Source organism: Geotrypetes seraphini, chromosome 8 (genome assembly GCF_902459505.1).
Source record: "Geotrypetes seraphini chromosome 8, aGeoSer1.1, whole genome shotgun sequence".
NCBI lineage: Eukaryota > Metazoa > Chordata > Amphibia > Gymnophiona > Dermophiidae > Geotrypetes > Geotrypetes seraphini.
The window spans coordinates 69,496,378-69,568,466 of NC_047091.1; the positions used below are offsets into that span (position 1 = coordinate 69,496,378).

The following is a 72,089-nucleotide window of genomic DNA, read 5'->3' on the forward strand; positions in this document are numbered from 1 at the left end:
ACGAAGCACCAGCGGCCAGGGGGGAAGAACTCGTCAGCGTAGCTCTCAGAAAAAAAATACATTAAAATAAGAAGTGAAAACAAAGGCCCCTACATATGAGAACATAACATAAGAATAGCCTAACTGGGTCAGACCATCATGTCCCCGGCCTATACAATATTTTTCTTCTGCAGAGTGCAGACCCTTCAAAAATCTGACCAAATCCTCATTTCACTTGCATTATAAAGTACTGAGGATACCATCTCTCCCCAATCCCAGGTCCTAAAGTCTAAGACAGTAGCGCAAACTAGTGCTGCCAGATTCAGGAAAAAAAATTTCTATTCGATTCAGCCTATTGAATTGGTTTATCGATTCGATTTTCCTGCCCAATTGGGTGTTTTTTTCAAACATCCTGGTGGGTTTATTTTATAGCTTTTTCACAGATTTTTTACAGATTTTTTACAGATTTTCACCTTCCCCCCCCCCTTTGGCTTCTCCTAACCACACTGGCGCTGTGGTGTAAATAAAATAAAGAAACAAAAAGGACTTTTCCTCTCTCTGTTAAATCCTAGCTCATGTTTGCGGTCTAACACCAGCTCTGGCAGGATACACACTTCAAATCTGACATATTGTAATCACAAAACAGAAAATAAAATTAGTTTTTCTACCTTTTTGTTGTCTTGTTATTTTTCAAATCTTGTTGGTCCAAGGCTCTGGTTGTCTTCTGATAACTTGCTTGCCAGGGTCTCCTTCTTTCTTCTTTCTCCGTGCTAACCATCCATCTGCCATCTCTCTCCTCCTCTTCCGTTTCCCTTCCCTCCCCCGGATGTCTGGCATCTTTCCTTTTTTTGTCTCCCTCCACAGATCCACCTTTTCTTAACTACCCTTTCATCCAGCAGCTCTCCCTCCTTCCCCACCACCCCAGGGTCCACCATCTCTCCCTTTCTTTTCCCAACTACCCTCCTAATCAGTATCTCTATCCCCCCCTCTACACCATCCCTTGTGTCCAACTTCTCTCCCTTTCTGTTCCTTCCCTCCCTAAAACCCATGTCCATCACCTCTCTCTCTCTCCTCTATTTTCAGACCCATTATTTCTTCCCACCCAAAGTCCGGCATATGCACGTCTCTTTGAACCCCTCCCCCTTCCCTCCGTGTACTTCTACACCAGGGCCCCCCCTCCCCTGAAGGCCTGTCCCCCCCTTAAAGGTCTGCATCCCACCCCTGAAGGCCTGTCCCCCCCTTGAAGGCCTGCCTGCCTGCTCCCCTTGAAGGCCTGCCCCACCTGAAGGCCTGTCCCCCCCCTTGAAGGCCTGCACCCCCCCTGAAGGCCTGAACCCATCCCGAAGGCCTGTCCCCCCCTTGAAGGCCTGCCTGCCTGTTCCCCTTGAGGCCTGCCCCCCCTGAAGGCCAGCACCCCCCCGAAGGCCTGCCTTTTCCCCTTGAGGCCTGCCCCCCTGAAGGCCTGCACTCCCCCGAAGGCTTGCATCCCCCGAAGGCCTACACCCCCCTTGAAGGCCTGTCCCCCCCTTGAAGGCCTGCCTGCCTTTTCCCCTTGAGGCCTGCCCCCCCTGAAGGCCTGCACCCCCCGAAGGCCTGCATCCCCCCGAAGGCTTGCATCCCCCCGAAGGCCTACACCCCCCTTGAAGGCCTGCACCCCCCCGAAAGCCTGCACCCCCCCTCAGGCCTACACCCCCCTCGAAGGCCTGCCCACCCTGAAGGCCTGCCCCCCCTTGAAGGCCTGCCTGCCTGTTCCCCTTGAAGGCCTGCCCCCCCTGAAGGCCTTTCCCCCCGAAGGCCTGCACCCCCCAAAGGCCTACACCCCCCTCGAAGGCCTGCCACCCCTTTGAAGGCTTGCACCCCTCCGAAGGCCTGCACCCCCCCGAAGACCTACACCCCCCTCGAAGGCCTGTCCCCCCCTTGAAGGCCTGCCTGCCTGTCCCCCCCTTGAAAGCCTGTCCCCCCCTTGAAGGTCTGTGCCCTCCCTTGAAGGCCTGTCCCCCCCCCAGAAGGCCTGCACCCCCCCCCCCCGACGGCCTGTCACCCCCCACCCACCGAAGGCCTGCCTGTCCCCCTTGAAGGCCTGTCTCCCCCCCTCCACAAGGTCTGCCTGCCCGCCCCACCCTGAAGGCCTGCTGCCCCCCCCCACTACCTCGGCCCCACCACCACCACCACCACCACGAAGCACTGCTCATTCCCCCGGCCTCCCCGCTTCTTTTCCCTGGGGAAACAGCCTGCAGCAAGATCGCGCGATGCCAGCGATCTTTGCTTGCTTCAGCTGTTTCCTCCGCTGCGGTCCCGCCCCTCCTCTGACGTCAGAGGAGGGGCGGAGCCGTGGCGGAGGAAACAGCCGAAGCAGGCAAAGATCGCTGGCATCGCGATCTTGCTGCAGGCTGTTTCCAGACGCGACACCCGGCGCGGGGGGGGGGGAACCGGACCGGACCGGACCAGGAGCACCCCCTCAGGACTTGGCACCCGGGGCGGACCGCCCCCCACGCCCCCCCTTGGTACGCCACTGACCAGAACGAAGGAAGTTATCCTGCCGCTGTATCGAGCGATGGTGCGAACGCATCTGGAGTACTGTGTTCAGTACTGGTCGCCGTACCTGAAGAAGGATATGGCGATACTTGAGAGGGTCCAGAGAAGAGCTACACATATGAAAACCTTTCATACACAGACAGGCTAGAGCAACTGGGGCTCTTCTCCCTGGAAAAGCGGAGACTCAGAGGAGACATGATAGAGACATATAAGATCATGAAGGGCATTGAGAATGTGGAGAGGGACAGATTCTTCAGCCTATGGGGAACTACAAGAACAAGGGGGCACTCGGAGAAACTAAAAGGGGACAGGTTTAGTACCAATGCCAGGAAGTACTTCTTCACTCAGAGGGTGGTGGATACCTGGAATGCGCTTCCGGAGGGAGTGATAGGACAGAGTACTTTACAGGGTTTCAAAGAGAAATTGGATAAATTCTTGAAAAAAGAAGTTATTGAAGGATATGGATAAGGAAGATATAGGATGAAGAAGGGTACAGTTAGAAGGATATCGATAAGGTAGGATAAAAAAAAAAGATTGAAGTGATAGAGGGGTACAGATAGAAGACTACTACGCAGGTCCTAGACCTGATGGGCTGCCGCGCGAGCGGACTGCTGGTCACGATGGACCTCTGGTCTGACCTAGCAGAGGCACTTCTTATGTTCTTATGTTCTTTACAAAGCTGCGCAGCAACAGCTCCGAAGCCCTTTAAATCTCTGTGGGCTTCGGGGCCATTACCGCGCTGCAGTCAATAGTGCGGCTTTGTAAAACAGGCCCTTAGTACCACTGGTTGTACTAATCCAAAAAAATTTCAGTCCCCTGTCAGGTTTGGTTGGGCTGCAGCGCCTGGACAAAGTGGATGTTTTGTGTTATCGGACCATGGCACTCTGAAGGTGACCTCCATTCAGCTGCCTGTAAGTCTCGAACCAACAGAGATACAGCCAAAAAACTTTGCATGATTTTGTTTGAGACTCTCATGAATGTCCACACAAAATTTTATTAAATTTGCAGGAGGTTGAGCATGGATGATTTTCAAAATTGTTCCACTTGATGTGGAATGACTCGGATGCTGAACGGTGGCTGGCTCCTTCATCCTGCCAGTAGCCAGCACAGAATTCAGAGGCCAGCTTGGACAAAGAAGAGCACTTTCTATGACTGCCACCATTGCAGCCCTTCATTCTTGTCTCTGTGGCACTGGATAGTATTTTCAAGGAACAGGAGAGGAAGAGCTGCAGAGAGTCTCTTGGAATGTAAATCCACTTGGTTCCATATAGAGTTATTTCACCAAATTTATCATCTGGTGCTTTGCCAACAATCCACACATTTTCAAAGGGAAACTTTGTAGTGGAATTTTTGATAATTTGCTGATGGGCCTGCAATCACATGCTGATTATAAAAACTGCCCTCTTAATTATTTCTTGGACAAGTGATTTTTCCACTTACTACTCAGAAGAAAATTGCATTTCCATAATTTCCATGTGTGTAAACAAGGTAAAGCCTGGATTAGAACTGTCATTTGGTATCCCTAAATCCAACACATTATCACATCAACTGTTCCTGTGAGGAAATAAGGGATGTTCATTCCTCCTCTCTGTTTCTCTGTGTTTTATTTTATCATGGTTATTTTTTTCCTAGATTAGCCCTCCACAGAGAGATGCCGTTAAAGCCTTTCACTTACCCGCTACCTGAAACTAGGTTTCTCCACGCAGGGACACATGTGTACAAGTTTAAAATCAAATATGGCAACATCTCACAGTAAGTACCAGCATATCCCAATAATATATCAATAATCTAATCTGTATGCTATATCTGTAAGTCGAAACTACTTTAATTTTGAGTCCAGTGCGCAGAAACGTCTGGATGGCAAATATCATGACATTTTAGTCTTGAAGTAATTTTGGTTTCATTCATTCAATTTTTTAGCCTGTCCTCCCAAAGGAGCTCAGAAAAGGTTACAAATCAGGTACTCAAGCATCTTCCCTATCTGTTCCAGCAGGCTCACAGTCTATTTAATGTACCTGGGGCAGTGGAGGATGAAGTGATTTGCCCAGAGTCACAGGAAGCAGCACATAGTTTGAACCCATAACCACAGGGTGCTAAAGCTATAGCTCTAACCACTATGCCCGCACTTTACCTATGACTTGCCCTTTCTTCAGTATTTTTCCTATATGTGACCTTAATTTTTCAGTACCAAAGACATTTCTGTATAAAGAAAAACATATGTATATATATCTTTATTCATTTTCAGTCTAAAAACAGTGCATTCAAGAATTCATACATCCATCAATAAAATACATCAGAATAATTTTCACCCCTCCCCCCTGATTTCAATGTATTCAAGATAACCATACAATAGTATTTACAAATCATTAATCAATCAGTCCCTGTACACTATCCTTCTCCCTCCCTCCCCCCTCCCCTGGATGTGCAAATTATAACCAGAAGTAAAGAGATAAACCAATCAATAAAATTAGAAGCAATAAAATTAGTCAATGGACCCCACGTCAGTTTAAACCATTTGTTTCCCCCTAGCTCAGAATCCATGTTCTCATATCTATAACACAAGCATAACAAATTCCACCAAAAAGTAAAATTTAATCAGTCACAATTCTTCCAATTTTTTGTAATCATTTGGATGGCTACTTCAGTCATTATACCCAATAACCTGTTTTTATCCCAGGACAAGCAGGCAGCCTGTTCTCACATATGGGTGACGTCATCAACGGAGCCCGGATGCCAGAAGCTCGCAAGCAGACTTGCTTGAAGAAATTAGAAGTTTTGAGTCGACCGCGCATGCGCGAGTGCCTTCCCACCCAGCGTAGGGCGCGTCTCCTCAGTTCTCAGTTTTCCGCGGTGCCGAGAAGTCCGTCTTTTACTCTCTGCGTTTAACTTTGTTACTTCATGCCTTCTCTACACTTCGGTTTGTGTTTTTTTCTTCACGAATCACTGTTTTTCTTTCTTTATTAAAAAAAAAAAATTTAATTTCTTCTGTGTGGTTGCTGGGCCCGCAGCCCAGGGGCTTCAATTTTGCGGTGGCTATTTTCCTCCTATGTCCCGGCCAGCAACGGGCTTCAAGAAATGTAGCCAGTGCCAGCGTGCGATTTTCCTCACGGACCCACACCGTTGGTGCCTCAAGTGCCTTGAGCCTGACCATCAACCGAAGTCGTGCGAGCGCTGTGCTACTCTTCAACCTCAAGCCCTTAAACATCGTCGCATTTTGGTGGAGAATCTCTTCGGGATGGATTCTTCTTCCGCTCCCTCAAATTCGAAGGCGGCCTCGACCTCACCTTCGACCGAGATTCCTCCTGCTTCTTCTACTTCGACCTCGAGCCTCATCAGACTTTTGTTTGCAGCGGCTCTCTGCTCGACGACTCCTGCAGTATCTTCCCCTGTATCCTCAGGTCAGATAGCTCAGCAGAAAGTTCCAGCGGTGGTGCTTAAGGTGCCTAAGACTTCCAAGTCGAAGCACATTTCCATTGCCTCTGTGGAACCTCCAGCTAAAGCAGGTGGTCCAGTTTCAGATGCGGATCCATCCTTGCCGGCTTCTTTTCAGACCATGTTGGAGAAGCAATTCATTCAGTTCCTTATTAATATGGGACTGAAGCTTCTTCCTCTCATCCAGCCTGGGCATTCTGCAGACTCCCGCGAGGTCGAGCCTCTTCCTTTGCCTCAGTCTGAGCTTGCACACTCTTTGCAAAGCAGAGTCTCTGCGAGTGTGTGGTCTAGCATCTTTGCACGTGAAGCAAGGAGCAGAATCTTTGCAAGTGCCTCGGCAGGAATCCTCAAACTCTATACAAGGAGCAGAGTCTTTGGGAGTGCATCGAGGTTCCTCTACCAAGCCTCTGGAGCTTCGATCCACAGCCTCCAGTCCTATCCATTCCTTGGTAGCATCGGCTGCTTCTGTCTCCGAGGCAAAGTCTCCTCGATCTTCAAGATCTGCTTCCAAGCACCGTTCTCACCGACAATCGAGGCCTCATCGAGGCATACTTCCAGGCATAGTTCTTCTAAAGAACGTCCTTCTTCAACTAAGCCTCGATCTACTCCTACTTCTACTAGACTGCCGACTCCTTGATCGAGATCTCCACTTCCACACCTCAAGGATTCAGTGGTTTCGATTGCTTTGTCCAAGTCTCCATATTCTTTTGATGCCTTTTTTCCTGCCAAAGCTTCATCTTCGACCCAGGCTGCCTCGACGACCTCGAGTCCTTCTCGAGGCAAAGCATTGGCGGATCAGCTATCTTTTTCATCTCTCCTTCGTCAGATGGCTGTTGACTTGGATCTTCAATTAGATGCTGGTATCTCGAAGTCATGCATCTTCCTCAACCTCCGGCAGAGTCACTTAAGCTTCCTCTTCATAAGCTTTTGTCTCAGACTTTTGCCAGATGCCTGGAGACTCCTTATACTATTCCGGCTGTTCCAGGCAAATTGGACTCTAGATATAAAACTCTCCATTGCAAAGGATTTGACAACTCACAGTTATCTCACCAATCCCTGCTTGTGGAGTCATCATTAAAGAGGTCCTATCCTTCCAAGGTTTATGCCACTGTTCCTCCTGGAAGAGAAGGGAAAACTATGGACAAATTCGGACGTCGCATATATCAAAATTCTATGATGTCCTCTAAAGTCCTTAATTATAATTTTCATCTTATTACTTATTTTGAGTTCCTCATTACTCTTTTACCTAAATTTTGAGTTATTTGGAAAACTCAAAAACACTTTTAATTTCAAGAAGTCATAACTTCTCTAATCTCTATCACAACTCAGATTACATCTCCTCCAGTCTTCTTATGATGCCTTCGAGTTGTCTGCCAGGGCAGCCGCTTGTTCTGTAGCAATGTGCCGCCTCGCTTGGCTTCGTACCATTGACATGGATCCTAACCTTCAGGACCGCTTGGCTAATATTCCTTGTGCAGGCAATGATCTCTTCGATGAATCTATTGAGGCAGCCACCAAGAAATTGTCTGAACATGAAAAATCCTTCGCTTCTATTGTCAGACCTAAGCCAAAGCCAGCTCCTGCTAAACCTGCACGCCCTACTCTCAATTTACCAGAGGCGTTTTGCTCCGAGAGCAGCTCCTTACAATTGCTCTCCTCCTAAGAAGCAGCAGAATCAGAAGCAACAAAAACCTCAACCTTCTGCTGCACCTAAGGCTACACAGCCTTTTTGACTGTTTAAAACAGAGCATAACCTCCACTATATTGTCTCTGTCCTTTCTTCACCCTATAGGAGGTCGTCTCCATCATTTTTACCACCGATGGATGACAATTACATCCGACCTCTGGGTGCTCACTATCATCAGGGAAGGATATTCTCTTCATTTAACTCAGGTTCCACCAGAGCTTTCTCCAAAAGAGTATCCTTCCAGTCCATCCCAGACCAACCTTCTTCTTCAGGAAGCTCAAGCTCTACTTCATCTCCATGCCATCGAACCAGTTCCTTTGGAACAGGTTTTACTCCTGTTACTTCCTTGTTCCGAAGAAAATGGGCGTTCTGCGGCCCATTTTGGATCTCAGGGCTCTCAACAAATTTTTGGTCAAAAAAAATTTCAAATGTTGTCCCTGGCATCCCTTTATCCCCTTCTCGAGCAGAATGACTGGTTATGCTCTCTGGATCTCAAGGAGGCCTACACTCATATTCCCATTCATCTGGCCTCCTGTCAATATCTCAGATTTCAGGTGGAGAATCTGCATTATCAGTATAGAGTGCTGCCCTTCGGCCTGGCTTCATCTCCCAGAGTGTTCACCAAGTGCCTGATAGTGGTAGCAGCAGCTCTACGGAACCATGGTCTTCAGGTATTTCCATACCTCGACGACTAGCTCAAAGATTCAACTTATCAAGGGGTTATTGTAGCGACCCAACGGTCTACCTGGTTCTTAAAGAGTTTGGGATTCGAAATCAATTTTCCCAAATCCCAACTTCAGTCCTCACAGAATCTACAATTCATAGGAGCTGTTCTGGACACTATCCAACTCAGAGCATTCTTTCCTCAACAACGTCTGGAAGCTCTTCTTCAACTCTGTCATACAGTGTCTTCCCGCTCTTCCATCTCAGTGAGACACATGATGGTACTCCTAGGTCACATGGCCTCCACAGTACATGTGACTTCTTTTGCCAGACTTCACCTCAGAATTCCTCAGTGGTCTCTGGCATCTCAATGGACGCAGGTTTGCGATCCACTTTCTCGACACATAACAGTCACTCCTTCATTGAATCAGTCTCTCTGTTGGTGGATGCTCTCTTCCAATCTCTCCAGAGGCTTGCTTTTTCAAACACCCCCCCATCAGAAGGTTCTCATGACAGATTCTTCGACCTACACTTGGGGCGCTCATCTCAATGGTCTCCGTACACAAGGCCACTGGACCAGTATGGATCGTCAATGTCACATCAATCTGTTGGAACTCAGAGCAATCATCAAGGCTCTCAACGTTTTTCAACATCTTCACGACCAAGTAGTCCTCATTCGGACGGATAACCAAGTCGCCATATATTATATCAACAAACAGGGAGGGACGGGATCTGCCTCCCTTTGTCAAGAAGCTCTGAAGGTTTGGGACTGGGCAATCTGCCACAACACCTTCCTCAAAGCTGTCTACATTCAAGGGGCGAAGAATTGCTTGGCAGGCAACTTGAGTCGTCTTCTGCAACCTCACGAATGGACACTCCATTCCTCGCCTCTTCATCACATTTTTTCATAGTGGGGAACGCCTCAGATAGACCTCTTTGCAGCTCCCCACAACCACAAACTGCCTCAGTTCTGCTCCAGGATATATTCTCCTCATCGCCTCGAGGCAGATGCTTTTCTTCTGTAATGGACGAATCTCTTCCTGTATGCATTCCCTCCATTCCCTCTCATTCTCAAGACTCTGGTCTAGTTGAAGAACGATCGTGCCACCATGATTCTTATTGTTCCTTGGTGGCCAAAACAACCTTGGTATTCCCTTCTACTTCAACTCAGCAGCAGGGAACCATACCTTCTACCAGTTTTTCCTTCTCTGCTTACACAGAGTCAGGGATCTCTGCTTCATCCCAACCTGAAGTCTCTACACCTGACAGCTTGGTACCTCTCAACATAACTCCTTTTCAGTTTTCTCAACTTGTCAGAGACATTTTAGAGGCTTCTAGGAAACCTACCACTAGACAATGCTACCACCAAAAATGGACTAGATTTTCTACGTGGTGTTTTTCTCATTATAAGGAGCCTCAACATTCCTCTGTATCTTCTATTTTGGATTACCTTTTGCACTTATCTACTTTTGGCCTCAAGTCTACATCGATCCGAGTCCATCTCAGTGCAATTGCAGCTTTCCATCAGCCTATTGAAGAGAAATCCCTCTCTGCTCATCCGGTGGTTTCCAGATTCATGAAAGGACTTTTCAATGTCAAACCTCCTCTCAAACCGCCTCCTGTGGTTTGGGACCTCAATGTTGTTCTTGCTCAATTGATGAAGCCTCCATTTGAACCAATAGATACGGCTCATCTGAAGTATCTCACTTGGAAAGTGGTGTTTCTCATTGCCCTCACTTCTGCTCGAAGAGTCAGTGAGCTGCAAGCTTTAGTAGCTGATCCACCTTTCACTGTGTTCCATCATGACAAGGTGGTCCTTCGTACTCAATCAATCCATTGTTCTTCCAGTGTTCTTTCCAAAGCCTCATTCTCATCCTAGAGAATCAGCTCTTCATACTCTGGACTGCAAATGTGCTTTGGCCTTCTATTTGGAACGCACCAAACCACACAGAACTGCTCCTCAACTTTTTGTCTCCTTCGATCCAAACAAGTTGGGACATCCGATCTCTAAGCGTACCGTCTCCAACTGGATGGCTGCTTGTATCTCATTCTGCTATGCCCAGGCTGGATTACCCCTACATAGTAGAGTCACAGCCCATAAAGTCAGAGCAATGGCAGCTTCAGTAGCTTTCTTCTTTCTTCTTCTTCTTCTTCTATATTCTTCTATACCACCATAGTCGTGAGACTTCTAGGTGGTTCACATTGAAGAGAGCTGGACAGTCAGCGAGTTACAATATGCAGAAGTCAGAGAATTACAGCATACAGAATCTTAAAAAGGCAGTGAAATACAATATATACAGCATACAGAATCTTAAAAGGCAGCGAAATATAATATACAGATTGTTAGCAAATGTTAGAAGTTTCAGACTTATATGTAGGAGTGGACATATTTAGTGTTTGGTGTAGATACTTTTTAGGTGATATTTCTGACGAATAGGGCAATTTTTATGGCTTTTCTAAAGGCGTCATAGGTCAGTCTTGCTCCATTGATGTAGTTGTCTAACCAGTGTTGTTTGTTTGCTTGGTACATAAAAGTTCTATCCAGAAAGGTTTTGTATTTGAAGCCAGTAATGCTTGGGTATGCAAATAGATTACAGTTTCTGGTTTGTCTTGTAGGGCTGTATAGTATGAAGTGAGGTAACAGGTAGATAGGAGCTCGTCCCCAAACCAGCTTGAAACGTATGCAAGAGAACTTGAATATTATTCATGCCTCCATTGGCAGCTAGTGAAGCAGTCTGTAGTAGGGGCTAACATGGTCGCTCTTTTTCAATCCAAATATCAAGCGGACCGCTGTGTTTTCTCACTGTTTTTTTGGGTATACCCATATAAACGATATTGCAGTAGTCCAGTGTAGAAAGCACTAGCGATTGCACTAGTAGTCTAAATGATAATGGGTCAAAGTATTTTTTGATGGTCCTTAACTTCCATAATGTCAGGAAACACTTTTTTACTATTATGTTCGTGTGTTCAACCATTGTCAAATGTGTGTCTAATGTGACTCAAAATATTTTTATTGTTTTAGTAATCGGGTAGTCACGAACTTTTACATGTAATGTTATTTTGGTAATTTTGTCTGTTGGGCTTGCAAGGAAGACTTTTGTTTTTTCTGTGTTTAGTTTCAGCTTGAAATTTATTGTCCAGTGTTCTATTTCGGTAATGATATGAGAAATGTATTCTGAGGTCTCGTTTGTTATGCTGTTTACTGGGATTAAAATGGAAATGTCATCTGCATATATGTAGTAGTTTAGGTTTAGCCTTTTCAGGAAGTGTCCTAGGGATGATATGTAGATGTTGAATAGAGTGGGTGATAGTGGTGAGCCTTGTGGTACTCCTCAGATCCACTCCTATTGAGGAAATTGGCAAGGCTGCTACTTGGTCCTCAGTTCATACTTTCACTTCTCACTATTGTCTGGAAATATTCTCTGGACAGTTTGGCCAAACAGTATTACAAAATTTATTCTCCTAAATTGCCAACACTCCCACCATCCCTTTCTGGTTAGCTTGGAGGTCACCTATATGTGAAAATAGGCGGCCTGCTTGTCCTGGGATAAAGCACAGTTACTTACCATAACAGGTGTTATCCAGGGACAGCAGGCATCTATTCTCACAACCCACCCTCTTCCCCTGGTTGGCTTCTCTGCTGAACTGAGGAGACGCGCCCTACGCTGGGCGGGAAGGCACTCTCGCATGCGCGGTGCGGTCGACTCGAAACTTCTAATTTCTTCAAGCAAGTCTGCTTGCGAGCTTCCACATCCGAGCTCCGTTGATGACGTCACCGATATGTGAGAATAGCTGCCTGTTGTCCCTGGATAACACCTGTTACGGTAAGTAACTGTGCTTTATGTCTGTCTACTGGAGATGTAGGAGATAACAACATCCCACATATTACCGCTTCATATGACAGTGGAACAACAGTCTCCAGAATCAGAGTAATATGTCCCCATATAGATCTCCAAAAACTGAGTACCAAAGAACAATAGAATAATTACATTACATTACATTAGAGATTTATCCCAGGACAAGCAGGCAGCATATTCTCACTGATGAGTTTCATCACCAACGGATCCCAGGTACGGATGCTTTAAGAACTTGGAAAATTCTTAATGGCCCACACCGCGCATGTATGAGTGCCTTCCCGCCCGACGGAGGCACACGGTCCCTCAGTTTCTTAGTTTCCACGGAGCTAAGAAGTCGCGTTTCAATTTTTTGCTGCCTTCCCGCTCGCGCAGCATTTTTTTCTTCATTTTATTTCATTCTTTTCCATTTTGGTTCGTTTAAAAAAAAAAACCCCAAAACCCTTATCTCTTTTTTACTTTTTCGCGGCTCCAGCCCAGCGGTGCCTGTTGCCACAATTCAGGCCTCGACCTTCGAATTTGCTGAGGCCGTGTTTCCCTTCATGTCCCATCCACAATCGGGTTTTAAGAACTGCCAATGGTGTGCTCGCCATATTTCCCTCAGAGATCCACACCACTAGTGCCTTCACTGCTTGGGTCCAGATCATAGGGCTGATTCCTGCAGAAGAGGACCCTCAAAAACCGTCAAATTCAGTAACAGTTACTCTTCGTGCCGGTATGGAGGGTGATTTGACATCGTCCCCGACGTCGGCGTCCATGCCGAAATCAGTGCCACATCCTTCGACACCGCAAGATTCTTCATTGGTGTCGCACTCAGTAGGTAAGCCGGCTAAGAAGCCTTCCCCCTACTCCTATGGGTCCTCAGGTCTCTCATGCAGTGTGCCAAGTCCTGCTGACCTCAAGGCACCCTAAAAAACACTCGGCTCCGATTGAGGTGAGTGCCTCGTCATTGGCCTCCTCATCTCTGGAGCGCAGAGCGGCACCGAAAGTTCCGGCAAAAAAGCAAGTGGTACCGGTGCAATCTCTGGACGATAAAATTGCAGGAATAATGCAAGTCCAACTTAAAGAGCAGTTGCAGCTTATTCTACCTGCCTTGCTGCCACTGGCTTCCCCGGTGCCGGTCTGGTCTGAGCCCGTGTTGTCGGCAGCGACCCTAGTGGTACCGAATACCTCTACTTCTGTGGTGTCGACCCAGACCCAGACCCTTTCGACTCCGGCCCTGACACCGATGTTTATGGAACCAGTGTCTGCTGCCATCCTTCCGCAGAGGGTTTTTTCGGTGTCGCATGGTCCAGAGGTGATGTCGGAGCCGGTTCGACACCGTTCTTCTGCCCATACCTCTCTTGACTCAATGTCGGTCAGATCAGGTAAATCTGTGCAAAAGACTAAACATATTGAGTCCTTGACACCGGGTTCCCGGGACCGTCTCCCACCGGTGTGGGACTCAGATCTTTGGGAAGATTCTGAAGAGCTACTTGTCTCAGATGATGAGGCCTTAGATGAAGATCCCTCCTCCCAAGAGCCTTTTCCTAAACCATAACAGACTTCTTTCTCCAAATTTTTGAGGAAGATGTCAGAGACACTTTCTATTCCTCTGGAGTCTGATTCCAAAAAAATCTAAAGCATTTTTGGATGCATTAGATTTTGATCAACCAAAAGAGTGGTTGATCGCTGGAATAGTCTTCCACTGGAGGTAATTGAGGCCAGCAGCGTGTCAGATTTTAAGAAAAAAATGGGATTGGCACGTGGGATCTCTTCACGGTGGGAGTTAGGGGGTGGGACATTGGTATGGGCAGACTAGATGGGCCTGGGCCCTTTTCTGCCATCAGTTTCTATGTTTCTAACCACCCAAAGAGTTTTTCAAGCTCCCTCTTCGTGATATTTTACGGGAGACTTTTTATAAAAATCTGGAAACTCCTTTGACTGTTCCTGGTGCTCCTCGCAAACTTGACGCCCTCTATAGAGTAATTTCTATTCCTGGTTTTGACAAGTCCCTCCTGGTGGAGTCCACTCTGAAGACGTCTGCATGGGTCAGTGTATATGCTTCTGTCCCTCCTGGCAGAGAGGGTAAGACCATGGACCGCTTTGGCAAGCGTTTATATCAAAATGCCATGCTTGCGAACCGGTCTGGCAATTATGCTTTACATTTCTCATTTTATCTCAAGCATTTGGTGCAGCAGGTCTCTGCTCTTCAGAAGTATCTTCCTGAGCGCAAGGTCCCTCTTTTGCAACAATACACTTCCAGTTTGTTACAACTGCGAAAATTTTTGGTCTGCTCCATTTATGATACCTTTGAGCTTACATCTCGTGCTACTGGAATGGCTGTGGCTGTGCGCTGCTTAGCTTGGCTTCGAGTATCTGAGCTGGATGTTAACCACCAAGACCGCTTAGCCAGTGCTCCTTGTTTGGGCGATGAGCTTTTTGGGGAATCTTTAGATGTCACTATTCAGAAGTTATCCGCTCATGAGACCAGGTGAGACACCTTGATTAAAAACAAGAAAAAGCTTCCACCTGCTCGCCCTTTCAAGCCACAGTCTTCATATCAGAGGCATTTTACTGCTCGCCTTCTACAGGCTGCTCAGCCTCAACCTCGTAGACAACGGCAGCAACAGCAGCAGCAGCAGCAGAACAAGCAGACTGCACAACCTAAAGCTGCACAGCCTTTTTGACATGTTTCTCAGGGACATAGCCAGTCTTCTCATTTCTACGCCTTGCCCTCACCCCATCAGAGGTCATCTTCAGTTGTTCATCGATCGTTGGGAGCTCATCACCTCGAACCTTTGGGTCCTCAACATCATTCGTCAGGGTTACTCTCTCTAAATCTTCAGACTCTTCCACCAGACAGTCCTCCAAAAGAGTCTGCTTTGAACCCTGCACAGTCCTCTCATCTTCTCCAAGAGGTGCAATCCCTTCTTCGACTCAAGGCCATTGAGGAAGTTCCTCTCGATCAACGGGGTCGGGGGTTCTACTCCTGTTACTTCCTGTTTTGCAAGAAGACCGGAGATCTCAGACCCATCTTAGATCTCAGAAACCTCAACAAATTTTTGGTGAAGGAGAAGTTCAGGATGTTTTCGCTTGTGCTTCTTTATCCTCTCCTCGATCAGAACGACTGGTTATGCTCCCTAGATCTCAAGGAAGCATACACACCTGTTCATCCAGCTTCAAGGAAATACCTCAGGTTTTAGATCAATCGTTGTCGTTACCAATACAAGGTTCTCCCCTTCGGCCTGGCATCTTCTCCCAGAGTATTCACGAAGTGCCTGATTGTAGTGGCCGCATCTCTCCATTCATACGGCCTTCAGGTCTTTCTTTACCTGGATGACTGGTTAATCAAGGCTCCCTCATCTCAGGAAGTAGTCCATGCAACAACACAGACCATTTCTTTCCTTCAACTTCTGGGATTCGAAGTCAACTTCCCCAAATCTCATCTCATTACGACTCAGCGCCTTCAATTCATTGGAGCGATCCTAGACACTAATCTCATGAGAGCGTTCCTTCCACCGGATTGTCTTCAGGCGCTCATCCGTCTCTATCAGCAATGCTTCCACTTCCAACCATCTCTACCAGGCACATGATGGTTCTTCTGGGCCACATGGCTTCCACTGTTCATGTCACGCCATTGGCAAGACTCCATCTGCGGACTCCTCAGTAGACTCTGGCTTCTCAGTGGTCTCTGGCGACGGATTGTCTTTCACAGCACATATCTGTGACATCGTCTCTTCTGCACTCGCTTCATTGGTGTTTGACCTTCTCCAATCTTTCCAAAGGTCTTCTTTTTCACTTGCCTCCTCATCACAAGATCATCACAACAGACATGTCTCCTTATGCATGGGGAGCACACAAAGATGATCTGCAGGCTCAAGGTCTTTGGACTGCCAGGAAAAGAAAGTTTCACATCAATTTCCTGGAATTCAGAGTGATGTTTTATGCCCTCAAGGCATTTCAACATCTTCTCTGCCCTCAAGTCCACCTCCTTTGCACGGACAATCAAGTATCTATGTACTACATAAACAAGCAAGGAGGCACGGGCTCTCTCCTGTTGTGTCAGGAAGCCCAGAAAATTTGGACTTGGGCGTCAGCTCGCAATATGTTCCTTAAGGCTATCTACATTCAAGGAGAGAAGAATTTACTAGCAGACAACCTCAGTAGAATTCTTCAACCTCACGAATGGACTCTCGACCCTGTAACTCTCCAGTCCTTATTTGCTCAATGGGGCACTCCACAGGTGGATTTATTTGCAGCCCCTCACAATCACCAGTTGCCCCAGTTTTGCTCCAGACTTTACTCTCCTCTCTGTCTGGCAGCTGATGCATTTCTTCTGGATTGGACGGGTCATTTTCTATATGCCTTCCCTCCTCTTCCTCTCATGTTGAGAACTCTGTTCAAGCTCAAACGGGAAGCAGTCACCATGATTCTCATTGCTCCACGGTGGCCCAGATAATATTGGATCTCTCTTCTACTTTAACTCAGTTCCAGGGAACCCATCCTGCTGCCGATATTTCCTACTCTGCTAACTCAAAATCAGGAATCGCTTCTATATCCCAACCTGCAGTCTTTACACCTGACAGCTTGGTTTCTCTCGGGCTGAGTTCCTCTCAAATTAACCTCTCTCAGCCTGTCTGTCAAATTATTGATGCCTCCAGGAAACCGGCCACGCAGCAGTGTTACCAACAGAAGTGGACTCGGTTTTCTTCCTGGTGTCTTCTTCTTCATCATCATGATCCAACTTCCTTGGCAGTGGAATTGGTGTTGGATTATCTCCTTTTTCTGTGTGACTCTGGACTAAAATCTACATCCAGTAGAGTCCATCTCAGTGCTATTACTGCTTATCATGAACCAGCACAGGGAAAACCTCTGACTGCTCATCCCTTGGTTTCCAGATTCATGAAGGGGCTTTCAATGTGAAACCACCTCTCAAGCCTCCACCTGTAGTCTGGGACCTTAATGTGGTTCTTTCCTGTTTGATGAAGCCACCATTTGAACCAATGGCCACAGCTCATCTCAAGTTTCTTATCTGGAAAGTGGTCTTTCTTATTGCTCTCACCTCTGCCAGGAGGGTCAGTGAGTTACAAGCACTAGTAGCAGATCCACTATTCACAGTTTTCCATCATGATAAGGTGGTTCTGCGCACACATCCAAAGTTTCTGCCAAAACTTGTCTCTGACTTTCATCTCAATCAGTCGATTGTCTTACCAATTTTTTCCTCTAAGCCTCATTCTCATCCTGGGGAGGCGGCTTTACATACTTTGGACTGTAAGCGTGCTTTGGCCTATTACATTGACAGGACAAAGCCTCATAGAACAACTCCCCAACTGTTCATCTCATTTGATCCAAAGAAGTTGGGGCATCCTGTTTCCAAGAGAACGATTTCCAACTGGCTCGCAGCCAGCATCTCGTTCTGCTATGCTCAGACCGGACTGGCTTTGGAGAGCCGTGTCACAGCCCATAAAGTTAGAGCTATGGCAGCTTCTGTGGCTTTCCTTAGATCTACTCCTATTGAGGAAATCTGTAAAGCTGCCACCTGGTCCTCAGTTCATACCTTCACTTCTCACTACTGTCTGGAGTCTTTCTCCAGGCAGGATGGGCACTTCGTCCAATCTGTTTTACAAAATTTGTTTTCCTAATGGCCAACCTTCCCACCATCCAATTCTGTTAGCTTGGAGGTCACCCATCAGTGAGAATATGCTGCCTGCTTGTCCTGGGATAAAGCACAGTTACTTACTGTAACAGGTGTTATCCAGGGACAGCAGGAAGATATTCTCACAACCCACCCACCTCCCCGAGTTGGCTTCTTAGCTGGCTTAGCTTAACTGAGGGACCGCGCGCCTCCGGCGGTTGGGAAGGCACTCGCGCATGCATGGTGCGGGCCATTGAGAACTTTCAAAGTTCTTAAAGCGTTCGTATCACCCATCAGTTCGGTGACATCACCCATCAGTGAGAATATCTGCCTGCTGTCCCTGGATAACATCTGTTACGGTAAGTAACTGTACTTTCTATTCCGCCATTACCTTGTGGTTCAAGGCGGATTACAAAAGATTTATACTAGGTGTGTTACAAAAGAGGATCATTGGTCATGTCTAGAAAAGGTAAAGAATGGATCAGGTAGTATCAGGGAGTCTGGAAGAAGGAAGGTATTCGAGATGTTAAGATTTTTTCAGGGATTTCTTGAAGAGTATGGTTTTTATTTCTTTTCTGAACATCTTGTAGTCTGTGGTGTTATCATTAGATTGTAGATTTGGTTATCTAGTTTTGCTGCTTGAGTGGCTAGGAGGCCGTCGTAGAGTTTTTTCTGTTTAACTTCTTTGATTGGAAGGTGGGTGAATGGGGTGTGAGTTTTTCTATGTCTGGTTGAAGTTCAGGTAGGTTGGACTGTCTCCGTTTATAGTTTTAAACAGTATGCAGTAGAATTTGAATAGTATTCTTTACTGGATTGGGAGCCAGTGTCAGTTGATGAATGCTTCAGTAATGTGGTCGTGTTTCCTTAGAGAGTAGATGAGTCTTAAGGCTGTATTTTGAATTGTTTGTAATTGTTTGGTCATTGTTGCAGGACAGGGGAGGTAGAGGATGTTGCAATAATCTAGTATTCCTAGGATTATGGATTGTACTATGGGCTGGAAATGTGTTCTTTCGAAGTATTTACGGACTTGTTTTAGGTTTCTCATAACAGCGAAAGATTTCTGTATTGTTTTGTTTATTTGTGGTTGCATGGTGCAACATCTGTCATTTCAAGTAGTTTTAGGGTGGTTTGAATGGAGTAATTGATTGAATTAATTTCTATGTTGGTTATAGTTGTTTTGTTATTTTTGAGGAAGATGAATTTTGTTTTGTCTGGGTTGAGTTTCAGTTTGTGATCTTCCATCCAAGTCGCTACTGTTTCTAGAGTTCGGTGTAGTGTGTCTGTTATGGTGATCTTTGGTTGATCAAAAGGTATGAGAATGGTGATGTCGTCTGCATACCTATAGGAGGTTATGCCTAGTTTGTCCAGGTATGTCCCGAGGGAGGCATTATATAGGTTGAACAGAGTAGGGGATAGCGGGGATCCTTGTGGTATTCCGCAGGGGTTGGACCAAGGTTCAGATTTTTCTTTATCCGATTTTACTCTGTATGTTCTGGATTTTAGGAAACCTTCAAACCATGAGAGAACTTTATCTGAGGTATCTATTGTGTGCAAAATTTGCATTAGTATGTTATGGTCTACCAGGTTGAATGCTGCGGTCAGGTTCAGTTGTATGAGCAGCATTTTTTTTCCTGTGCTGAGGTGTTGTCTAACTGTGTCAATAAGGGAGCCTAGTAATGCCTCTGTTCTGAAGTTGGTTCTAAAGCCAGATTGCGTGGGGTGGAGTAAGTTATGGTTTTCTAGATAGGTGGTGAGGAGTTTGGCTACTAGTACTTTTGTTAGTTTGACATATAGAGTTATTGAGCCGATGGGTCTGTAGTTGAAAGGTTGGTCTGTTGGTCCTTTTGGGTCTTTTTGGATCAGGGTGATGATGATTTTGCTGAGGTTAGTTGGGAAAAGGCCGTCTGTGAGCATGTTTTGTGTCCATTGTAGGAGTAGCGTACAGAATTTTGTGCTAGATGTTGTTAGGAGATATGGTGGGCAGATGTTGAGGTCACAGGATGCGTGGCTGTACATTTTGTACAGTTTGTTGAATTCGGGCCATTGTAGATTGGGGAATTGGGACCAAGTTCTGTCTGCGGCTGTTGATTCTTTTTCTGTGGGATAAATTGTGAATTCAATTAGGTGGGATGGGGTGCAGTTGAGGGTAAATATAGAAACATAGAAATAGACGGCAGATAAGGGCCACGGCCCATCTAGTCTGCCCACCCCAATGACCCTCCCCTACCTTTCTCTGTGAATAGATCCCACATGTCTATCCCATTTGGCCTTAAAATCAGGCACGCTGCTGGCCTCAATAACCTGAAGTGGAAGACTATTCCAGCGATCAACCACCCTTTCAGTGAAAAAGAATTTCCTGGTGTCCCCGTGCAGTTTCCAGCCCGTGATTTTCCACGGATGCCCCCTTGTTGCCGCGGGACCTTGAAAAAGAAGATATCTTCTTCCACCTCGATTTGCTTAATTTTGGTGGTAGGGGGGAGGTATTGGAAGAGGTGTGGTTCTCTGTGCTATGGTAGTTGATCTTGTGTTGTGTCCGGTTCTTTGTGGTTCTCTGTGATTAGGTTCTCTGTGTTTAGGAAGTTGAATTTGTGTTGTGACTGGATGGTTGGGAGTATGGATGCTGTAGAGAGACTTTGGTGTTGTTGGGAGATTTGTTGGGAGTGGATGCTGTAGTTGTGAGTAGCTTTTGGAGGAGTTGGTAGGTCGCTTCGCAAAGGCGCTCTTGCTAAGGTGAGCGCCTTAGATGGCGCGCCGTTAGGCGCTGAGCCTTTTACTGGCTCAGCAGTGCAACGTCGAGGGGGAGGAGCGGAGCTCGTTCCCACGCCCTGGGTGCTCTGGACACTGCTCCTGCTCTGCTTCCGCTACTCCCGATTCAAGGTGGGAGGCGGTGTGGTCCGAGGTAGGTTGATAGAAGGAAGAGTGAACCCGAAGCAAAATTTGAAAATGTAGAAGCATTCCTGCTGAGCCTTCCAAGTGGCTCAGCAGTGCAATGTCGAAGGGGAGGGGCGGAGCTCGTTCCCACGCCCTGGGTGCTCTGGACACTGCTCTCGCTCTGCTTCCGCTACTCTTGATTCAAGGTGGGAGGCGGTGTGATCCAGTGTCCCTATATCAAGATGACAGTGCCAGCATCTTTTAGATCACAGTTCTTCAACCGCCGGTCCGCGGACCGGTGTCGGTCCGCAAAAAAATCTTGCCGGTCCGCAAAGGATTCGGTCCCCGCTGCAACGAAAGGCCGGCGTCAGCTGACTTGCAACTTCCTGTTGCAGTCGCTGTGCCGTGACTCCTGCCTTCCACCGCGTTTGCCTCCTGCCTTGTCTCCGCACCTCCAGACCAGCAGCGGCAGCTCTGTGTACTTTTAACTTCGGCACAGAGCTGTCCCTAAGCAGTAGTTTAGCGCGGTTTCATGAGGCAGCCTCGGGGCCTTTGCTAGGCCGGCCCACATCGCATCATCGAAGCGGGCCGGCCTAGCAAAGGCCCCAAGGCTGCCTCATGAAACCGCGCTAAACTACTGCTTAGGGACAGCTCTGTGCCGAAGTTAAAAGAACACAGAGCTGCCACTGTTGGTCTGGACTCTTGGGCCGCTGAAGGAAGGCAAAGAGCAGCTTCCTGGAGGTCACCCTTCCTCTCGCCTTTGCAGGTCCCTTTTTTTTTTTTTTCCTTCGAACGGCAACGGGCCCCAGCATCGACATCAATCAAGTAAGTTCCACTGTTCCTTGCAAGCGGTTCTGCTCGGCCAAAGCTTCCCCTCTGACATGAGCCACCCTCAGGGGAAAGAAAGTGACCCGCAAAGGTGAGGGGAAGGGGGGCAGATGATGGAAGTTTGGGGGGGGAGAGAGAGAGAAGGGGCAGATGATGGAATGGAGGAGATGAGAGAGAGAAGGGGACAGATGATGGAGGTGAGAAGAAGGGAGAGAGAGCAGAAGGCAGATGGATGTCAGTTGAGAGGGGAGAGCAGATGCTGAATGGAAGTGGGGAAAGAACACATACTGGATGGAAGGGGGAGATAAATAAAGGGGGAAGAGGGATGAGGGAAAGGGGTGACAAGCTGTGGGTAGACACAGTGAAAAGAGGGAAACAGGACTAAATAGTAAGAAAAAATTTAATTTAGATGGAGGCAGAAAATAGAGAAGGAAGACCAGAGAAGAAAAGGGAAGAGAGAGCAGAGAATGATAACAGATCTGAGTGGAGGAAATGAGAAGAGAGAGATGCTAAAAACCACAGGGGGGAGGGAAGGACAGAGATGCCAGACCATGAGGGAAACAGAAGGAAGATGATGGATGCCAGACCAAATTGGGGGGGGAGGAGGAGTGATGGCAGGGAAAGACAGACAGTGCATGGAAGGGGCAGATGCTGGACTGAAGAGAACAGAGAAGGTTATCATGCCACTGTACGCCCTCACCTGGAGTATTGCGTCCAGCACTGGTCACCGTACATGAAGAAGGACACGGTACTACTCGAAAGGGTCCAGAGAAGAGCGACTAAGATGGTTAAGGGGTTGGAGGAGCTGCCGTACAGCGAAAGATTAGAGAAACTGGGCCTCTTCTCCCTCGAACAGAGGAGATTAAGAGGGGACATGATCGAAACATTCAAGATATTGAAGGGAATAGACTTAGTAGAGAAAGACACTATTCACCCTCTCCAAGGTAGGGAGAACGAGAGGGCAATCTCTATAGTTGAAAGGGGATAGATTCCGTACAAACGTAAGAAAGTTCTTCTTCATCCAGAGAGTGGTAGAAAGCTGGAACGCTCTTCCAGAGGCTGTTATAGAGGAAAACACCCTCCTAGGATTCAAGACAAAGTTAGACAAGTTCCTGCTGAACAAGAACTTGTGCTGGTAGGGCTAGTCTCAGTTAGGGTGCTGATCTTAGACCAGAGGGCCGCCGCGTGAGCGGACTGCTGGGCATGATGGACCACTGGTCTGACCCAGCAGTGGCAATTCTTATGTTCTTAGGGCAGACGCTGGATGGAAGAGAGTGAAAAGGCAATGAAAGCAGAAACCAGAGACGACAAAAGGTAGAAAAAAATAATTTTATTTCTATCTTGTGATTCAAATATATCAGATTTGAAATATGTATCTTGCTAGACATAACTGGGGAGTGCAAAGCCCAGGCAGTGCTTCTTTAGCTTCCAGCTGGCTTAGGGCTCTCTCTGACCAGGGGGCAGTTGCCCTAATTCCATTCCCCTAACACCATTCCTGTCATGTGTGACTGTGGTATTCTGTTACATGATATTTGTGGAGCATTCTGTAATAATTTGGCTTATTCAGTTTTCTTGATAGTAGAGGGGATATATGTGAAGGGAAGGGGAGACAGGGGTTTTGTTGATCTTTGCCCTGTATTATTTGTATTTATAAAAGACAATTGTATAGAATATTGTTTCTTTTTATAGTTTAATAAAACATGTTCAATATAAAATCATAACTATTTGAGGCTTGTGCGGATGGGATCAGATGGTTTGTGGGACCGACCTCGCGGGGACTGGGCGGCGTTGGTTTTTAAAAAAAAATTTCAGTCTTAGTAGTTTGCCGGTCCACGAAATAATTATTTTATTTCCGCCGGTCCATAGGTGTAAAAAGGTTGAAGAACACTGTTTTAGATTTTAAACTATCTAATTTCTGCAAACAAACAGAGGTCCAAAAACTATGCAACAAAAATCCCCAGGTTTGTCTCATAGATGCTGACGTTGTACATCTCATCCTCCAAGACCAAATCTGTGGCCAATGCGCCAAATATCTCTCAAACTTGTTTTTGGTTTCTTATTCATATAGCCAGATATTAATTTATATCACTTGGCTGCCTGATGTCCTAACAAATCTGTCTGGAAGCATAGGCCCGGCAAACTATACTGAATTTTTAGATTTCGCCAATCAGGGAACCCTTTCTAAATGGCTTGCTTCAACTGCAACCACTTATTTATTTGAGACTTTGAAATACCGAATGATTGTTGCAGTCGTCGTGAAAAATCAAGTATTTTCCCATTATATATCACATCATCTAGCGCAGTGTTCTTCAACCTTTTTACACCCGTGGACCGGCAGAAATAAAAGAATTATTTTGTGGACCGGCAAACTACTAGGACTAAAATTTAAAAACCCCGTTTACGCCCCGTCTCCGCGAGCTCGGTCCCCGCAAACCATCTGATCCCATGATAAAGAAGGGTATTACAAGTAGATCGGCAGAAGTCATAATGCCTCTTTACAAAGCAATGGTCAGACCACACCTGGAGTACTGTGTCCAACACTGGTCTCCTTATCTAAAGAAGGATATAACTCTGCTGGAGAGGGTGCAGAGGCGAGCCACGAAGCTAGTAAAAGGTATTGAGAATTTGAGCTACAAAGAACGCCTCGTAAAACTAGGATTGTTCACCCTCGAGAAGAGAAGTCTGCGAGGGGATATAATAGAGACTTTCAAAATACTAAAAGGTTTTGACATAATAGAACAAGAAGCATCATTATTGACGTTGTCAAATGTGACTCGGACGAGAGGCCATAGACTAAAATTGAGGGGCGACAAGCCCAGGACTAATGTCAGAAAGTTCTGTTTTACACAGCGAGTGGTGGAGGCTTGGAATGCTCTCCCGGAGGAGGTGGTGGCGGAAATCTCCATTATGGGATTCAAGTGCAAGTTGGACGCACACCTGCTTGCAAATCACATTGAGGGATACGGGAAAACAGGGTCTTCATCAGGGAACACCTAGGACATAAACAGGGAACATCTGGATTGGCCTCCGCGTGTGCGGGTCACCGAACTGGATGGACCAATGGTCTGATTCGGTGGAGGCATTTCTTATGTTCTTATCTGCACAAGCCGCAATTATGATTTTATATTGAACATATTTTATTAAAGTATAAAAAGAAACAATATTTTGAACAATTGTGATTTTATAAATACAAATATACAGAGCACGGACCAACAAAACCCCTGTCTCCCCTCCCCTTCACATATATCCCCTCTACTATCAAGAAAACTGAACAAGCCAAGTTATTATAGAATGCTACATAGAAATATCATGCTAACAGAATACTGCAGTCTCCAGTTATGTCTCTAGCAGGATATATATTTCAAATCTGATATATTCTAATGACAAAATAGAAATAAAATTATTTTTTTTCTACCTTTTGTTGTCTCTGGTTTCTGCTTTCATCTTCTTTTCACTCTTTTCCTTCCAGCATCCGCCCGTTCCATCCAATGTCTGCCCTCTCCCCCTTCCATATGTATCTGACTTATTTCTATGCCCCTCTTCCCTGTCCATCCAGCCTGTTCCTCCTCTCCTTTTTGACATCATTCATTCCAGCTTCACTGCCTTCTTCATTTTTATCTCTCCTACACCAGATCTAGCATCTTTATCCCTCTCTCATTTCTCTGCTGACCCCCTTTCTAGCATCAATGTCTCTACTTTCTCATTCCTCTCTCTCCCCTTTCATTCATCTGATCTCTCCATTCCACCCTGACCTCCTTCCCCTCCTGTAATCTCCCTGCCAGCTGTTTCCTTCCTTTTTTCTTTCTCCCTTCCCTCCTTCCTTTTTTCCTTCTCCCTTCCCTCCTCCCTCTATCCAACATTAACTCTCTTCCCATCCCTTTCCCTCCTCCCCTTCCAGCAGCATCTCTCCTTCTTCTTTCTTCCCTCCTCCCTCTATCCAACATTAACTCTCTTCCCATTCCTTTCCCTCCTCCCCTCCCAGCAGCATCTCTCCTTCTAACTCTCTCCAAGTCCAGTAACAGCTCTCCCTTTATCCAGCAGCTTCCCTGCCTCCTACAGTGGCTGTCTTCCCTTCCAGCAGCTCTCAGTACTTGCCTGCAGGACGTTGCCGATAAATCACTGCCCTGGCAAGTAGGAGAGCTGGTGGGAGGGGAGGAAGTCACTGTGAAGGCTCCCCAGGATCTTGCTCGCACACGCTGACCATCTCCCTCCACCTGCACCTGAAGCTGCAGCTCTCTCCATGGCCCTCTTCAGCAACTCGGCAGGGGCGGCGATCAAGACAGGCTGCCACGTCGGGACCTTCACTCTCTGAGTCCCGCCTATTTTGTTTCAACTTCCTGTTTCCGAACAGGCGAGACTCAGAGAGGGAAGGCCCCGACGTCGGCAGCCTGTCTTAATCGCCTGAGGCTGGGAGGAACATTAGTGAGCAGGAACCGCAGTCGGCAGGAAATTTAACTGCTGAATTGATCTCGCCGGCCCTGTGCGGACCGGCAGAAATTTTCTGCGGACCGACACCGGTCCGCGGACCGGCAGTTGAAGAACTGTGATCTAGCGTATGTATGCTTGCCTGCAACCAATGCTTCCAGAGGATCTTAGTCTTGCCAGTTTGAATCTTGGAGTTCAACCATAAGGATTGACACGTGGACTTTCCTACTGGAATATCTGTTAAGTTGTTAATAAATTTTAAAGTGCTCTTTGTGGCAAACAAGATACTATTGTCCTTATAAATTTGGGGTAATTTGATACTCATCATATGACATAATCTTAATGGGTTTATAAACAGCACTATATATAACATGAAAAATTTCTATGAGAGAACAGTTCATTAATTCTCAAGGTTGGAGATTAATCAGTCTAAATCACCCCCTTGAACTCTCACTTACATTGTAGTTTTTCAATAGGAAAAGACTCTCAGAGATACCACCATGATACTCAAAAACTTCATAGTATCTGGCTTTATGTATCCATTCCTCACCGTGTCTTACTATATCTATCTCAAAGCATTTTACTTTTGCCATTAGAATTAATAAAGATGTTTAAGTACTTAGCTTTATGTTTAGTGGTCAAACTCTCAGGGACTATCAAGCCAACATGTTTCACCCGAAGGGTTTCCTCAAAGCTAATATCCCAACAAACAAAGAAGTGGTATTATGTTAATTTATCCCCAGCATTATATACAATAAATAAGCTATAAAATTACATCTAATAAATAGCATCTATATTAACAGCATGAAAACATTTGTACCTTTGTGTAGCTTTTCACCCTATATACTGACCACCTAGTATAATTTATCAAGATGGCCACGGCGTCCTGTTCTCTGTTAGAAATACTTCCCGGATCAGCTGCTGGTGATGTCATCCAGGCGAAACCACTGTTGTATTTCGGGAGGGAAGTTCCTGTTGAATCTTATTTTATAGACTTTTATACCTATCTTAAAACACCCCTTATGTGTATTCATTATACTGTTCATTGAGAAAATCAAAAGGGGACCCCCCTGAAATCTGCCTCATAGCAACGTTAACCATTCTAATTCTAGATTTAGACAAGAATTGGGAAACGCCCCTCACCATTACAGTTACTGTATTAAGGCAATAAATCCACTTCTGTTCCAGAAAATTAAGCTTTTCTTCCTTATTCCCTTCCTCCCTCATTCCTGTCAAATTGGTGATAACTCAGTAAAGTGTCATTGCCATAGTTGTTTTCATTATGTCCAGCTATCTGATTTCAGGTTGCCTTCTTTGCCTGGTTCCTTTGTTCTTCCCAAACATGATGTTCTTCTCCAATGATCTTACTCTTCTAACAATGTGACCAAAATAAGACTTTTGTAACTTCATCATTTGGGCTTTGAATGTCATAGCCGGTTTGAGCTCTTCTTAAATAGAAAACTATCTTTAGATAGATTCTTCCTTAAAAAACATTTTATTTTATTTTTTTAATCCAATTTAAATTTAAAAAAAAATCTGATTTATTTAAAATTTTTAAAGCAATCACTGATTTTTATCCACCCTGGAGAGAATAAAGAGGAGTTTAGTAGAATGAGAAGGAAAAGAAGCTGGTTGGGAATGAGAAGGAGGAAGGGTTCAATGTTGCCTTGATAATATTGTTTGACTGAGGAAAAAAAAAGATTTTTCTAAAGTCCTAAGTTCACATGTTATATGGATTTTTTTTCTTTTTTACTTTTCATTCCAGCAATGAAGATGCACAAAATAAAGACTGCATCAACAAGGAACTTGAGGTACAGTATGTTGGAGTAGAGGAGAAGCCTAACGGTTAGTGCAGTGTGCTGAGTTCCAGGGGCATTGAGTTCAGTTCTCGCTCCTTGTGACAATGGGCAAATCACTTAACCCTCCATTACCTCAGGTATAAAAAAACTTTTTGAGCTCAGTAGAGACGGAGAGAGAACCTGTATATACCGTTTTTCCCCGAAAATAAGACCTGTCCTAAAAATAAGCCCTAGCATGATTTTTGGGGTAAGTCCTAATATAAGTCCTATCCCCCAAATAAGCCCTAGTTGGATCGATCCCCAAAGCCCCTCCCGAATGTCCCTTACACTTCCTAATTCGCCGGCAGCAGCACTTCTCCCCCTCCATGTGCAGCATCTTTCCTCTCTTCTCACCCATCACCCTGTGCAGCATCTTTCCATTCTTCCTTCCCATCCTGCACAGCAGAACCCCGCTGACATACCTCCATTCCAAACAGCAACGACATCAGCACTGAAAAAGCTGCTTCATGGCCTTCCCCGCCAGGGCCTTCCCTCTGCCACATCACTGATTATGTCAACCTTGCATCCAGTCCTTTGATGCTGACCAAGCAGTGACGACCACCTTTACAGCTTGCCTCAACATCAAGGTGTGCATCCTCATTAAGGTCACCTTCTCTGAGGCAAGCCGCAGCACCGATGGTACCAGCAGAGATACCAGTTCATTCCTTTAATGACAAGCTCGATGTGCTTTTCCAAGCAGAGTTGGGTGATGCTTTCAAAATGCTTATCCCAGTATCGACTCCCTCGGTACCGGCCCAGTCTCAACATAAGCCTGTTAGATCTAGTTGTACCGCAACTGATTCTCCGGAATGGCATTGATACTCCATGTCTAGACATCGCAGGTCCAGTTCTCCATCGAGGCATCGATCCAGTTCATCGAGACATCATTATTCCTCTCGATGATCGAAGACCAGTAAGCATCGTTTTTCCTCACGTGCTTTCAAAAGAAAACATCACTCTTCCTCATGTTCTTCGAAGAGAAAAAGAGCTTCATGTTATACCTTATCATTGTCATCGGATTGACACCGAACTCCATGCAAGCATCGATCTTCTCGACGCACTCCTTCGCTAAAGCCCTTTTATGACTCGGACTTACAATCTGATTCAGTTGAGAATTTGTCTGAGTCTACAATAGAGGATTATGACATGCCCTTGAGAAAATCTCCACAGAAATCTTCATCAAGGGCTAAATCTCCTACTGAAAGACTTTCTTTCACTAAATGTATTAGGCAGTTAGGAAGAGAGCTACCAGTCAAACTAGAAGCTGATTCTGCCTATAGTACTGAATACTTGGACTTTAGATTATGATAAGCATCCTAAAGAACTTCTCAGATTACCTTTACATGATATTCTTAAAGAGACTCTTCACAAGAATTGGAAAACGCCCCTCACCATTATAGTGGCTCCTAGAAAATTATACTCTCTGTATAAGATCATTCCTTCACTAGGTTTTGACAAACCACAGTTTCAGCACCAGTCATTAGTGGTGGAATCGACCTTGAAAAAATCTATTCCATCAAAAGTCTATTCCTCAGTGCCACCAGGGCATGAAGGGTGCACTATGGACAAATTTGGACGTCGCCTATAACAAAATTCCATGTTAGTGAACAGAGTACTAAATTACAATTTCTATATCTCCTGCTATAACAAGCATCTGGTTCAAAAATTGCCTTTTTTTGATAGATACATTCCTTCTCAACATCTACAGGAATTCCATCATATATTTCAAACCCTTACTTTAGTTAGAAGATATATGGCGAGATCGGCTTATGATGCCTTTGAATTATCATCCAGAGCCTCAGCTATGTCATGAGTCGTCATGCATGGCTAAGAGTCTCAGATATAGATATCAGTCTTCAGGACAGATTAGCTAACATTCCCTGCTTAGAAGACTCTATTGAAAATTCTACACAAAATCTGACTGACCGTGAGAAATATTGGGATGCTTTGGTTAAATCCAAGCCTAAACCTTCAACTTCTAAATCTTTTAAACTTTCTTCTTCATATCAGACATTTTTCTTCAAAACCAGCTCTGTGTGTGTGTGGGAGGGGGGTGTCACATGATGACATGCTGCTGAGTGGTGGCTCCCCTGCTTATTAAGGCCGTTTTCATCTACATGCAGCAATAAAACTCACTTTAATTATAATGTATCCAGCGCAGTGAAGTTGGGGGAACCGGCAGGTGTGCAGCTCGGCTGGTGCACGAGTGCTGGGGAGGTGTTATGCCTGCAAAGGCCCTGTGGCTGCCAAAGTACAAGCAGAACATGATCTCCTCCAAGATGGTGTTGGAGAGGACCTCACTGCGAACAACAGTTGCATTACAAGAGGAAACGCTATGGGAGCTAACGCGGCACCTCTCGACACTCATCGATGACAAACTCACCAAGTTCCAAGTTTTGGAGGAGGAAATTAAGGATTGCATTGAGTGCCATGGGTCCCAGATCACCCAGCTGGAAAATCGGGTATCAGCACAGGAAGATCGCAGCAATCAAGATGCCAGCTACCTGCATGCCCTTAAAGCTCTGTGCTCCAGGCTCACTTGGAGGACCAAGAGAACCGCGGACATCGGAACAACTTAAGGGTCCTCGGGCTGCCAGAGCGTGTGAAAGAGGTGGACCCCGGAGCTTCATGGAGCAGTGGCTGCCAATGCACGTGGGCCTGAATTTGGCGTGAGCATGAGCGGTAGTGGAACAGGTCCATCGCCTTGGGAGCCAGCGCCAAGGAGATAACAAGCCTCGTCTGGTGATAGCCCATTTTTTTGAACGTGGTGATCAAGGATCGGATACTGGCGATGTATCAGAGGGCAGGATCGCTAGACTACGAGGGCTCAAAACTACTGCATTTCAATGACTATTCACCGGCGTAGTCTTGGGAGTGTGGTGGGACCTCAGAGGTTGTATGGGTCCCTGTGGGAACTGGTCATTACTGAGGTTCATCCCTTCTGAGACTGCTCTGTTTCTATTTCTCCATTTGCTAAGGGGGGGGAAGGTTAGAGGGGGCTATTTGGGTGGGGGGACTTTGCTTGTCTCGGGTGGGATTTATATTAAAAAAAAAAAAGGTGGGAGGAAACTAACAGATGATGCTTATATTCCATTCACATTCTTTGCAGTTTTTGAGAATGGGGCATTGATGGGCTATTGTTGTCTCTTATGACTGGGAGGGGCTCCCTCCCTGTCCAACTGGGTTGCTCATTTTGTGACATCCATCATTCTGTTATGGAATTTGGGTTGTGTACTGTATTCTTTTTCTGCATTGTATCTGGCTACTGTTGGGTTGCCTTTGTTGTGTTTGTTTGTTTGCTTCTCAATAAAAAGTTTCAAACCAAAAAAACCCCCAGCTGCTCCTCCTTGATCGCAGCAGAAAAAGCAAAAGCAACAGCACTCTCAGAAAGCTCAATCAGCAGCTCCTTCAAAGCCTGCTTAGTCGTTTTGACGAGCTTCTAGAGAGCATAGCCACTGTTCCTCTTTCCTAGCCTCTGCCTCAGGCAATCAGAGGTCTACTCCTGTTGTGTTGTCACCATTGGAAATTAATAATCAAAGAACTCTGGGTTCTAAAAGTCATTCGAGAGGGATACTCTCTTCAATTCATCACAATGCCTCCAGATCATCCTTCAAGAGAGTCCTCTTTCAACCCTCAACAAATGTCCCTTCTTTTTCAAGAGATAGTATCTCTTCTTCTTCTCAATGCAATAAAAGAGGTTCCACTTCTCCATAGAAATTTGGGTTTTTACTCCCGGTATTTCCTAGTTCCAAAGAAGAGGAGAGGTTAACGTCCAGTGTTAGACCTCGGGGGGCCTGAAAAAGGTTTTAGTGAAGGAAACGTTTTGTATGTTGTCCCTAGCAACTTTATATTCCCTCTTAGATTGCAACGACTGGTTCTTCCTTCTACTTCTACTCAGAATCAAGAAACCAATCCCTCTTTCAGTACTATGGGAGCTCCTCGAGTCAGAGATACTATCAGTCAGCCAAACAGCAGTTTGGTAGAACCCAGCATTCACAGTCTTCGAGGAGCCGCTCTAAGTCTTTCCCAAAGATTATGACGTCAGGCCCTTGGCCACTCCTCCGCAGTTCAAGGGGTGGCTTTTGGCCTTCTTGGCAGAGTGGATAGCCATCACCTCTGATAGCTTAGTCCTGGATATTCTTTGGGACAGCTACAAACTTGAGTTTTATCGATCCCTTTCAGAGCTCTTTCTGGATTCCCCGGTGGGTAGATCAGACAAGGCGGATTGGGTAGAGGCCATGGTCCAAAGGTTGCTGGACACTACGGCCATAGAACCCATCCCAGAGTCAGACTCGGTCTCCTACAGATACTCAATATATACTTCATTGTGCCAAAGAGAGGCTCCAAAGACTTGAGACTAATCCTGGATCTCAAAGTGGTCAATGTGGCTTTCAAGGTTCTCCACTTCAGGATGGAAATGGTATGGTCTGTGATCACCTCAGTGGTTCCTGGGGAATTTGTGGCCTCTCTGGATCGAGTAAATATGACTGTGTGCTGAGGTTGCTGGATATGTGCAGACTTTTGTTGCAGTACTTGGAAGTCATGAACAAGTTTCAGGTTTCCGACCACCTGTTCGTTCTAGTGGGTCCTGCCTATAAAGGCAAGCCGGCTTCTAAAGCCACCATTTCAAGATGGATCCATATGGCTGTTTCTTTGGACTATGTTGCTGCCAGAAAGAAGCCCCATCTTGTCTATGAGGGCTCATTCTACTAGAGGCATCTCCTCCTCGTGAGCAGAGTCATCGGCGATTTCTCTTGAGATTTGCAGAGCTTCTACCTGGTTCTCCTTGCATACTTTTACGAAGTTTTACAGGATTGATGTGGCAGTGGCAGCCAAGGCGGATGCTTCTTTTGGTTCTTCTGTTTTGGCAGCAGGCTCATCAGTTCTACCCTTACCCTTTGGGACTGTTCTGTTACGTCCCACTTCTCCAGGAATAGATTGGGATTGTACAAGAACAAAAGATTAGGTTCTTACCTTTGCTAATCTTCTTTCATTGAAATCCACACTCTATTCCTGGAACCCGCCCTGGGAGTTGCTGATTCACCGATTGTCTTCCTTGATAAGTACTGATATGCTGAACTTTTGTTTTCTTAATCAGAGTTTTTTTTTCATAATCAGAGTACCATCTGATTATGTTATGCACTTTGCCTTGAGGATCTGTAACTGTGGCACCCCCTTCTGTTAGTACAGGCTATGCATCTTTATAGAACAGTTACTTTCAGGTTTTATACTGTTTAATAACCTGTTTCAATTGTTTGATATGACATTTCATGTTATGAGTAGATTAGATTTGTTTGTCTGGGCGTTTCCCCATACACCTCCTTTTTGTTTATGGCTTCTACAGGTGTCACTGTCTGCTTTTGCATGAACTGGAGACCAGAGGGCAGTCCTGAGGTAAGAGGGCATGGTCAGAACAATTATGTAAATGAGACTTCCTACAAGCAGTCTCGCAACTTGTCCAGGAATATAGTGTGTGGATTTACAAGAAAGAAGATTAGCAAAGGTAAGAACCTAATCTTTCGTTATTCATATCAGCAAGGTACTATGGCATGGATGCACTAAAGATAATTGGTAATACCGACTGGATCGCTGTTGGCTGATCCTCTGGCTGATTTTGGATGAGTGATTGATGCACTACCAAGTTTGCATGCAAATGATTTGCATGGAGGTGCAAATCATTTACATGCAAACCCTACATATCAATCACTCAGTGAGCGATTGACACATGTCACGGACCATATCGAGGTGGAGGAAGATATCTTTTTTCTTAAAGGTCCCATGGCAACAAGAGGGCATCCGTTGAAACTCAGGGGTGGGAAATTTCATGGTGACACCAGAAAATATTTTTTCACCGAAAGAGTGGTTGATCGCTGGAATAGTCTTCCACTAGAGGTAATTGAGGCCAGCAGCGTGGCAGATTTTAAGAAAAAATGGGATTGGCACGTGGGATCTCTTCACGGAGGGAGTTAGGGGGTGGGACATTGGTATGGGCAGACTAGATTGGCCGTGGCCCTTTTCTGCCGCCAGTTTCTATGTTTCTATGCGCAGAGCCCTAACATAGAAACATGATAGCAGATAAAAGCCAAATGGTCCATCTAGTCTGCCTATCCGCAGTAACCATTATCTCTTTCTCTCTCTGAGAGATCCCACATGCCTATCCCAGGCTCTTTTGAATTCAGACACAGTCTCTGTTTCCACCACCTCTTCCGGGAGACTGTTCCATGCATTTACCACCCTTTCCATAAAAAAGTATTTCCTTAGATTACTCTGGAGCCTGTCACCTCTTAACTTCATCCTATGCCCTCTCATTGCAGAGTTTCCTTTCAAATGAAAGAGACTCGACTCATGCACATTTATATTACGTAGGTATTTAACATCTCTATCATAGCTCCCCTTTCCCGCCTTTCCTCCAAAGTATACATATTGAGATCTTTAAGTCTGTCCCCATACGCCCCATACATGAACACCACACACCATTTTCCTCTGGACCGACTCCATCCTTCTCCTATCTTTTTGAAGGTGTGGCCTCCAGAATTGTACACAGTATTCTAAATGAGGTCTCACCAGAGTCTTATGCAGAGGCATCAATACCTCCTTTTTTCCTACTGGCCATACCTCTCTCAATGCAACCTAGCATCCTTCTAGCTTTTGCCATCATCTTTTCAACCTGTTTGGCCACCTTAAGATCATCACATACAATCACATCCAAATCCCACTCTTCCGTCGTGCATATAAGTTCTTCACCCCTAAACTGTACTGTTCCTTCTGGTTATTGCAGCCCAAATGCATGACCTTGCATTTCTTAGAATTAAATTTTAATTGCCAAATTTCAGACCATTCTTCAAGCTTCGCCAGGTCTTTCTTCATGTTATTCACACCATCCGGCATGTCTACTCTATTGCAGATTTCGGTTTCATCCGCAAAGAGGCAAATCTTACCCAACAACCCTTCAGCAATATAATTTATAAAGATGTTAAAAAGAACAAAACCTTGAGGCCCACCACTGGTAACATCACTTTCCTCCGAGTGATCTCCATTGACCACTACCCTATGTCGCCTTCCACTCAACCAGTTCCTGACCCAACCCGTCACTTTGGGACCCATCCCAAGGGCATTCAGTTTATTAGACGTCTGTGTGGAACACTGTCAAAGGCTTTGCTAAAATCTAAATACACCATACACATCTTCTATCCAATTCTGTGGTCACCCAGTCAAAGAAATTGATCAGATTTGTCTGACAAGACCTACTTCTAGTGAATTCATGTTGCCTCCTGTCACTGTTATTAGGGCTTCTTTTTTAATGGCACAAAAGTGTGTGTATTACACATGTACAATCTGCCCTAGTAAAAGAAAAAAGCACCCCTGTGCTGATGGCCCTCCCCAACGACCCCCCCCCCCACCACCAAAAACCGGCACCTCCCCATGGCAGCAAAAATGGCAAGAGGGATGCCTACTCCCCCTACCTGGCAGAATACCCTCGGGCCATGCCCCTCCTGCACCAGGTACCCATGATCCACCGTCCCTCCTGAACCAAGAAAAAAAAAATGGCAGGAGAGATGCCCCTCCTGGTCCTGGATTCCCTGCGCCACTGACCCCTCCCTGAGTCAATCCCCCTCCTCTTACCCAAAAATAGACAGTGAGCAGTGTGCATGTCTGTTCCAGTTCAGGGTCATTGGGCGTCCTCAGAGCACAAGTGGTTGATCAATCACCTGGAACTGGATTCAGCTGGCCCTTCTCCAATTCCAGGATCGTCTCCGTCATAAAGCTGTACTGATATTCTCAGACAATGCCACAGCAGTGGCTTATGTCAATCATCAGGGGGCACAAAGAGCCCCTCTCTGAACGAGGAAGCTCGGCTGCCCTTGTGGCAGGTGTGGACAACGTTCAAGCAGACTTTCTCAGTTATCAGACGCTGGATCCCAGAGAGTGGTCTCTCTCTGGAAGAGCATTTGATTGCATAGTGCACCGGTGGGGGTACCCCGTGTTTGATCTCATGGTGACTGCAGCGAACAAGAAGGCTGATCAATTCTACAGTCGTCATCGAGAGGCTGGCAGCGAAGGCCTGGATGCTCTGTTTCAGCCCTGACCCTTGGAGGTTCTTCTTTGTCTTCCCTCCTTGGCCCATGATAGGGCGTCTGTTGAGACAGATAGCAGATCATGATGGGTCGGTGATCCTGGTGGCTCCCAATTGGCTAAGGCAGCTGTGGTATGCCGACCTGGTTCGGCTCCAGCAGGATCGGGGACTCCGGTTGCCTTGTCACTCTCTCCTCCTCACGCAGGGGCCAATCGCACTGCAGGATCTAAACCGCTTTGGTCTTCCAGCAAGGCTCTTGAGCGCGTGACCTTGACGGGCCAGGGCTATTTGTTGGTAGTGATTGCCACGTTGCTTCACAGTAAACGTAAATCCATAGTAGCAGTCTAAACGAAGGCTTGGCGGTGCTACCAAGCATGGTGCACACTCCGACAGGAGGACCCTTCGCTTTCTTTGATTCCTCGGGTCCTGAAGTTTCTGCAGGATGGCCTGAAGAAGGCCTTGTGGTGGCTTTGCTCCGAGTTCAGATTGCAGGTATTTCATATATGTGCCCTCTTGCTTTCAGGGGCTCATTGGCTGTACATCTGGATGTGGTATGTTTTCTGTGGGACATAGTTGGGCTGCGGTCTCCTTTGTGCCTTCCCTGCCCGACATGGAATCTAAATCTGGTTCTGCACCTTCTGACTCGTCCGCCATATGAGCCTTTGGAGCAGGCATCTGTGATGGATCTCATGGTCAAGACGGTCTTCCTTGTGGCTATCACTTCAGCCCGGAGAGTTTCGGAACTTCAGGCTCTTTCCTTCAGGGATCCCTTCCTGCATATTATGGATTCCGCGGTGATGCTGCATACTGTTCCTTCCTTTCTTCCAAAGATGGTTTCTGCTTACATGTGAATCAGGAAGAACAGCTTCCTGCGTTTGCTTCCCCTGGTTCGAAGGACCAGGACCTGGTGCTGCAGTCCCTAGACATGCACAGGCTTTTGTTGTGGTATTTGGAAGTTACCAATGAGTTTCGTCTCTCTGACCACCTGTTTGTTCTGGCAAAGGTAGGCCAGCCTCTAAGGCTACCATTTCCAGGTGGATTTGCTCGGCCATTTCAGCGGCTTATGTGGCAGCTTGAAAGAAGACCCCCCTCAGGGGTGTGGGCTCATTCAACCAGAGGAGTGTCCTCTTCTTGGGCAGAGTCATCTGCGGTGTCTCTGGATGTTTGGGAGGTTTGGCAGGTTTGGGAGCCACTGCTCTAGAGTTTGTGGGAATCCACTCCAGGTCCTTAAGGGTCCCCTACAGAATCACAGGGATGGGACTGGTTTGTTTGGGGGCTTACATGGGGTGTGGTACCTTCCTCAGCATCGGGTTGTATCCAGCTGCACTTGGGCTCTTTCTAAACATCTCTTTCCCTCATCAATCCCCAGCCTACCGCCTTTCTCTTCAAGCTTCCAGGAGCATTTGTCCATGCTGCTAACAGCTGACCTGGAAGACTTCTGACATGTTTTGTTTTGGAGGGAGGGCTTCCCTCTGATGCAAAACATGTCAGAGGGGATGGCTCCTGGGTTGTGTGCCTGAAGTGTGAAGGAGTGAAGGAATGCTGCCACTGAGCTGAAGAGGCTGCTAAGACATTGCATGGGCTGGGGGTGGGTGGGAAGGGAGGGAAAGAGATGCTGCGTGGGCTGGGGGTAGGATGGTTGGATCTAGTGAAGAGAAGGAAAAGGAGGCAAAGTGCGAGGTTATAAAATTTGCAGACGATACCAAACTGTGCGGCAGAGTTAGGTCCAGGGAAGAGTGTGAGGACCTGCAAAGGGACCTGGACAAGCTGGAAGACTGGGCAAACAAATGGCAAATGCGCTTTAACGTGGAAAAATTCAAGGTCATGCATATAGGGAAAAAGAACCCGTTGTTCAACTACAAATTGGGGGGGGCATTGTTGGGAGATAGCAGACTAGAGAGAGACTTGGGTGTGCTGGTGGATGCATCACTGAAGCCATCTGCACAGTGCGCAGCAGCCTCAAAAAAAGCCAACAGGATGCTGGGCATCATAAAGAGGGGCATAACAACCAGGACGCGGGAAGTCATCATGCCATTGTATCGAGCGATGGTGCGTCCACATCTGGAATACTGCGTTCAGTATTGGTCGCCGCACCTCAAGAAAGACATGGCGGTACTTGAGAGAGTCCAAAGGAGAGCAACGAAACTGGTAAAAGGGCTGGAACACTGCCCATATGCTGAGAGGTTGGATAGGCTGGGGCTCTTCTCTCTGGAAAAAAGGAGGCTCAGGGGAGATATGATAGAGACCTTCAAGATCATGAGGGGCATAGAGAGGGTGGATAGGGACAGATTCTTCAGACTGAGGGGGACAACAGGTACGAGGGGGCATTCGGAGAAACTGAAGGGAGATAGGTTCAAAACAAATGCAAGGAAGTTTTTCTTCACCCAAAGGGTCGTGAACACTTGGAATGCGCTACCGGAGGAAGTGATCAGGCAGAGTACGGTACATGGATTCAAACAGGGATTGGACGGATTCCTGAGGGATAAAGGGATCGTGGGATACTGAGAGAGGTGCTGAGATGTAATACAAGTATAGAAAGCTAACCAGGTAGTAAGTATAGGAAGCCAACCAGGTCGTGCATGGGCAAGACCAGAGGGTGAGGACTTTGATGGGAAGATAGGACTTTAATGAGAAACCAAGGTGGCAAGGGGCCCCTTCTGGTGATTCAGACAGGTTGTGACCTGTTTGGGCCGCCGCGGGAGCGGACTGCTGGGCAGGATGGACCTATGGTCTGACCCGGCGGAGGCACTGCTTATGTTCTTATGTTCTTATGAGATTTGTAGGGCTGCTATGTTGTCCTCCTTTCACACCTTCACCAAGTTTTACAGGATCGATGTGGCCAAGCAGGATGCCTCTTTTGGTTCCTCTGTGTTGGCAACAGGCTCATCAGTCCCACTCTGACTTTTTGGGACTGATTTGATACGTCCCACTGGTCCCGGAATAAAGTGAGATTGTATAAGAACAAAAGATTAGGTTCTTACCTTTGCTAATCTTCTTTCTTGTAAATCCTCAGTTTATTCCGGGAACCCACCCTGTGTCTTCTGATTCGCTGATTGTCTGCCTTACCGGTACTGTTAAGATGGATTTCTGCTTCTGACCAGCCTTTATAAGAGTACCATCTGACTGGGTTTAGCACTTAAATTGGGGAATTTCCTAGTTTAGATGCCCCCTTCTGACACTGCAGATTGTGTCTCCTCTTAGCACTGTTTAATTGTTCAGGTTTTCAATGTTTTATAACCTGTTTTTTAGTTTTGCATTGTTGTTGCATTTGTTTATATGAGCAGAATTGATTTGCTTGTCGAGGAATTCCTCGTTCCTCTCTCACTCTTGTTTGTTATCCTCTACAGATTGTGACAAATCTAGCTCTTTCTAGCTTTGGCACAGATTAAATAGGAAGTGCAGTAAGACCCTATGCAGGAGAGCTGACCAGGTTGGCCCTGCCGATTATGAAAGCGCTGACTTCCCTTGTACTAACTTTGATGAGCCAGACAGTGACTGCCAGGGAGAGTTCAGTCCAGTTGCAGGTTACTCTCCCAAGCCTGCTATTAGAGCTCAAAGAAACTCAGGAGCTAGGGAACTACATCTCCCAGAAGGCCAGAGAACTGGCAAGAAGCTGTCAGCTAAGCAGACACAGCTGCAGAGGGAGCTTGCTCCCTTCCCCCTCTTCAGAGCAGGGAGGGGCGAATTGGAGGCTGTTAAAACCAGGCAGCTGAGACTCAGAGGGGGGGAGGAGCAAAGGGGGCTGCAAGGGGAGCCTCAGAGGCAGCAAGGCTTGCCTCTCCAGCTGAATTCTGACGAGCTGGGCAAGGATTGGGTCATGGTGGACATTTCAGACAAGCCTGAGACTACAGCTGAGAGGCAGCTAGAAGGCTGGGAACCCATGGACATTAGTGTGACGGTTATTCCTGGATTGAGACTGGATGCAATGGACACAAGCTGAGCAAGGTTGGAAGTGTTTTTGCTATTTTTGTTTCTTACCATTTTGTCTGAAAGTTTTGGGACTAAGTTTGTTGGTATGCTGAATTGTTTGAGCTTCCCAGAGCTAGCCTCTGCAGCACTCAAGAACCTGAACTGTTGCCTTGGACTGTGTAACATTCCAAACTACGCAGTGTTTGTGTTCTTCCCTCTCAGCTCAGCAGGAGGCTAATTAGTTGGAGATAAGATACTGAAGGAACGTAAGACACAGGGGAGCTCCATGTGAATGAGTTCCCTTTCTGCAGGTATTCTGTGGGAGAGCTTCAAGGTTAGCAGTTTTCCTTTTTGGTTTTGTAAAACTTTATTTTTCATACTGCAAGAGTTTTGTTTGCTCCTCTCTCCTGCTCTTTCCTAGTGAGGGAATATTGCTGGGACTGTCCTAATCTCAGAGGGCTGGTGAAGAGGACTGAGGTAGAAAGACTAAAGTCCAACCAAAGTCTTGTATGATTTTGTGTTTTAAATTGGAGCCAGGCTGTTGTTTGTGAAGCCAGTGTGGTCAGGTTGGCCCAGAGCTCTATGTTTTGGTTCTTATACGAAATGTATTGAAAAGTACTGCAAACTGCTAATAATACCAGGCAGTTTAACCAGAGGTCAAAAATAAACATGGTAACATAGTAGATGATGGCAGATAAAGACCCGAATGGTCCATCCAGTCTACCCAACCTGATTCAATTTAAATTTTTTAATTTTTTTCTTCTTAGCTATTTCTGGGCAAGAATCCAAAGCTTTACCCGGTACTGTGCTTGGGTTCCAACTGCTGAAATCTCTGTTAAGACTTACTCCAGCCCATCTACACCCTCCCAGCCATTGAAGCCCTCCCCAGCCCATCCTCCAGCCATATACAGACACAGACTGTGCAAGTCTGCCAGTACTGGCCTTAGTTCAATATTTAATATTATTTTCTGATTCTAAATCCTCTGTGTTCATCCCACGCTTATAGTAACATACACCTTTACTTTTGGAAATTCCTGGGTGTGTGTGTTTTCCCTTGCCTGTATTCATTGTGAACATTGGACCTTATTGTTTTCACCCTAGGCGATTGCCTAGATAGCTTGAAGGATTCCCTGGTTGAAGGAAACATGCTGGGAGCAGTTTCGGTCGCTGGAAACCGAGCTCGCTGTGGTGATCAGGAGCCCGTGGGTTGCGACAAGATGTACTTGGCTGCTTAAAGACCGAATGGAGACCAGAGGAATATGCTCAGTGGTAAGGTGTGAGAGGGAGGGGGGTTAAAGCTTCAAATGTTTGAAGCTTCCTCCAGATCCCTGGCAGGAGGAGGTAAACAACCCACTGATCCCGGAATACAGTGAGGATTTACAAGAAAGAAGATTAGCAAAGGTAAGAACTTAATCTTTTGTTCTGATGTAGTTATTGCTACTCTTTTCAAATCTAAGAAGTCTGCTGTATCTGCCTGTGCTAAGGCATGGAAGACCTTTCAGCATTGGTGCAACCAGGAAAGAGTGGAGTAGTATTCCACTCCTATTTCAGTGGTATTAGCTTTTCTCCTCACCATGGTTTTCCTTCAATTCCAAGTCGCTGGGCTCTCTTGTTTCAGATCATTATTCTACACTTATGTCTCACCATGATGTGACCATATTTCTGAAAGGTGCTTTTCATGTTAGACCACCTATCAAACCACCGTTCCCTTCATAGGCCTTAATTTGGTATTGTCTGGCCCCTCTAAGGCTCCGTTTGAGCCTCTGAAAGACGCATCCCCTCTTAGACTTAATGCTCAAGACAGTATTTCTAGTCACCATTACCTTGGCAAGATGTGTCTCAGAGCTACAGGCTCTTGTAGAAAGCTCTTCCTGAGAATCTCAGAGACTGATTTCCTTACACACGGTTCCTTCCTTTCTGCCAAAAGTGGTCTCGGCATTCCATACTAATCAGGAAGTGCATTTGCCTGTTTTCAACCTACGGGTTCAAAGAAGCAAGACCTCACTTTGAGAAATTTGGACTTGTGCAGAGTTCTGACGTCACTAAAGAGTTTCGTCTCTCTGACCACCTGTTTGTTCTGACTCATTCTACCAAGCGAAGCACAACCATTTCCAAGGCCACAATTTCCAGATGGATTCTTAATGCCATTTCTTCAGCCTGTATTCTTTCTGGTAAATAATCTCCTGTTTCTGTTAAGGCACATTCCACAATGGGTATAGCTTCTTCGTGGGCCGAGGCTAGAGCAATCTCTGAGGAGATATGTAGGGCAGCAAATTGGTCCACTCTGTATATGTTTGCCAAATTTTATAGAGTGGATGTGGCAGTGAGACAGGACTCTGCCTTTGGGTCCTTGGTTTTGTGGGCTGGCATAGTCAGCCTGCCCTATCTTTTGGGGACTGCTTTTGTACGTCCCACATGTCTAGAATGACTCGCCTTTTACACTGAACATAAGAACAAAAGAATTGCCGCTGCTGGGTCAGACCAGTGGTCCATCGTGCCCCGCAGTCTACTCATGCAGCAGCCCTCTGGTAAAAGACCAGCGCCCTTACTGAGGCTAGCCCTACCTGTGTATGTTCTGGTTCAGCAGGAACTTGTCTGGGAAAAGAGATAGGTGAACCATTCTAGACTCCCACCCTGTCCTTCCTGCGCCTGCCTACTGTTTCATTCAGCCTATGCTTCTCCAAGTTTGTTTCTTGGATGCCAGTCAGCTGTTCTTGGGCCTTGAAGGATTCTGTATATATGTTTAAATTGCATACAGAGGTCCTTCCTGAGCTCCCTTGATGCTTCTGTTGGCTGTTTGGAGTGTGTTGTTCTAATGTTTCTTTGTTGATGTCCCTACTTCACATACTGTCAGTGGAGCTCTTTGTGCTTGGGTACTAACTACAGGTGACAGTAGAGCTCCCAGTGAAGTAGAGGAGAGTTGCAGAAAAAAATCTGGCATGGATTCCTTCTTCAGATGGCTCATGGCTATTGGGTGATAACCTACATGTCTAGAATGACTTACCTATCTACTGGAAAATATATTATCAAGGTAAGGACATAATTTTTTTTATATTTATACAGTTGGAGCTTAGATTTGTTGTTCTTCTGCAATGATTTGTATTGCCCTGCTTATGATTGCTTTGACTGCTGGTTGTACAGTTTCTGTTGCAATTTTCAATAAATATTACAAAAAAATAAAAATTAAACACTTGAAAATATTTATTTTCAGCAAGCAATTCGAGCTGTTCTCGGAAACATTGATAACTTGCAACCATTTGCTACCAAGCATTTCATTATATTTCCATGTATCCTTTAATGGGTTGTGCATTTATAGCTGTAGTCCAAAGTACCATCATCTCCATGAGAATGTGAGATATAGAAGCTTCAATTACGGTAAGTGTTTTATTTCTGGGTTTTAAAAAAATAAATAAATAAAATTGAATGAGTATGCAGTACTGACATAAGGTGGCATATATTATAGGATTTTGAAGACTAGATTATTTTTGTTTTTTGTTTAAAGTTTATAAAAATTACCTTAACCAAAATTTTTAGATAAAAGTAAATGGGAGAGTGTATCAAAACTAAGATTTAAACATGGTTCAATGTTCCTGGTCCCTTATCCTTATGTTTGCATTATGTATGTGGAAATGAATTTGTTTCAACAAGACATACTTTTGGGTGAGTGCACAGAAACAATTAAATTTATGGCAAAGTCCATATGGCCTATCAAGTTTGCCTCTCCATACCAATTACTAAGCTCGAGGGGGTCAACATTCAAAGTGATTTAAACAGTCAGGTTAAATAAACAGAGTAACTTTTAAAAATAATAATGATAACTTTATTTTTATATACCGCAATACCACAAACAGTTCAATGGTTTACAGAGGAAGAGACTGTATAAAGACAGGGATATTACAAATAACTTTCAAAATTACATTAGCATGGTAAGATTAATCAAATTTTTCCTGGAAGTGTTTTAGAAGTACATCAAGGCAGAAGTGGAATCAGAGAAATTTATCAAAGAGATAAGTTTTGATTGACTTCCTAAAATTTGGTAAGAAAGTGCATTCGAGATAAAGTTGGTTAAACTTTTATTCCATTTGCCTGCTTGGAATGATAGTGTTCTATCAAGGAATCTCTTGTAGATACAGCCCTTCAGTGATGGAAAGGCGAACAAGTAGGTACTACGTGTACAAGTTAAGAACATAAGAAATGGCTTCGCCGGATCAGACTCTAGGTCCATCCAGTCCGGCGACCCACACCCGCGGAGGCCAAGCCAGGTGTTCCCTGATGAGAAACCTTGTTTACTCGTATCCCCCAATGTGATTTGCAAGAAGGTGTGCATCCAACTTGCTCTTGAAACCCAGAATGCTGGTCTCCATCACGACCTCCTCAGGGAGAGCGTTCCAAGCGTCCACCACTCGTTGTGCGAAACAGAACTTCCTAATATTTGTCCTGGGCCTGGTGCCCCTCAGTTTCAGTCCATGACCTCTTGTCCGAATCACATTTGACAATGTGAATAACGATGTTTCTTGCTCTATTTTGTCAAATCCTTTTAGTATTTTAAAAGTCTCTATCATGTCTCCTTGCAGTCTTCTCTTCTCGAGGGTGAACAATCCCAGTTTTCCGAGGCGTTCTGTGTAGCTCAAATTCTCGATACCTTTTACTAGCTTCGTAGCTCACCTTTGCACCCTCTCCAGTAGGGTTATATCCTTCTTTAGGTAGGGAGACCAGTGTTGAACACAGTACTCCAAGTGTGGTCTGACCATTGCTCTGTAAAGCGGCATTATGATGTCCGCCGATCTACTTGTGATTCCCTTCTTTATCATGCCCAACATCCTATTTGCTTTCTTTGCTGCCACTGCGCATTGAGCCGACGGCTTCAGGGTCCTGTCTATCAGTACCCCCAGGTCCCTTTCTTGTTCGGTCTTGCCCAGTGTCATACCTAACATTTTATATTCATGTTCCTTGTTTTTCTTACCCAGGTGCATCACTTTGCATTTTTCTATGTTAAACTTCATCTGCCACTTTTCTGCCCATTTCTCTAGCTGGTTCAAATCTCTCTGAAGTTCTCTGTCCTTTTGTGTCCCAACTACCCGACATAGTTTTGTGTCGTCCGCAAACTTGATTAAATTACTTGTTGTTTCATCTTCTAGGTCGTTTATGAAGATATTGAACAAGATGGGCCCAAGAACCGATCCCTGGGGTACACCGCTCGTTACCTCTTCCCAGTCCGAGAACTTCCCATTTATGCCCACCCTCTGCAATCTGTTTTCTAACCATTTGCCTATCCATCTTAGTATATCTCCTTCTATTCCATGGCTTTGTAGTTTCTTCAGAAGCCTTGCGTGGGGAACCTTATCAAACGCTTTCTGGAAGTCCAAGTATATTATATCCACCGGTTCACCGCTATCAATTTGTTTGTTCACCTCCTCAAAAAATTTAAGTAGATTAGTCAAACATGAATTCCCTTTCCTAAAGCCGTGTTGGCTAGCTCTCATCAGGTCGTGATTTTCCAGGTGTTGCTCTATGCTGTCCTTTATTAGTGCTTCAATCATCTTCCCAGGAACCGACGTAAGACTCACAGGTCTATAGTTACCCGGTTCTCCTCTCGATCCCTTTTTGAAGATTGGGATGACATTCGCTATCCTCCAGTCGTCTGGTATTTGCCCGGTTTTAATTGACAAGTTAGCTAGGGATTGTAATAGTTCTCCGATTTCTATCTTGAGCTCCTTTAACACTCTTGGGTGAATTCCATCTGGTCCAGGGGATTTATCACTTCTCAATCTGTCGATCTGATAATATATCATGTTCAAATCCACATTTACTGTGGTGAGGCTATCCTCATGTTCTCCCTTGAATACTCTCCCTGTTTCTGGCATTGATGCAGTGTCCTCCTTGGTAAAGACAGACGCAAAGAATGAGTTTAGCCTATCCGCAATCTGTTTGTCTTCCTTGATGCACCCTTTTCTTCCTTGGTCGTCGAGAGGGCCCACTGCCTCCTTAGCTGGTTTTTTCCCTTTTATGTATCTAAAAAAGGGCTTGAAGTTTTTGGCTTCTTGCGCTATCTTTTCCTCATATGCTTTTTTTGGCGTCTTACTGCCTTGTGACACTTCTTCTGGTCGACCTTGTGACTGTTCCAGGCCTCCGTTGTGTGTTCACGTTTCCATTTTTTAAAAGAGTTCCTCTTATCCCTTACTGCATCCTTCACCTCTTTAGTTAGCCAAGCTGGTTCTCCTTTGTTTTTATTTCTCCTTCCTTTGGATATCTGCGGAATGTAGAGATTCTGCGCTTCGGTGATGGTATTTTTTAGTAGGGACCATGCTTGATCGACCATTTTGATTTTGGCTGCCTTTTTCTTGAGCCGTTTTTTAACCATGACTCTCATGCTGTCATATTTCCCTTTTCTGAAGTTAAAGGTTGTGGTTTGAGTCTTGGTACGTTTCCCCTTCCCGATGCCAATTTTAAAATTGATCATGCTGTGATCGCTTGTCCCCAAAGGAACAGTGACCTCTACATCTGTTGTCCTTCCAGTTATGCCATTTAGGACCAAGTCCAAGGTGGCAGTTCCTCTTGTCGGTTCTCCCACCATTTGTTCTAGGAAGCAGTCCCCTATCATTTCCAGGAACTTGGATTCCCTGCCGCAGTTTGAGGTGCCTAGGTTCCAGTTTATCCCGGGAAAGTTGAAGTCTCCCATGATCGTTACATTTCCTGCTCTACATCCATTGTACATCAAGTTGTACCTGGAAATTCAAAATGATGAGATAGATAGATTGGGGATGAACCTGTTAATGGTTTTAAAGCAAACATAAAAATAACTCTTGCTTCCATGGGCAGCCATTGTAGTTTTTTGTAATACTTGCTTACATGATCCGATTTCTTGAGACCGTAGATGAGATGGACTGCAGCATTCTGTATGATTCTCAGTCGTTTGATGGTTTTTTTAAAGGATCCCAAGTATATAATATTGCAATAGTCTAAGATACTCAAGACCAAAGATTGAACCAGCAGTTGAAAAGAGAAGAAATCAAAATAGTGTTTAATGATACGAAGTTTCCATAAAGTGAAAAAACATTTTTTAACCTGAGAATTAGTGTGATCTTCAAAAGTCAAGCTTCAGTCCAAGATGACACCCAGGATTTTGATGGTAGAATTAATTGGGTGGTCTGACCCATTTAATCTCAGAGGTATTAGTGATCTTGTTATTAGGATTTGCCAAAAAGAATTTAGTTTTATCCGAATTCAGTTTTAATTTAAATTGCATAGTCCATTGTTCTATCTTAGTAAGGATAGATGAGATGAATTGTTCTGTGTCTTGAGTCAGTGAGGTTATGGGAATAATAATTGTAATGTCATCTGCGCATATATATGATTTCAATTTTAAATTGGATAACATATTTCCCAATGATGCCATATAGGCATTGAAAAGTGAGGGAAGATTGGGGAGCCCTGTGGAACTCCACAGGGATTAAAGCCTGGGAGAAAGTTCCTTCACTGTAAACCTGCTAGATAACGTTTTTTTAGGAAACCTGTAAACCAATTTAGTACCTGTCCATAAATGCCAACGGAATTGAGGCATCTAAGCAAAATGTCATGATCAACAAGGTCAAAGGTACTGCTCAGGTCAAACTGCAGTACCAATGCGCTTTTTCCCAGGGAAAACAAATAGAAAAGATGATCAGTCATGGAAGCTAAAATTGTTTTGGTACTATGATTTGTACAAAAACCAGATTGAGAGTCGTGTAGGATGTTGAACTTCTCTAAGTATTTCACGAGATCGATGTTAACCAGTCCTTCCATTAGTGTAAGAAAAAATGGTATGTTGGAAATAGGTCTGTAGTTGGCAATAGGTCTGTAGTTGGCAATCAAGGAAACAGACTCAGATTTTTAATAATAGGAGTCACAAGGATATGATCAAGTTCTGCCAGAAATTTACCAGTACACATGCATATGGAAACCTAAATAAAAAGAGTTCAGCCTTGAAGGAGATAGGGGCTGATTTCATAATAGTCAGTGGACAGTTATCCAATAGGCAATAGGATTTTGAATACAGCTTGAGGAATTTTCAAAATGATTCCAGATCATATTAACAGCTGAACTTTCTTTTCCTAAAGGAATTAGTGATTGGTAAATCTGAGTTTGAACCTACAAGAGATGATCTCAAATTATGAATTTTTGTAGCAGAAGGTGGAAAATCTGTATTATAACATTTATGTAAATCAATATGAAACAAAGAGTTGACTTTTCTGAAAATTTCTTTAGTATTTAAAGTAGGAGAATTAATTTTTTTAGAGTAATGTTTGCAACGCTTTTCTTTGATCATTCTTTTATATTCTTTAACCTTTAGTAGCCAAGTAAGTCTATCCTCATCTTTCCCTGATTTACACCATATTCTTTCCAATTTACGTAATTCTCACTTTAAAACTATTGTAAGTATCATACCAGCTGTCTGATAAACATTGACTTTTCCTGCGTTCTTTCAGACGTGCAGTATTGTTTAAGACCTGATCGCTAAAGTTTTTCCATCCTAAAATGAAATTTGGATAAAAAACTGAGTTAGATATTAAGCTATAATGCATCCAAAATTCTACTGGGTTCAGCTGACCTTTTGTGCAAATAGTTTTCTCTTTGAAATTGTTCCTTGATTTCGTTTTAAGTTGTTTTTGAATCAGCATAATTCAAAATTACATAAAAGATGTTATCCCAGGACATGTGGGTGACGTCATCCATGGAGGCCGGATGCAGACAGCCTCGCAAGTAGACTTGCTTGAAGAAACTCAGAAGTTTTGAGTCTGCCGCACCGCACATGCGCGAGTGCCTTCCCGCCCAGCACAGAGCACATCTCCTCAGTTCTCAGTTTTCCGCAGAGCCGAGAAGTCCGTTTTTGACGCTCTGCGCTGAACTTAGTTCGCTTTGTGCCTTCTCTCTCTCTCTCTCTCGCTTTTTTTTTTTTTTTAAATCTTTATTCATTTTTAAAACTTTCAACAAGTGTAACATAAGATACAATCATTTTATACTTTAACATCACTTAATCACTTAATATACCATCGAATTCTAACTCACATCAAATATCTCCCTCCCTTATATCCAACAATTGTTCTTAAGCATAATAAATCAGAAAATATTCCCTCCCCCCTCCCCACCCTGAACGTGTATGAACAATGGGAAAAAATATAATATTCATTCTGTACAATATTTTGTTAATGGCTCCCAAACATCCCTAAATTTCTTAAAATACCCCTGCTGTATGGCTATTACCCGTTCCATTAAAAAAATTTGGCATAACTAATTCCACCAAAAATTATAATTCATCCGATCCCAATTTTTCCAGTTTTTCATAATTTGCTGTATGGAAGCCCCTGTCATGATGAGCAAAAGTTTATTATTTTTAGAAGAGATTTGACTCTTGGCTCTCATGGAAGTACCAAATAACACAGTGTCATATGATAATGCCACCGGATTTTCCAGTAGATTATTCACTTGGCCCCAAATGGATTTCCAAAAACTAAGTATCAATGGACAATAGAATAGTAAATGATCTAATGTCCCAGCTTCGAGATGACAGTGCCAGCGTCTATTAGACTTAGAGCTATCTAATTTCTGTAAACAAACTGGGGTCCAAACTGCTCTATGTAACAAAAAAACCCGTTTGTCTCATATATTGCGATGCCGGACATCTCATCCTCTAAGCCCAAATTCATGGCCATTGAGATGCAGTAATTTGATGCTTTATCTCAATGCTCCAAATGTCATGCAGACCAGTCTTTGGTTTCTTATTCAAAAATCCAGATTTTAATTTGTACCACTGAACAGCCTGGTGTCCCAGGAAGTCCACCTGAAAACATAAGACTGGCAGACTTTGCTGATTAGTTAGGTTTTTCTATTCAGGGAACCCTTCCTGAATGGCCTGCTTCAACTGCAACCATCTATAATTTTGTGATTTGTTAAGACCAAATTTGTGTTGCAATCGTGAAAAGTCAAGCAGCTTACCATTTGATATAACATCATCCAAAGTCCGTATACCTGCCTTCATCCAGTGTTTCCAGATGACCTTAAACCCGCTAATTTGAATCTTGGAGTTCAGCCATAGGGTCTGACACGTGGATTTATGGATTAGAATAGGTGTTAAATTATTGCTAAATTTTAAAGTTTGTCACGTGTCTAATAAAATTCTATTGTCCTTATACAGCCTAGGCATCTTGATACTTAGAACATGACCTAAACGCAGTGGAGACATGAGTTTCCATTCCAACCATAACCAATCTGGTAGATTTTCTATGAGCTCAGGGAGGATCCAGTACATACCCTGACGCATAATATAGGTTTGATGGTACCTATAAAAGTTGGGAAAATTTACCCCACCCTCCACAATTGGCTTTTGTAAAGATACTAAGGCAATTCTTGCTGCTTTCCCCAGACAAATAAATTTTGTCAGAATACTATTTAATTTCTTGTAAATAGACCCCTGAAAAAACATTGGCAACATACCCATTTAGTAACAGACTACAGGAAGAATCATCATCTTAACTGTTTGGACTCTCCACCACCAAGACAGATGTAATGGGTTCCAATGCTCACACATTTCTGTGACCTTCAGCAATAATGATTTTTCATTTACTTTCATAGTTTCTTCCAGTGTACTTTTTATCCAAATACCTAAATATTTTATACCCTCTTCCTTCCAAAGAAAAGGGAATGTATCAAATAATCCTTTTGTACAATATACATTTAGTGGAAGAACCTCTGATTTACTCCAGTTTATTTTGTAACCAGAGAATTTTCCAAATCTATCAATCAGACCAGTAAATGTGGAATGGTAGTTTCAGGATTCCGCAAATGAAGCAATATGTCATCTGCATAAGCAGAGACCTTGTATTCCCGACCTGCATAAGGAATACCCTGTAACTCCTCTGCCTGCAAAATAACCAATAACAAGGGTTCCAGTGGCGTACCTAGGGTATGTGGCACCCGGGGCCCATCATTTTTTGACACCCCCCCCCCCCCTCATATAAAATTTTTTTTTTTTTTTTTTTTTTGCAATAACCATGAAATGGAATAAATGGTCAGAATAGAAACAGGCAGTGAAAATTTTCTTTTTTTTTTTTTTTTTTTTTCCAAAGTATTTTTATTGAGAATGGCAAAAGGTCCAGACAAGCAACCATGGTCTGTACAGAAACTTATACATTATCAAAAAGAACACAGAATGAGAGTAACAGCAACAACAAGCATGAACAAGCCTCTCCCAAGAGAAAATTGCCAATGAGAGGCATAGCAATACACAACAAAAGGCCAAAACTTGGGGCAAGCAAACAAATCCCACCCCAGAACCCACAAGAATAATAAGCCGGACTAGACCCTCAGCCATATTTTATAATGAAAAAAACCCCCACAAGCAACAACACCCAGACCGCTCACCAGACACACCAATCCGCACAACAAGCACCCAAGAAACACCCAGCCACCACCCAGACAAAACTACCAGACACACCTACCCCACCAAGCCCAGACCCAACCCCCCCTCCCCAGAGAGTGCAAGCGCAAAGTGGACCGTGAAAAGGGCAGCTGCAGAAGTGGAAAGCCCCAGATAAGTAGGTTAGCTAAAGAAAGCCCACAGATAGAAGAAATCAGGATAACAGAAGTTCCAACAAATGCTCCCACAGAAAATTTTCTTTTATTGAACCTCATTTATGTAACCATTATTCCAAACATAACATAACATAAATTATGTCTGAATTGTCATGACATCAGAAGTACATATGGAGTAGTTGCAGGTGATGCTTGGGACAGTTCTGATTATGTTAGTTTGGTTTTATGTGTTTTTTTAATAGAAGGGTTTTTATTTCTTTTTTTAAGGTTTTGTAGTTTGTGGTCGAGGTCAATAGGTTGTAGAGTTGGGGGTCAAGTGTTGCAGCTCGAATGGCTAGGAGGTTGTCGAACAGTTTTTTTCTTTTGACGTTTTTGGTTGGAGGGTGTGTGAATGGTGCGTGAGTTCTCCTATGTCTGTTTGAAGTGGATTGAATTATTTAGCTGAAGAAATTAGTTACCCCCCCCCATTCCACACACATTAATTCTCTTCCATTTTTGTTCCCATTATAAAAAAACACTGATAAGTTCCCAGGAAAAAAATACATTAAAATAAGAAGTGAAAACAAAGGCCCCTACAGATGAGAACATAACATAAGAATAGCCTAACTGGGTCACACCAATGGTCCATCATGCCCAGTAGCCCATTCTCATGGTAGCCAATAGTGCTGCCCGATTCAGAGAAAAATATTTCATTCGATCCGATTCACCCTGTTGAATCGATTTTTCGATTAGATTCACTGTTAATGACACCGCTTTTTAAGTTTAAACAAAGTATAACAATAAATTTCACAACAACAATAAATTTCACAAAGTACTTAAAAAAAAAAAAAATCACATTTTTCCATTAAAGCAGTTCTGGAGACATTTGCTTGAACAGTCTTTTTTCCCAGTCCATAAGCAAGCAATATGAAAAAGATTTCCTTAATTATCTACTCAAACATTTTTGCTATTTACTTTCATTGTACCTATACTATTATTCAGTAGAAAAAATGGACTTAACTGTGCAGGAAATGAATCTCCTCATACACCCACCATATAGTGCAAAAATGTGCAAAGGTCTGTTTTTTTCTTTCGATCACTACATAGCCTAATGCCACACAAGCAGCGCTGTTACAAACATATTCTGAAGGTCAATGCTAAGGTTGACAAAGTTTCCTTCCTTGGACCAGAAGGAGATACTGACAAACCACTGGAAGAGATTCTAAAACAACTACCCAGAAATAACACCCAAAGACCCACTCAGTGTGTGAACCAGTTGAGTGGAGTGGACTAACTGGGGGTGGAAATGGGCCCAGAGTTTGCTCAGCAGAATTTCCCAGACTACCTCTTCCTCTCAACACACTGACATGCTACCACCACCACCAACACTAGGAACACCTCACCGAGTATGCCAGCAATGCTTATAAACTTTATAAAACACATTATTATATTTTCTTATAAAGCATATATTTTAACTGAACTCAGCCTTGCCATTCACAAAAATAGAAAAGTTCCCATTTCAAGCTGTCTCATGTACACTTTTCAAATCTAACATATTGTAATCACAAAACAGAAAATAAAATTATTTTTTCTACCTTTTGTTCTCTGATCAATATTCAAATCTTGTTGGTCCCAGGCTCTTGTTGTCTTGCTTGCCAGGGTCTCCTTTCTCCGTGCTAACCATCCGTCTGCCATCTCTGTTCTCCCCTTCCGTTTCCCTTCCCTCTCCCGGAGATCTGGCATCTTTCCTTTTTTTGTCTCCATCCACAGATTCACCTTTTCTCAACTCCCCACCACCCCAGGATCCACCATCTCTCCCTTTCTGTTCCCAACTATCCTCCTATCCAGTATCTCTATCCCCCCTCCACACCATCCCCTGTTTCCAAGTTCTCTCCCTTTCTGTTCCTTCCCTCCCTAAATCCCATTATGCACCATCTCTCTCCCACTCCTCTGTTTTTAGACCCATTATTTCTAACCCCCAAAGTCTGGCATATGCATGTATCTTTGAACCCCCCCTTCCCTCTCTCCCTCTGTGTACTTTTACACCAGGACCCCCCTCCCCCGAAGGTCTGTCCCCCCTCCGAAGGGCTACACCCCACCCCTGAAGACCTGCACCCCCCGAAGGACTTTACCTCCCACCCGAAGGTCTGTCCCCCTCTGAAGGCCTAAACCCCACCCCCGAAGGACTGCACCCCCCCCCCCCGAAGGCCTGCACTCCCTTGAAGGTCTGCACCCCCCCGAAGGCCTGTCCCCCCCTTGAAGGCCTGTCCCACCCCCTTGTAGGCCTGTCCCCCCTTTAAGGCCTGCCTGCCTGCCTTTCCCCCCCTTGAAGGCCTGTCTCCCCCTTGAAGGCCTGCCCCCCCCTTGAAGGCCTGCACCCCCCCTTGAAGGCCTGCACCCCCCCTTGAAGGCCTGTCCCCCCCCTTGTAGGCCTGTCCCCCCCCTTGTAGGCCTGTCCCCCCTTTAAGGCCTGCCTGCCTGCCTTTCCCCCCCTTGAAGGCCTGTCTCCCCCTTGAAGGCCTGCACCCCCCTTGAAGGCCTGCACCCCCCCTTGAAGGCCTGCACCCCCCCTTGAAGGCCTGTCCCCCCCTTGTAGGCCTGTCCCCCCCCTTGTAGGCCTGTCCCCCCCCTTGTAGGCCTGTCCCCCCCTTGAAGGCCTGCCTGCCTTTCCCCCCTTGAAGGCCTGCACCCCCCTTGAAGGCCTGCACCCCCCCTTGAAGGCCTGTCCCCCCCCTTGTAGGCCTGTCCCCCCCCTTGTAGGCCTGTCCCCCCCCTTGTAGGCCTGTCCCCCCCTTGAAGGCCTGCCTGCCTTTCCCCCCTTGAAGGCCTGCACCCCCCCTTGAAGGCCTGCACCCCCCCTTGAAGGCCTGTCCCCCCCCTTGTAGGCCTGTCCCCCCCCCCTTGTAGGCCTGTCCCCCCCTTGAAGGCCTGCCTGCCTTTCCCCCCTTGAAGGCCTGCACCCCCCCTTGAAGGCCTGCACCCCCCCTTGAAGGCCTGTCCCCCCCCTTGTAGGCCTGTCCCCCCCCCTTGTAGGCCTGTCCCCCCCTTGAAGGCCTGATGCCCCGACCCACCCCGAAGGACCGCTCGCCCCCCTGGCCTCCCCGCACCACCTATGAACAGCCGCAGCAGGATCGCGAAGTCAGCGTCGGGTACCAGCCCTAAGGGGGTGTTCCCGGCCTTGCCGTTCAGTCCCCCGCCACCCCCGAAGGACCGCTCGCCCCCCTGGCCTCCCCGCACCACCTATGAACAGCCGCAGCAGGATCGCGAAGTCAGCGTCAGCGATCCCTGCTGCTTCCTTCGCCACGGTCCCGCCCCTCCTCTGACGTCAGAGGAGGGGCGGGATCGCGTCGTAGGAAGCAGCGCAGGGATGCTGACGCTGACTTCGCGATCCTGCTGCGGCTGTTCATAGGTGGTGCGGGGAGGCCAGGGGGGCGAGCGGTCCTTCGGGGGTGGCGGGGGACTGAACGGCAAGGCCGGGAACACCCCCTTAGGGCTGGTACCCGGGGCGGCCCGCCCCCCCCGCCCCCCCCTAGGTACGCCACTGAAGGGTTCCAATACGATGTCAAAAAGCAAAGGAGATAACATACACCCTTGTCTAACTCCCCTTCTAAGACAAAATGTTCTGAAAAATTATTATGAATGTATAATCTTGCATAAGGGGAACTATACAAGGCCTGAATCATTTGTATAAATCCAGAACCAATACCAAACCAATCCATTGCTTGATACATGAAGGTCCATTCCACACGATCAAAGGCCTTCTCTGCATCCAAGGATACAGAGAAAGACGGATCTTCCATAGTTTTTGTTAGATTTAACATGTGAAAAGCCAGTCTAGTGTTGTTTGATGAATGTTTCTGAGCAATGAAACCCGTTTTGTGCATACCGATAATATAAGGGAGAGCCTTGGCCAAGCGCAAAGCCAATAACTTAGCCAGAAGTTTTCTGTCAACATTAATCAAAGAAATAGGTCTGTAATTTGAAACCAACGTAGGATCTTTATTTGGCTTTGGCTAAACTATAGTTAAAGATTCTGCCATAGTACCTGTAATACAACCTTTAGTCAGTTGAGCCTGATATAATTTTAATAAATGTGGTAATAGGGTAATTTGAAATGATTTATAAAACTCTACAGAGAACCAATCACCACATGGAGCGGATCCAACTCTAAGGGACTTCAACGCTACTTGTAGTTCTTTCATTAATATAGGCGCGTCAAGAGTTTCTTTTATATGCTCGGGAATTTTAGGCCCCTTAATTAACTTCAAGAACGCTAAACCCTCAAGTTCTTTCTTCCCTCCCTTTCAGATTTACTCAGCTCTGGAACAACCTTACCTCCCCTCCTAGGAATCTGAGCTCCCTCCAACTCTTCCGTAAACATCTGAAAACCTAGTTATTCTCAAAAATGTAACTCCTCCTCCCTCTCTGGTTATTCTAGTCCTCTAAATTTTCTCTTCATTTTGCCTCTTCCCTCCACTGGAGTTCCTTTCTACCCTAACTCTTGTTAACCGTGTCGAGCTTTACGAATGTAGAGATGATGCGGTATACAAACCTAAGGTTTAGATTAGATTAGATTAGATAAATAAAGCTCAGGAGAATATAAAGCTTTATAATATTTAAAAAATTGTTTTAAGATATTTCCAATTTGAGAATGAGTTTCCCCATTCTCATCTGTGATAGCCACAATTTTTACTTTCCTTTTTTTAACTTTAAGATAATTAGCTAATACTCTTCCCGCTTTATTCGAATTTCCATAATACAGAGCTTGTTGAGAAAATAACTCTTTCCTAGCCATCTGAGAGGGAATCTCATTTTATCTGTATTTAGCTTTTAAGAGGGCCTGCCTTCTCTCACCGCGGCTCATGTTTTATTTTACTTATTACTGGGTCGCTGTGTTTTTCTTTTAGTTATTGTGTAAAAAAAAAAAAAAAAATTAATTTCGTCGACTGACTAGCGGGGCCTGCTGCACTCCCTCAGCCTGCGGGCTTCAACTATGCGGTGGCTATCTTTCCTTCTATGTCCTGACCGGTCATAGGCTTTAAGAAGTGTAGCCAGTGTTAGCCCTCAAATGTTGTCAAGTTCAAGTGGAGAAGCTTTTTAGTATGGAAACCCCTGCTATACCCTCGACCTCTGGCTTGGTCAAGCCTGCTGCAGGGTGTCCTCCTGCCTCCACAACTCCGACCTCGAGTCTCATCAGACCTTCCTTGTTTGGAAAATCCTCAACCTTGAGTAAATTTGCCAAGTCTCCTGAGCTTCCCTCAGGTCAGATACCTCAGCAGGCATTTCCAGCGGTGATCCTCAAGCATCACTCTTCCAAGTCGAAGCATGCTTGCTTTGCCACCTCAGAGCCTTTAGCCTGAGCAAGTGGTCTAGTTTCAGGCTCGGATCCACAATTGCAGGCTACCATCCAGACCATTCTATAGTGGGAATTTGTTCAGTTACTGAGCAAATACTGTCCTGCCTCGAATCTGCTTCCTGCAGTCCAGCCTTGGCACTCAGCAGGCTCACAAGATGTCGAGTCCTTGTCTGTGCCTCGAGCTGAATCTACACACTCTATGCAAGGAGTCGAGTCTTTGCGAGTGTCTCAACTGGAATCCTCACACTCCATACAAGGAGCCGAGTCTTTGGGAGTGCTTTGAGATTTCTCGATCCAAACCACTAAGTCTATGGGGTTTTGATTTACAGCTTCCAGCCCTATACCCTTTCCAAAGGCATTGCCCGTTTTGAGGTATAGGGTGAAGTCTCAACCTCGCATGAGACCCGTTCCAGGCAGCACTCTCGTTGCCGGTCGTGGCCCTCATTGAGGCACAGGTTCTCTTCCAGAGAGAAGCCTTCCTCTTCCAGGCCTTCCAGCTCTTCCAGGCCTCCAACTCCTCGATCGAGGACATCGATCACAGAACCCGAGGACTCAGCTGGTTCCAATGCCTTGTCCCAGTCTGTTTATTCGTTGGGATACCAATACTCCAGAGAGGCCTCATCTTCGTTTTACACTCAAGGCGCCTCGAGGTCATCGAGTCCCTCTTGAGGTCATGCTCTGGCTGATTCAATTGGACACTGGATCGAGTACTCCAAGGAGTATTTAGAGGAAATGAGTATGCCTTGACCTCTTGCAGAGTCTCTCAAGCTTCCTCTTAACAGGCTTCTGTCTCAGACTTTCATACGAAACCTGGAGACTCCTTATGCTATCCCTGATGTTCCAGGCAAGCTGGAATTGAGGTATAGAACTCTACATTGCAAGGGCTTTGAGACTCCCAACTATCTCATCAATCCCTTTTTGTGGAATCTTCATTGAAGAGGAGTCATCCTTCCAGGGTCTATTCTACCATACCTCCTGGAAGAGAGGGCAGGTCCATGGACAAATTTGGCCGTCATCTTTATCAAAATTCAATGATGGCTTCCATGGTTTTAAATTATTATTTCATCTTTACTACTTATTTCAAGTATTTTATTGATATACAGTACTCCATGGTTTTCTCTAAAGACCCTGGTCAACACAGGCTTTTAGAGTTTCAGCAAGTTATTGCCACTTTGGCACAACTCAGGTTGCATCTTCTTTAGTCATCTTCTGATGCCTTTCGACTTTCCTCGAGGGTCACTGCATTCTCTGTAGCAATGTACCATCTGGCCTGGCTTCACACCATCAATATGGTTCCCTACCTTCAGGATCATCTGGCTAATATTCCTTGTGCGGGCAATGACATCTTTGATGAATCCATAGAGGCCGCCACCAAAAAATTGTCTGAGCATGAAATCTTTTGCTTCCATCGTCAGACCAAAGGCTAAGCCAGCTCCTGCAAAGCTTTCTCAACCTCCTCCATCCTATCATAGGTGTTATCCTCCAAGGGCAGCTCCTTACACTCGAGCACCCTTCAAGAAACCACAACAGCAGAAGCAACAGAAACCTCAACCTTCTGCTACACCCAAGGCTTCTCAGCCTTTTTGACTGTCTCACACAGAGCATAACCTCAATCGTTTTGTTTCTGTCCTCTCCTCTCCCCATAGGGGGGTCGTCTCCATCTTTTTTACCAGTTGAGAGATCATTACACCTCCGGGTGCTGTCAATAATCAGGGAAGGATACTCTCTTCATTTCGCTCAGATTCCACCAGAGCTTCCTCCAAGAGAGTATCCTTCCAATCCATCCCAGACCGCCCTTCTTCTTCAGGAAGCTCAAGCTCTGCTTCATCTCTGTGCCATCGAGGAAGTTCCCTTGGAACAGCAGAGCAGGGGGTTTTATTCCCGTTACTTCCTAGTTCCGAACAAGACGGGCAATCTGCAGCCCATACTGGCTCAACAAATTTTTGGTCAAAGACAAATTTTGCATGTTGTCCCTGGCATCTTTTATCCACTTCTAGATCAGAACGATTTATTATGTTCTCTAGATATCAAGGAGGCTTACACTCACATTCCCATTCATCCAGCCTCCCATCAGTCCCTCAGATTTCAGATGGGAATTCTGCATTTTCAATACAGACTGCTATCCTTCGGCCTGGTATCATCTCCCAGAGTGTTCACCTAGTGCCTAGTGATGCATGGTCTTCAGGTATTTCCCTACCTGGACGACTGGCTCATCAAAGACTCAACATCTCAGGGGGTTATTGTAGCGACCCAACAGACTACATGGTTCCTACAAAGCTTGGGATTTGAAATCAACTTTTCCAAATCTCATCTTCAGCCCTTTCAAAATCTACAGTTCATTGGAGCAGTTCTGGACATTATCTAACTCAGAGCATTACTTCCTCAGCAGCATCTGGAAGCTCTCCTTCAGCTCTGCCACAAAGTGTCTTCCCTTTCTTCACTCTCAGCGAGACACATAATGGTATGTGTGAGCAGACTGCTGGGGACGATGGACCTCAGGTCTGACCCAGCGGAGGCATTGCTTATGTTGTTAAGTTCTTATGTTACTGCTCGGTCACATGGCCTCGACCGTTCACGTGACTCCTTTTGCCAGACTTTACCTCAGAATTCCTCAGTGGACCCTGGCATCTCGGTGGACGCAGCCTTCAATCCAATCTCTCTCGACACATTACAGTCACTCCTTGAGACAGTCTCTCCACTGGTAGATGCTCTCTTCCAATCTCTCCAGAGGTTTGCTGTTTTCAGACGCCCCCTCATGAGCAGGTCCTCATGACAGATTCTTCAACCTATGCTCGGGGGGTTTACCTTGAAGGTCTCCGTACTCAAGGCCATTGGTCCAGCATGGATCGTCAGTGTCATATCAATCTATTGGAACTCAGAGCAATCTTCAATGCTCTCAAAGCTTTTAACATCTTCTTCATGACCAAGTAGTCCTCATTTGGACGGACAACCAAGTCGCCATGTACTATGTCAACAAACAGGGAGGAACAGGATCCCTCTCTCTTTGTCAAGAAGCTCTGAAGGTTTGGGACTGGGCAATCCTCCACAACACTTTCCTGAAAGCTGTCTACATCCAAGGGGCAAAAATCTGTTTGGTGGACAAATTGAGTCGCCTTCTGCAACCTTACGAATGGACACTCAATTCCTCGTCTCTTCATCACATTTTTTCACAGTGGGGAACTCCTCAGATAGATCTCTTTGCATCTCCCCACAACCACAAACTGCCTCAGTTCTGCTCCAGGATATATTCTCCTCATCGCCTCAAGGCAGATGCTTTTCTACTGGAATGGACGAATCTCTTCCTCTGTGCATTCCCTCTCATTCTCAAGACTAATCAAGTTGAGGAACGATCATGCCACCATGATTCTGATAGCTCCTCGGTGGCCGAGACAACCTTGGTACTAACTTCTACTTCAACTCAGCAGCAGGGAGCCATACTTTCTACCAGTTTTTTCTGTCTCTGCTTACAGAGAGTCAGGGATCTCTACTTCATCCCAACCTACAGTCTCTGCACCTGACAGCTTGGTACCTCTCGACATAACTCCTCTTCAGTTTTCTCAACCTGTATGAGACATTTTAGAGGCTTCTAGAAAGCCTGCCACTAGACAATGCTACCACCAAAAATGGACTAGATTTTCTACGTGGTGCATCTCTCATGATAAGGAGCCTCAAGATTCCTCCTTATCTTCTGTTCTAGATTATCTTTTGCACTTATCCACCTTTGGCCTCAAGTCTACATCGATCCGAGTCCATCTCAGTGCAATTGCTGATTTTCATCAGCCTATTAAAGAAAAACCCCTCTCTGCTCATCCGGTGATTTCTAAATTTATGAAAGGACTTCTCATTGTCATACCTCCTCTCAAACCGCCTCCAGTGATTTGGGATCTCAATGTTGTTCTTGCTCAATTGATGAAGCCTCCTTTTGAACCAATGTCTATGGTTCATCTGAAATATATCACTTGGAAAGTGGTGTTTTTCATTGCTCTCACATCTGCTCGAAGAGTCAGTGAGCTGCAAGCTTTAGTTGCTGATCAACCTTTCGCAGTTTTTTATCATGACAAGGTGGTCCTCCGTACTCATCCTAAATTCTTACCTAAATGGTTTCAGAATTTCATCTCAATCTATCCATTGTTCTACCAGTGTTTATTCCAAAGCCTCATTCTCATCCTGGAGAATCAGCTCTTCAAACTATGGATTGTAAACGTGCTTTGGCCTTCTACCTGAAATCACCAAACCACACAGATCTGCTCCTCAATTTTTTGTCTCCGATCCAAACAAGTTGGGACATCCAATTTCTAAGCGTACCATCTCCAACTGGATGGCTGCTTGTATCTTTCTGCTGTGCCCAGGCTGGAATCGAGTCACAGCCCACAAAGTCAGAGCCATGGCGGCTTCAGTAGCTTTCCTCAAATCCACTCCTATTGAAGAACTTTGCAAAGCTGCCACCTGGTCCTCGGTTCATACTTTCACCTCTCATTATTGTCTGGATGTTTTCTCCAGATAGGAATGGCCATTTTGGCCTGAGAGTATTACAAAATTTTTTCTCCTAATTTGCCAACACTCCCACCATCCCATTCTGGTTAGCATGGAGGTCACCTACATGTGAGAATAGGCTGCCTGCTTGCCCTGGGATAAAGCACAGTTACTTACCGTAACGGGTGTTATCCAGGGACAGCAGGCAGTTATTCTCACAACCCACCCACCTCCCCTGGTTGGCTTCTCTGCTAGCTATCTGGACTGAGGAGAGGCGCCCTGTGCTGTGTGACACCGCTGGCGCCGCTTATACGATGGCCCAGCACAGTGCTCAGGATAGCCGGCGTCTCACGTGCTTCCAGTAGAAGTTGGAAGTCCTGCTGGTTTCTTAGTCATTCCGGAAATACCAAAAAGAGTCAGGAACACAGAAGTTCAAAGCAAAAATAAAGTCTCAATTTATTGAGTTCACAAAACCCTGCATAGGTTTTAGTCCATTCTTTCCATGAACAAAAACAAACAGGAACAAAAATTGGGTTGTTAAAGCAAACACCCCACACCTTCCTTCCAAATATCACAGGTGAGTAGTTCCTTAAACTGTACTATATCAGTCTTAATGAGTCTGCCTTAGCAAGCAGGCTATAACACTTCCTTTCAAGCATGGAAGTGTTGCACCCAGGCCTGGATTGAAGCAGGCCGGGCCCCAACCAACTCAGAAGTAGTTGGTGGGGGAGGGGAGTAGTTGAATCCACTAATTTAAATCTGTGTTTAAACAGAATGCCATAAATGGCCCCACAATCCCTCCCAAGGATCTTGTGTGGATTCTCCCCACAATCTAACACCCCTTTGCACAGAGTCCAAATTACTGGTTTCCCTTAATGTTCAAAGGCAAACACAAAACAAAATTATTCAGTAAAATAAACTGAGTTAAAGGTTTTCAACTTCAGGCACCTTGCAGTGAGCCCAGCACTGCTCACTGGCTTCACACAGGTGCTAACAGGTTCCAAAAACCAAACTAAAAGTTCAACAACTTAAGCACAACAAACACAGGCATTGCACTTAACTTTCCTCCATGGCACAAAGTTCTGTATCCATGCAAGAGTCCCCAAATTCCATGGACTCCGGTTCAGCTAACTGGTTGGCCTCAAAGACAGGGGCTGCTTCCAGCATTTCAACATCCAGGCAATGCTGAGGTTCAGGAGAGCTATCCTGACAACCTCCTTCCTGGGCTGACCCAGGGCAGACTGACTGCTTCCTCCTCAGTGCTGCCTCAAGAGCACTGAGGCGACCACGCCCCGTTCTCTGAGGGGGCAGGGCAACCTAAAGCTTCTGCCTAGGTTTCCTAGTGTTTCTTATAAAGCCCTGCAGCTGTGTGTTAGCTGAGCTAGTATAATCAGGCTGAGGCTGTCCCAGGCTGTTCCCCTCAGAATCCTCACCTCCCCAGGGTTCTGTAAACTGAGTTTCAAAGGGAAATGCAGAACTTTCCTTCTTCCTGGAGTCTAGCCTGTCACACTGATTGGCTCTCTTTAAGGCTAGCCTAGGTTTAGGCAAAGCCTTCCCTGGCACAAGCCGAGCTTTAGGGCTAGGGTTGTGACATACCCCCACCCTAAAAGGTTGACTGTCCCCAGTCTGTAGAGGACTCACCTCATCCTCCTGAATTCTCGACAGGGTGTCTACATTAGTGCTTAGTGAGCCTGGGTGATATTCAGTAACGTTTCCGGGGTTTATTAAACTTTTTCGCTTGTGTTAGGGCTGGTGGATCTGGGTCCTCAAAATCCTCGAGCCACCTTAGAATAGGGGTCTCATAAAGCCTTTCTGAGGCCCCGTTGTCATGCCCGCCTGGACTTTCCAACCCCTCCACTCGTTGAGCTAAGGTGGCTATAACCTGCGTCATACCCCCTAACTCCTCTTTTTTTATCTGCATAATTTGGTCTTTCAATTCCCCCATGTCCATGGACCTTAAAGGTGTCCAGGACCCGTTCGAAATGTTGGGCATGATGTTCAAGTTGTTGCCCTTGGGCTTGCTGTTGTTCAGCCCAGCTTTCTGCTTTCCCTGTTTTATTAGTTAATTCCTCGCATATTGTCTTTATTTCTTTGACACTATGTTGTACAGATTGCTGTTGGGCCTGACTTTCCTTCATCTGTCCTTGAATTAACTTCAACTGGGCATTCATCTGTTCTATCAAACTATTTAATTTATCCGATTCCCGTTGACATTGAGCGGTAAGCTCCCCTCGGGATCGTTCATTATCACGGACCAGCGGGTCTTTCCAGGATTGGAAACTAGCCTCGGCTTGTGTCTTAAAGCTAGTTTCCCAATCCTGCCGTGTCGCTGCTAACTCTCCCTTCAGCTTTAATATCTCCGCACCGAGTGCGATCAGGGTAGCAGCCCCCGTATCTCTCGGCTGGATGGGTGACAATTCGGGGTGTGGGCTAACCTCTGGTGTTCCCACCCCAGTAGAGCCAAACCCCTGTTGCCCTCTTCTTGTTTCTGGGAGACGGGACCACTGTACTATGTCAGGGTGCCAAATCCTCTCACAGATCAACTGAGCCACCCGATCCCCAACTTGTACCCTATACTCAGTATCCCCTTGATTAACAAGGAGTACTGACACGTTTCCCCTAAAATCCGGGTCAATAACCCCAGCAGCTACATCAACTGACTGTTTTAGCGCTAACCCGGACCGTGGAGCTATCCAGAGATAGGCACCTGGTGGAGGGGACACTTGAATATCAGTCATCACCAGGGCCCTTCCCTTAGTGGGGATAGTTTGCTCTAGGGCGGCGTAAAGGTCGTAACCTGCTGCCTTAGGGTAAGCCCGAGTGGGCGCTATGGCCCTATCAGAAAGCGGGGCCCACCGAATCGTAGGCTTCCAGCTCTGAGGCTTCGGCGCCCTTGATCAACGCCCCCTTCTCGGTGAGGCCGTTGTTCTCCCTTCCACTCGGCTTCCTAGCACGCATTTCCCAGGGCTTCCCCTCACCTCCAGAACCCCTATCCTAGCTTGGTCTAGTCAGTCTCTACCCAAGATTAACGGGTAGGGTGCTGATTCTAGGACCGCTACAGATATGTGGGTTTTTTCCCTTCCATACTCTATGGTCAAGGGTGTAAGCGGATATTCCCTGGATTCCCCATGAATGCAGGTAATGGGGACCCTCTTGGTCCCTAAGCTCTGGTCCTCTCCTAGGTCATCCCAAAGCTGGCCTGATGCAACAGATTGTTCGGCTCCAGTATCAACAAGAGCCGAGACCTCCCTACCTGCCACTGAGACCACCTCCTGGTATTCCTCAGGGATCTTGGCCTCTCTTCCCTGGGTTATCATAAGGTCCTTACGAACCCTACAAAACCTTTGGGTATGCCCGGCCTTCCCACACCGATAGCATCTAAGGGCCTTTTCCGATACAGGCTCCTTAGGCTTGGCATACCCCGAGGTTTTGCAAGCTTGGCCTTGGCCTATAGCTGTCTTGCCCCTCTCTAGACTCTGCGGAGAGGCTGCCTGCTCCTCATCGTAAGTGCCCTGGGCGTCCAAATATGCCTCTGCAACCTCCAGAGTCTGAGCAAGAGTTTTACAGCCTTGTCTCTGTACCCAGCCCCGCAAATTTTTCGGGACTGATTGCAGAAACTGTTCCCTTATTATCTCCAGCACTAGAGCTCTAGGGTCACCTAGCCATGAGTGTAACCACCTCTCCGCTAGTTTAGACAGTTTCTGTGCTAAAGACTTGGGCCTCTCTTTGTCCTGCATTATAGTGGTTCGGAATTTCTGCCTATAATGCTCGGGCGTGAACCCTAGGTATTCCAAGATGTGGCTTTTTACTGCTTGATAGTCATTGGCTAATTCGGGAATTAGAGTCTGAAATGCTGCCAATCTCTGCCCCGCTAAACAAGGCAGAAGCCTAACAGCCCACTGTCCCTGCGGCCAACCAGCAGCAGTAGCTACTCTCTCAAAAGCTGACAGAAACTCATCCGGAGCATCTGTTGGTGTTATTTTACACAGGTTCAGCATTGAGAGTGGATTAGCTGCTCCTCCTGGTTGCTGAGTGTGGCTTAGTCCTGGCTCGCTGCCTGTGGCTGGCGAGGGTCTTTGCAAAAGCTGAGACAGTACCTTTGTTTGCTCCCCCATTGCCAATACCATCTCATCATGTTGACGCCTTGCTAATTCCTTCGACCGATACCATAAGTCCTGGTTGATCTTCAGTATCGCTTGCAAGTCTTCACTTTGTTTCTGCCTTTCTCCCGCCAGGAACGCCATCAGCTGCTGCTGATCCATCTTCTTCCAGGCCTGGAACAGAAACAAACAGAAAGACCAACCCAAGTGCGATACTTCAAAATAGTTAGCCAATCTCCCTCACCAACCCCTTAGCTCGGGTACCTTACCAGAGGTATTGGTGAGTCAGCGCCTTGTATTATAGGCCTCCTTGGCCTCCAGTCGCTTGTCTGCGTTTCTGTCCTCTTAGGAACTGGGTCTGATCCTCCTCGGTCCTCCTCCAATGCAGGTTCACTGCCGGTAAGGCCTGATCCCTCTGGTTTCGTGTTCCACTCTGCTTCCGCCCAGCCGACAGGATATCCTCCTCAGCTAAACACGCCTCCCTCAGCCACCACTGACGGAAGAGACTGAAACCAGTTGCTCCAGGGCAGGAACAAACAAAACAAACTAACACAACAACCAAAAAAAAAATTCAAAAAGTCCAACACCTTTTTTTTTTTTTTTTCATAAACCAAAGTTCCCCCCCCAAAAAAATGTCCTGCAGGATGCGCTCTATCCCACTCCTGATACCACTTGTGGCACCGCCGTTGCCGCTTTACACAATGGCCCCGCACAGTGCTCAGGATAGCCGGCGTCTCACGTGCTTCCAGTAGAAGTTGGAAGTCCTGCTGGTTTCTTAGTCATTCCGGAGATACCAAAAAGAGTCAGGAACACAGAAGTTCAAAGCAAAAATAAAGTCTCAATTTATTGAGTTCACAAAACCCTGCATAGGTTTTAGTCCATTCTTTCCATGAACAAAAGCAAACAGGAACAAAAACTGGGTTGTTAAAGCAAACACCCCACACCTTCCTTCCAGGTGAGTAGTTCCTTAAACTGTACTATATCAGTCTTAATGAGTCTGCCTTAGCAAGCAGGCTATAACACTTCCTTTCAAGCATGGAAGTGTTGCACCCAGGCCTGGATTGAAGCAGGCCGGGCCCCAACCAACTCAGAAGTAGTTGGTGGGGGAGGGGAGTAGTTGAATCCACTAATTTAAATCTGTGTTTAAACAGAATGCCATAAATGGCCCCACAATCCCTCCCAAGGATCTTGTGTGGATTCTCCCCACAATCTAACACCCCTTTGCACAGAGTCCAAATTACTGGTTTCCCTTAATGTTCAAAGGCAAACACAAAACAAAATTATTCAGTAAAATAAACTGAGTTAAAGGTTTTCAACTTCAGGCACCTTGCAGTGAGCCCAGCACTGCTCACTGGCTTCACACAGGTGCTAACAGGTTCCAAAAACCAAACTAAAAGTTCAACAACTTAAGCACAACAAACACAGGCATTGCACTTAACTTTCCTCCATGGCACAAGGTTCTGTATCCATGCAAGAGTCCCCAAATTCCATGGACTCCGGTTCAGCTAACTGGTTGGCCTCAGAGACAGGGGCTGCTTCCAGCATTTCAACATCCAGGCAATGCTGAGGTTCAGGAGAGCTATCCTGACAATCTCCTTCCTGGGCTGACCCAGGGCAGACTGACTGCTTCCTCCTCAGTGCTGCCTCAAGAGCACTGAGGCGACCACGCCCCGTTCTCTGAGGGGGCAGGGCAACCTAAAGCTTCTGCCTAGGTTTCCTAGTGTTTCTTATAAAGCCCTGCAGCTGTGTGTTAGCTGAGCTAGTATAATCAGGCTGAGGCTGTCCCAGGCTGTTCCCCTCAGAATCCTCACCTCCCCAGGGTTCTGTAAACTGAGTTTCAAAGGGAAATGCAGAACTTTCCTTCTTCCTGGAGTCTAGCCTGTCACACTGATTGGCTCTCTTTAAGGCTAGCCTAGGTTTAGGCAAAGCCTTCCCTGGCACAAGCCGAGCTTTAGGGCTAAGGTTGTGACAGCTGGTGGGAAGGCACTCATGCATGTGCGGTGCAGCAGACTCGAAACTTCTGAGTTTCTTCAAGCAAGTCTGCTTGCGAGGCTGTCCGCATCCGGGCTCCATGGATGATATCACCCACATGTGAGAATAACTGCCTGCTGTCCCTAGATAACACCCATTACGGTAAGTAACTGTGCTGTCCAACCAAGGATATTGGTCCAAGTTTCGCCTTGTAAACTTACACTGGGCGTAATTGAAACATTAGAAAGAAATGTGATTTTAGTTGGAGGAGGTTTGGAAAAACCCAATGATGTAAGGAAGGAAAGTAGATCAGTTACGTTGGAATTATCTTCCTGTTTGAGGTGTAAATTAACATCACCAGCTAAAAAACTGTAGGCACCAGCTGCAGAGTTTGAAAGGAGGAATTCATAGAATTTCTCTTGTTAGCTGCCATTTGTTAGGGGGAATATAGAATATCGTGACATTCAAATTATCTTTATAATCATCTTTAGTTATTTTACAAGTGAGAATTTCCAGATCATTGGTTAATTTGGAATCTAACACTTGAAACTCAAAATGATCTCGCAGAATTATTGCTAAGCCACTTCCTCTTTTTGAGTTTCTTGATAAAGGGATAATTTTATAATTTGGAGATAATAAATCATCTATGATAATATCCTGATAAGAGATTAGCCAAGTTTCATTTAAAAGTAATATGTCCAGGTGGGTTTCTTCCATCTACCTTTTCCCAGGTTTGAATGTCCTTTCCCAGCAGGTAAATACTCACCAGTGAAGTTTTCTGTTCCTCAGCAGGTTCTGTCTCATCCCTCTTCAGACACTGAGTTTATTGTTTGTTTTACAGGAAAGGAAGCAGGCAGCAAGCAAAGTTCTGTGAGTAATGAGTTTCCTATGTAATATGTATATTTTTTAAAAATCTTCTATCCTGCCAAATCATCAGGGTTCAATAAACAAAAAATATGAATCATAGTAAATGACGGCTGATAAAGATGTGTACGGTCCATCCATCATCAAAATGTTAAAATATAAATTAATACACAATTGCAAAATCAATAACACATCTATAAATCTAAAGGTTTGAGAAAACAAAAGTTTTTAATCTCTTTCAGCCGATTTTTTTGTTGTTGTTGTTGTGAATCGATTCGAATTGATTCATTCAAAGTGAATTGGTGAACCGATTCGAATCGTGAATCGGGCAGCACTACTTGGTACCATTCATATGTGGACCCTACTATAATGTTTCCTTTTGTAACTCTGTAGGCATATGTCAAAAAAGAGCCATTAGGAATCATGAAGAACAGCATAATAATATTTTGGTACCAAAAAAGCAGGTTTGTTGATTTCAGCATTGGTTCCCATGGCCCTCAGAGTTTCATCAGACACTGTGGATGCAGCAACATCAATGGAGTCTGTTGACATTGAGCATCCTCAGACCCCATCCTGAGGGCATGTAATGATTTGACATCATCCTTGCTGGTATCTATGTATCCCATGTCATTCATCAGGTAGAGACCAAGAAGCATTTGCATTGGTCCCCTTTGAGGTACAGTGCCTGGAATACCTATATCATAGAAACATGAGGAGTTGCTTTTGTGGTACTGACCCAGGCTGGCCTGGCTCAATTAGGGACATGTAATTAGAAGCTGACTGAGACTGAGGGTAGTGAGAATGACTGCCTATACGAGATGAACAAGACAAGAGCAAAAGGAGATTGAGAATAGGGTGAGGGCCAGATCAGACCAAGAAAAGGCACAATTAGCCACATTAAAATTGGAATTGAAAAACTTAGAGTTGGTGTCTATTGAGGCAGCCCTAAATAGAACTCGACAAGAATTCTTTGAGTTCAATAATAGAGTTAGTATACTATTGGCCCATAGATTGAAAAAGCAAACTACGAGAAATGATATTGAGTATCACCAACTCCCAAGGGGTGAAATGTACATCTATACGTCTCATGGGGAGGCTTTTATGCAGTACTATAGGGAATTATATCAAGCAGATCTAGGGTCAACGGAGACTGTGATAGAGGATTATTTTAATTCAGTCCCCCTGGAGGTTCTTTTGAAGGGTGAAGCAGCTCAGCTCTCTAGGCTGATAAGTGAATGAGGTGGAAGAGGTTATTAATTCTCTACCCTTCAATATATCCCTAAGGCTGGATGGGTTCACCAATACATTTTATAAAACATTCAAGCATTGGCCCATCTCATAGAAACATAGAAATAGACGGCAGATAAGGGCCCACGGCCCATCTAGTCTGCCCACCTTAATGTCCCTCCCCTACCTTTGCCCTGTGAAGAGATCCCATGTGCCGATCCCATTTGGCCTTAAAATCAGGCACGCTGCTGGCCTCAATCACCTGTAGTGGAAGACTATTCCAGCGATCAACCACTCTTTCAGTGAAAAAGAATTTCCTGGTGTCACCTCGTAGTTTCCCGCCCCTGATTTTCAACGGATGCCCTCTTGTTGTCGTGGGACCCTTGAAAAAGAAGATATCTTCCTCCGCCTCGATGCGGCCCGTAAGATACTTGAACGTCTCGATCATGTCCCCCCTCTCTCTGCGCTCCTCGAGCGAATATAGCTGTAATTTGTCAAGCCGTTTTTCGTATGGTAGATCCTTGAGTCCCGAGACCATCCGGGTGGCCATTCTTTGCACCGACTCCAGTCTCAGCACATCCTTGCGATAATGCGGCCTCCAGAATTGCACACAGTATTCCAGGTGGGGCCTCACCATGGATCTATACAATGGCATAATCTCCTCGCTTAACACTGATTATAAAATTTTCACAAAAATTTTGGCTTTGCGATTGATTGTAAGGCCTCATGCCTAAATTAGTACACAAAGATCAAAACAGTCCTCCATTTAATTTGGCTTCCCGGCAGTGGTGCTGTCTCTTGATTCAGAGAAAGAGCCAGCTCACCCGGTCAAAGACTATCTTTTCAAAGTGCTCCAGAAAATAGGTATTGGCCAAAAGTACTACCACTGGCTACCAGTGTTCCCGCTAAGCTGCGCTGGCGCACAAAATATTACATCGCAGCGCACAAGTTTCTCGTCACAGCGCACACACGTGCTTGCAGGCAGGCGAGCTGGCAGTCCATGTAACGCGTCGCAAAGGTAAGGGGAGGCTGGGGGAGGAATCGGACGTCGGGGTGGGGGTGCGAGCAGGGAGGGGGGCGATCGGAAGAGGCGTACGGCAGATGGCAGGGCGGCGAGAGGAGAATCGGGCGAGTTGGCTCATAACTTGCTGGCGCCCGATATTTTTAGCTCACAGCGAAAAAAGTTTGCTCACAACACCCGCCCGCTTAGAGGGAGCACTGCTGGCTACGTTTGCTCTATGAAACCCCCATGTCTTGTTTAAAAATTAATGGAGCCTTGATGCCACCTATTAGCATGGGTTACTCAGCAGGAATGTGCCCTCTCCCCCTTACTTTTTACACTATCTATGGCAAACCGTATACGGCAACAAGCAAATATCCAGGGGATACAATTAGGACCCCAACAATATAAAATATTGCTGTATACGGATGATATTTTGCTCCTGTTACAGAAAACGGAGGCATCTTTATCCTATATGGTCAGGGAACTCGGGGAGTTTGGTAAGATTTCAGGATTTAAGGTGAATATGGCAAGTTTCAAGTTTATTAGGTGTTTATATACCGACTATTAAGATTATCTAAGTGATTTTATAATCAAGTACTCAAGCATTTTTCCCTATCTGTCTTGGTGGGCTCACAATCTATCTAACGTACCTGGGGCTAAGGAGGACTGAGTGACTTGCCCAGTGTCACAAGGAGCAGCGCAGGGCTTGAACCCACAACCCCAGGGAGACAGAGCTAGCATAGAATTTACAATCTTTTCTGGAAACCTGGTTGGTGGAAGCCTTCTACTTTCTTAGCCAAGCCCCCTTCATATAGAATGGGCTTATTAGTTGGGACAGCAATAGGACACTTCGGTAGGCCAAGAGTTGTTATCTTCAAATGTGGCCATCCTCTGAGTGGGGATGAAATTGCACTTTGAGAACAAAACAGTCCTATGTTTTCAAGACTATTCAACGAAGGTCATGCCAGCGCGGTATGCATTTTCTCCTTTGTGCTTTTAGATATTTCAGGATAAGATTCACTTCAACCTGTGTACCCTACAAGACTGAAAATCTATCATGGAGGATCTACTCACTTTTGATGATGCCGCTACTGCTAGCTCTTTTCTTCAGACCATTCCTATGTCTCAGTCAGAGCAACCACCATTGTAACCTGGTAATCACCATATCTATTGTGGTTCGGGGTTGAACTGACGCCATGCCACAAACTTTCCATTTCTGTATGGTATAGCTACTCTCAGTAATTCTATTTTAGCTGCTTTTCATGTATGAAATCTCACTGTATTGCTGAGGAAAATGGGGGGGGGGTCAACTTTTCTTGTCTCACTTATACTAATTGATGGTTTTCTGTTTATGAGACCATTTGTTTTGTTACTTTTGATACATCACTGCGCGGTCTTTGGTTCCTAGGAAGTGGCCCTTGGGAAATGCTATGAGATGTTCTGGGGTCATTGGGGGATTAGAGGGGGGGGGAGGAGGTAAGGTAGAAGGGAGGGGATGAGGGGCGGGAATGGGCGTATCTGCACGTGACTATCTATGATTGTTCTTGGAGGGGAAGAGGTGCGAGTTCCTGTTCAATGCTGTGGGATGCTTAGTTTATAGTTTAAGTCAACTATTTCACTATTATCACCCTTAAGCTGGTATCGTGAAAGATGGGAGGAGCACCCAGAATATGGAATTCCCTACCATCATTTATTAAAGAAGAAAAATCATTGAGTAAATTTAAAGGATGGTTAAAATGCTGGTTGTACAAGGATGCTTTTGAGACCTAATTATCGGAATCCCTATTGATCTCATTTGATGCTTAAACTCATTAATTCTCTTTCTTAGGCTCTGAG

General features: G+C 45.5%; 1 protein-coding gene across 1 annotated transcript; it reads left to right on the forward strand.

Annotated features, from left to right (window-relative positions):
• The first annotated feature begins 4,165 nt into the window (after positions 1-4,165).
• On the forward strand, positions 4,166-48,209 carry MAJIN (membrane anchored junction protein). Its single transcript, XM_033955940.1, has 5 exons — positions 4,166-4,266; positions 27,657-27,702; positions 42,924-42,999; positions 43,247-43,372; positions 48,178-48,209. Exons 1-5 carry the CDS (start codon positions 4,166-4,168, stop codon positions 48,207-48,209), a joined length of 381 nt encoding a protein of 126 aa, XP_033811831.1.
• Positions 48,210-72,089: the final 23,880 nt, after the last annotated feature.

Coding starts and splice junctions, on each gene's coding strand:
- MAJIN (XM_033955940.1), top strand. CDS start 4,166: ATGCCGTTAAAGCCTTTCACTTACCCGCTACCTGAAACTAGGTTTCTC. Junction 4,267..27,656: donor AAATATGGCAACATCTCACA/GTAAGTACCAGC, acceptor TTTTCATTCCAG/CAATGAAGATGCACAAAATA. Junction 43,373..48,177: donor TCAACAAGACATACTTTTGG/GTGAGTGCACAG, acceptor GCGTTCTTTCAG/ACGTGCAGTATTGTTTAAGA.